This window comes from Protopterus annectens, chromosome 6.part0 (assembly GCF_019279795.1).
Source record: "Protopterus annectens isolate FY-2018-M chromosome 6.part0, PAN1.0, whole genome shotgun sequence".
Lineage (NCBI taxonomy): Eukaryota > Metazoa > Chordata > Ceratodontiformes > Protopteridae > Protopterus > Protopterus annectens.
In genome coordinates, this window is record NC_056737.1 from 1,890,455,429 (window position 1) to 1,890,527,517 (window position 72,089).

The following is a 72,089-nucleotide window of genomic DNA, read 5'->3' on the forward strand; positions in this document are numbered from 1 at the left end:
TGGAACTGTGATTACTCTCACCATCTTCGATGATTATGAAACTGTGATTACTCTCACTGTTTTCTATGCTTATGGAACTGTGGTTTCTCTCACTGTGGTCGCTTCTTATGGAACTGGGATTCCTCACACTGTCATCTATGCTTATAGAACTGTAATTAGTCTCACTGTATTCAATGCTTATAAAGCTTTGATTACTCTCATTGTCTTAGATGGTTACGGAACTGTGATAACTCTTACTGTCTTCTTGCTTATTAAACTGTGATTACTCTCACTGTCTTCGATGCCTGTGGAACTGTGATTACTCTCACCATCTTCGATGATTATGAAACTGTGATTACTCTCACTGTATTCATTGCATATATAATGGTGATACTCTCACTGTCGTTGATCCTTATGGAACTGTGATTTCTTTCACTCTCTTAGATCCTTATGGAACTGTGCTTACTTTCACTGTATTCAATGCATATGTAACTGTGATACTCTCACTGTCTTCGATGCTTATGGAACTGTGATTACTCACACTATCTTTAATGCTTACAAAACTGTGATTAATCTCACTCACTTTGAGGCTTATGGAACTGTGATTATGCTCACCATCTTCAGTGCTTATGAAAGTGTGACAACTATCATTGTCATTGATGCCTATGGAACTGTGATTACTTTCACTGTCTTCAATGCTTATAGAACTGTGATAACTCTCACTGTCCTCAATGGTTACAGAACTGTGATTACTCTCACTGTCTTCTATGCTTATGGAACTGTGATTACTCTTACTGCTTTCAGTGCTTACGGAACTGTGATTACTCTCACTGTCTTCAATGCCTATGGAACTGTGATTTCTCTTACTGTCTTCAATGCTAATGGAACTTTGTTACTCTCACTGTCTTCGATGCTTATGGAACTGTGATTACTCTCACTGCCTTCGATGCTTAACATCTGTGATAACTCTCACTGTCTTTGATGCTTATAGAACTGATACTCTCACTGTCTTCAATGCTTATGCATCTGAGTTTAATCTCACTGTCTTCAGTGCTTATTGGAACTATGATTACTCCAGTCTTTGTCGATGCCTATGGAACAGTGCTTACTCTCACTGTCTTTGATGCTTATGGAACTGTGATTACTCTCACTGTCCTTGATGCCTATGGAACTATAATCAATCACAAGTCTTTTATGCTTATGGAACTGTGATTACTCACTCTGTCTTTAATGGCTAAAAACTATGATTACTCTCACTCTCTTCGATGGCTATGGAACTATGATTACTCTCACTTTCTTCGATGCTTATGGAACTGTGATTACTCTCACTGTCTTCAATGCTTATGGAACTGTGATTACCCTTCCTGTCTTTTATGCTTATGACCTGTGGTTACTCTCACTGTGTTCGATGCTTAGGATCTGTGATTACTCTCACTTTCTTCGATGCTTATTTAACTGATACTCTCACTGCCTTCGGTGCTTGTTAAACTGTGTTTACTCTCACTGTCTTCAGTGCTTATGGAAATGTGATTAATCCCACATTCGTTGATGCCTATGGAACTGTGAGTACTCTAAATGTCCTTGTTGGTTATGGAACTGTGATTATTTTCACTGTATTCAATCCTTATGGAACTGTGATTACTCAATCATTGATGGTCATTGAACTGTGATTGCTCTCACTGTCTCCAGTTCTTATGGAACTGTGATTCCTCACACTATGCTTGATGCTTATGGTACTGTGATTCCTCTCACTGTCCGTGATGCTTATGGAACAGTGATTACTCTCACTGTCATCGATGCTTATGGAACCGTAATTTATCTCAATGTATTAGATGCTTACACAGCTGTGACTCCTCTCACTGTCTTATATGCTTATGGAGCTGTGATTACTCTCACTGCCTTTGATGCTTAGGATCTGTGATTATTCTCACTGTCTTCGATGCTTATGGAACTGATACTCTCACTGTCATCAGTGCTTGTGGAAATGTGATTAATCACACGTTCTTTGCTGCATATGGAACTGTGACTACTCTCACTATCTTCGATATTTATGGAACTGTGATTACTCTCACTGTCTTCAGTCCTTACGGAACTGTGATTATTCTCACAATCCTCGATGGTTTTGAAATGTGATTACTCTCACTGTTTTCTATGCTTATGGAACTGTGGTTTCTCTCACTGTGGTCGCTTCTTATGGAACTGGGATTCCTCACACTGTCATCTATGCTTATAGAACTGTAATTAGTCTCACTGTATTCAATGCTTATAAAGCTTTGATTACTCTCATTGTCTTAGATGGTTACGGAACTGTGATAACTCTTACTGTCTTCTTGCTTATTAAACTGTGATTACTCTCACTGTCTTCGATGCCTGTGGAACTGTGATTACTCTCACCATCTTCGGTGATTATGAAACTGTGATTACTCTCACTGTATTCATTGCATATATAATGGTGATACTCTCACTGTCGTTGATCCTTATGGAACTGTGATTTCTTTCACTCTCTTAGACCCTTATGGAACTGTGCTTACTTTCACTGTATTCAATGCATATGTAACTGTGATACTCTCACTGTCTTCGATGCTTATGGAACTGTGATTACTCGCACTATCTTTAATGCTTACGAAACTGTGATTAATCTCACTCACTTTGAGGCTTATGGAACTGTGATTATGCTCACCATCTTCAGTGCTTATGAAAGTGTGACAACTATCATTGTCATTGATGCCTATGGAACTGTGATTACTTTCACTGTCTTCAATGCTTATAGAACTGTGATAACTCTCACTGTCCTCAATGGTTACAGAACTGTGATTACTCTCACTGTCTTCTATGCTTATGGAACTGTGATTACTCTTACTGCTTTCAGTGCTTACAGAACTGTGATTACTCTCACTGTCTTCAATGCCTATGGAACTGTGATTACTCTTACTGTCTTCAATGCTAATGGAACTTTGTTACTCTCACTGTCTTCGATGCTTATGGAACTGTGATTACTCTTACTGTCTTCAATGCTAATGGAACTTTGTTACTCTCACTGTCTTCGATGCTTATGGAACTGTGATTACTCTCACTGCCTTGATGCTTAGCATCTGTGATAACTCTCACTGTCTTTGATGCTTATAGAACTGATACTCTCACTGTCTTCAATGCTTATGCATCTGAGTTTAATCTCACTGTCTTCAGTGCTTATTGGAACTATGATTACTCCAGTCTTTGTCGATGCCTATGGAACAGTGCTTACTCTCACTGTCTTTGATGCTTATGGAACTGTGATTACTCTCACTGTCCTTGATGCCTATGGAACTATGATTAATCACAAATCTTTAATGCTTATGGAACTGTGATTACTCACTCTGTCTTTAATGGCTAAAAACTATGATTACTCTCACTCTCTTCGATGGCTATGGAACTATGATTACTCTCACTTTCTTCGATGCTTATGGAATTGTGATTACTCTCACTGTCTTCAATGCTTATGGAACTGTGATTACCCTTCCTGTCTTTTATGCTTATGACCTGTGGTTACTCTCACTGTGTTCGATGCTTAGGATCTGTGATTACTCTCACTTTCTTCGATGCTTATTTAACTGATACTCTCACTGCCTTCGGTGCTTGTTAAACTGTGTTTACTCTCACTGTCTTCAGTGCTTATGGAAATGTGATTAATCCCACATTCGTTGATGCCTATGGAACTGTGAGTACTCTAAATGTCCTTGTTGGTTATGGAACTGTGATTACTTTCACTGTATTCAATCCTTATGGAACTGTGATTACTCGATCATTGATGGTCATTGAACTGTGATTGCTCTCACTGTCTTCAGTTCTTATGGAACTGTGATTCCTCACACTATGCTTGATGCTTATGGTACTGTGATTCCTCTCACTGTCCTTGATGCTTATGGAACAGTGATTACTCTCACTGTCATCGATGCTTATGGAACAGTAATTTATCTCAATGTATTAGATGCTTACAGAGCTGTGACTCCTCTCACTGTCTTATATGCTTATGGAGCTGTGATTACTCTCACTGCCTTTGATGCTTAGGATCTGTGATTATTCTCACTGTCTTCGATGCTTATGGAACTGATACTCTCACTGTCATCAGTGCTTGTGGAAATGTGATTAATCGCACGTTCTTTGCTGCATATGGAACTGTGACTACTGTCACTATCTTCGATATTTATGGAACTGTGATTACTCTCACTGTCTTCAGTCCTTACGGAACTGTGATTATTCTCACAATCCTCGATGGTTTTTGAAATGTGATTACTCTCACTGTTTTCTATGCTTATGGAACTGTGGTTTCTCTCACTGTGGTCGCTTCTTATGGAACTGGGATTCCTCACACTGTCATCTATGCTTATAGAACTGTAATTAGTCTCACTGTATTCAATGCTTATAAAGCTTTGATTACTCTCATTGTCTTAGATGGTTGCGGAACTGTGATAACTCTTACTGTCTTCTTGCTTATTAAACTGTGATTACTCTCACTGTCTTCGATGCCTGTGGAACTGTGATTACTCTCACCATCTTCGGTGATTATGAAACTGTGATTACTCTCACTGTATTCATTGCATATATAATGGTGATACTCTCACTGTCGTTGATCCTTATGGAACTGTGATTTCTTTCACTCTCTTAGATCCTTATGGAACTGTGCTTACTTTCACTGTATTCAATGCATATGTAACTGTGATACTCTCACTGTCTTCGATGCTTATGGAACTGTGATTACTCACACTATCTTTAATGCTTACGAAACTGTGATTAATCTCACTCACTTTGAGGCTTATGGAACTGTGATTATGCTCACCATCTTCAGTGCTTATGAAAGTGTGACAACTATCATTGTCAATGATGCCTATGGAACTGTGATTACTTTCACTGTCTTCAATGCTTATAGAACTGTGATAACTCTCACTGTCCTCAATGGTTACAGAACTGTGATTACTCTCACTGTCTTCTATGCTTATGGAACTGTGATTACTCTTACTGCTTTCAGTGCTTACGGAACTGTGATTACTCTCACTGTCTTCAATGCCTATGGAACTGTGATTTCTCTTACTGTCTTCAATGCTAATGGAACTTTGTTACTCTCACTGTCTTCGATGCTTATGGAACTGTGATTACTCTCACTGCCTTCGATGCTTAACATCTGTGATAACTCTCACTGTCTTTGATGCTTATAGAACTGATACTCTCACTGTCTTCAATGCTTATGCATCTGAGTTTAATCTCACTGTCTTCAGTGCTTATTGGAACTATGATTACTCCAGTCTTTGTTGATGCCTATGGAACAGTGCTTACTCTCACTGTCTTTGATGCTTATGGAACTGTGATTACTCTCACTGTCCTTGATGCCTATGGAACTATGATCAATCACAAGTCTTTTATGCTTATGGAACTGTGATTACTCACTCTGTCTTTAATGGCTAAAAACTATGATTACTCTCACTCTCTTCGATGGCTATGGAACTATGATTACTCTCACTTTCTTCGATGCTTATGGAACTGTGATTACTCTCACTGTCTTCAATGCTTATGGAACTGTGATTACCCTTCCTGTCTTTTATGCTTATGACCTGTGGTTACTCTCACTGTGTTCGATGCTTAGGATCTGTGATTACTCTCACTTTCTTCGATGCTTATTTAACTGATACTCTCACTGCCTTCGGTGCTTGTTAAACTGTGTTTACTCTCACTGTCTTCAGTGCTTATGGAAATGTGATTAATCCCACATTCGTTGATGCCTATGGAACTGTGAGTACTCTAAATGTCCTTGTTGGTTATGGAACTGTGATTACTTTCACTGTATTCAATCCTTATGGAACTGTGATTACTCAATCATTGATGGTCATTGAACTGTGATTGCTCTCACTGTCTTCAGTTCTTATGGAACTGTGATTCCTCACACTATGCTTGATGCTTATGGTACTGTGATTCCTCTCACTGTCCTTGATGCTTATGGAACAGTGATTACTCTCACTGTCATCGATGCTTATGGAACAGTAATTTATCTCAATGTATTAGATGCTTACAGAGCTGTGACTCCTCTCACTGTCTTATATGCTTATGGAGCTGTGATTACTCTCACTGCCTTTGATGCTTACGATCTGTGATTATTCTCACTGTCTTCGATGCTTATGGAACTGATACTCTCACTGTCATCAGTGCTTGTGGAAATGTGATTAATCACACGTTCTTTGCTGCATATGGAACTGTGACTACTCTCACTATCTTCGATATTTATGGAACTGTGATTACTCTCACTGTCTTCAGTCCTTACGGAACTGTGATTATTCTCACAATCCTCGATGGTTTTGAAATGTGATTACTCTCACTGTTTTCTATGCTTATGGAACTGTGGTTTCTCTCACTGTGGTCGCTTCTTATGGAACTGGGATTCCTCACACTGTCATCTATGCTTATAGAACTGTAATTAGTCTCACTGTATTCAATGCTTATAAAGCTTTGATTACTCTCATTGTCTTAGATGGTTACGGAACTGTGATAACTCTTACTGTCTTCTTGCTTATTAAACTGTGATTACTCTCACTGTCTTCGATGCCTGTGGAACTGTGATTACTCTCACCATCTTCGGTGATTATGAAACTGTGATTACTCTCACTGTATTCAATGCATATGTAACTGTGATACTCTCACTGTCTTCGATGCTTATGGAACTGTGATTACTCACACTATCTTTAATGCTTACGAAACTGTGATTAATCTCACTCACTTTGAGGCTTATTGAACTGTGATTATGCTCACCATCTTCAGTGCTTATGAAAGTGTGACAACTATCATTGTCATTGATGCCTATGGGACTGTGATTACTTTCACTGTCTTCAATGCTTATAGAACTGTGATAACTCTCACTGTCCTCAATGGTTACAGAACTGTGATTACTCTCACTGTCTTCTATGCTTATGGAACTGTGATTACTCTTACTGCTTTCAGTGCTTACAGAACTGTGATTACTCTCACTGTCTTCAATGCCTATGGAACTGTGATTACTCTTACTGTCTTCAATGCTAATGGAACTTTGTTACTCTCACTGTCTTCGATGCTTATGGAACTGTGATTACTCTTACTGTCTTCAATGCTAATGGAACTTTGTTACTCTCACTGTCTTCGATGCTTATGGAACTGTGATTACTCTCACTGCCTTCGATGCTTAGCATCTGTGATAACTCTCACTGTCTTTGATGCTTATAGAACTGATACTCTCACTGTCTTCAATGCTTATGCATATGAGTTTAATCTCACTGTCTTCAGTGCTTATTGGAACTATGATTACTCCAGTCTTTGTCGATGCCTATGGAACAGTGCTTACTCTCACTGTCTTTGACGCTTATGGAACTGTGATTACTCTCACTGTCCTTGATGCCTATGGAACTATGATTAATCACAAGCCTTTAATGCTTATGGAACTGTGATTACTCACTCTGTCTTTAATGGCTAAAAACTATGATTACTCTCACTCTCTTCGATGGCTATGGAACTATGATTACTCTCACTTTCTTCGATGCTTATGGAACTGTGATTACTCTCACTGTCTTCAATGCTTATGGAACTGTGATTACCCTTCCTGTCTTTTATGCTTATGACCTGTGGTTACTCTCACTGTGTTCGATGCTTAGGATCTGTGATTACTCTCACTTTCTTCGATGCTTATTTAACTGATACTCTCACTGCCTTCGGTGCTTGTTAAACTGTGTTTACTCTCACTGTCTTCAGTGCTTATGGAAATGTGATTAATCCCACATTCGTTGATGCCTATGGAACTGTGAGTACTCTAAATGTCCTTGTTGGTTATGGAACTGTGATTATTTTCACTGTATTCAATCCTTATGGAACTGTGATTACTCAATCATTGATGGTCATTGAACTGTGATTGCTCTCACTGTCTCCAGTTCTTATGGAACTGTGATTCCTCACACTATGCTTGATGCTTATGGCACTGTGATTCCTCTCACTGTCCTTGATGCTTATGGAACAGTGATTACTCTCACTGTCATCGATGCTTATGGAACCGTAATTTATCTCAATGTATTAGATGCTTACACAGCTGTGACTCCTCTCACTGTCTTATATGCTTATGGAGCTGTGATTACTCTCACTGCCTTTGATGCTTAGGATCTGTGATTATTCTCACTGTCTTCGATGCTTATGGAACTGATACTCTCACTGTCATCAGTGCTTGTGGAAATGTGATTAATCACACGTTCTTTGCTGCATATGGAACTGTGACTACTCTCACTATCTTCGATATTTATGGAACTGTGATTACTCTCACTGTCTTCAGTCCTTACGGAACTGTGATTATTCTCACAATCCTCGATGGTTTTTGAAATGTGATTACTCTCACTGTTTTCTATGCTTATGGAACTGTGGTTTCTCTCACTGTGGTCGCTTCTTATGGAACTGGGATTCCTCACACTGTCATCTATGCTTATAGAACTGTAATTAGTCTCACTGTATTCAATGCTTATAAAGCTTTGATTACTCTCATTGTCTTAGATGGTTACGGAACTGTGATAACTCTTACTGTCTTCTTGCTTATTAAACTGTGATTACTCTCACTGTCTTCGATGCCTGTGGAACTGTGATTACTCTCACCATCTTCGGTGATTATGAAACTGTGATTACTCTCACTGTATTCATTGCATATATAATGGTGATACTCTCACTGTCGTTGATCCTTATGGAACTGTGATTTCTTTCACTCTCTTAGACCCTTATGGAACTGTGCTTACTTTCACTGTATTCAATGCATATGTAACTGTGATACTCTCACTGTCTTCGATGCTTATGGAACTGTGATTACTCGCACTATCTTTAATGCTTACTAAACTGTGATTAATCTCACTCACTTTGAGGCTTATGGAACTGTGATTATGCTCACCATCTTCAGTGCTTATGAAAGTGTGACAACTATCATTGTCATTGATGCCTATGGAACTGTGATTACTTTCACTGTCTTCAATGCTTATAGAACTGTGATAACTCTCACTGTCCTCAATGGTTACAGAACTGTGATTACTCTCACTGTCTTCTATGCTTATGGAACTGTGATTACTCTTACTGCTTTCAGTGCTTACGGAACTGTGATTACTCTCACTGTCTTCAATGCCTATGGAACTGTGATTACTCTTACTGTCTTCAATGCTAATGGAACTTTGTTACTCTCACTGTCTTCGATGCTTATGGATCTGTGATTACTCTCACTGTTTTCAGTGCTTTTGGAACTGTGATTACTCGCACTATCTTTAATGCTTACGAAACTGTGATTAATCTCACTCACTTCGAGGCTTATGGAACTGTGATTATGCTCACCATCTTCAGTGCTTATGAAAGTGTGACAACTATCATTGTCATTGATGCCTATGGAACTGTGATTACTTTCACTGTCTTCAATGCTTATAGAACTGTGATAACTCTCACTGTCCTCAATGGTTACAGAACTGTGATTACTCTCACTGTCTTCTATGCTTATGGAACTGTGATTACTCTTACTGCTTTCAGTGCTTACAGAACTGTGATTACTCTCACTGTCTTCAATGCCTATGGAACTGTGATTACTCTTACTGTCTTCAATGCTAATGGAACTTTGTTACTCTCACTGTCTTCGATGCTTATGGAACTGTGATTACTCTTACTGTCTTCAATGCTAATGGAACTTTGTTACTCTCACTGTCTTCGATGCTTATGGAACTGTGATTACTCTCACTGCCTTCGATGCTTAGCATCTGTGATAACTCTCACTGTCTTTGATGCTTATAGAACTGATACTCTCACTGTCTTCAATGCTTATGCATCTGAGTTTAATCTCACTGTCTTCAGTGCTTATTGGAACTATGATTACTCCAGTCTTTGTCGATGCCTATGGAACAGTGCTTACTCTCACTGTCTTTGATGCTTATGGAACTGTGATTACTCTCACTGTCCTTGATGCCTATGGAACTATGATTAATCACAAATCTTTAATGCTTATGGAACTGTGATTACTCACTCTGTCTTTAATGGCTAAAAACTATGATTACTCTCACTCTCTTCGATGGCTATGGAACTATGATTACTCTCACTTTCTTCGATGCTTATGGAATTGTGATTACTCTCACTGTCTTCAATGCTTATGGAACTGTGATTACCCTTCCTGTCTTTTATGCTTATGACCTGTGGTTACTCTCACTGTGTTCGATGCTTAGGATCTGTGATTACTCTCACTTTCTTCGATGCTTATTTAACTGATACTCTCACTGCCTTCGGTGCTTGTTAAACTGTGTTTACTCTCACTGTCTTCAGTGCTTATGGAAATGTGATTAATCCCACATTCGTTGATGCCTATGGAACTGTGAGTACTCTAAATGTCCTTGTTGGTTATGGAACTGTGATTACTTTCACTGTATTCAATCCTTATGGAACTGTGATTACTCAATCATTGATGGTCATTGAACTGTGATTACTCTCACTGTCTTCAGTTCTTATGGAACTGTGATTCCTCACACTATGCTTGATGCTTATGGTATAGTGATTCCTCTCACTGTCCTTGATGCTTATGGAACAGTGATTACTCTCACTGTCATCGATGCTTATGGAACAGTAATTTATCTCAATGTATTATATGCTTACAGAGCTGTGACTCCTCTCACTGTCTTATATGCTTATGGAGCTGTGATTACTCTCACTGCCTTTGATGCTTAGGATCTGTGATTATTCTCACTGTCTTCGATGCTTATGGAACTGATACACTCACTGTCATCAGTGCTTGTGGAAATGTGATTAATCAAACGTTCTTTGCTGCATATGGAACTGTGACTACTCTCACTATCTTCGATATTTATGGAACTGTGATTACTCTCACTGTCTTCAATCCTTACGGAACTGTGATTATTCTCACAATCCTCGATGGTTTTTGAAATGTGATTACTCTCACTGTTTTCTATGCTTATGGAACTGTGGTTTCTCTCACTGTGGTCGCTTCTTATGGAACTGGGATTCCTCACACTGTCATCTATGCTTATAGAACTGTAATTAGTCTCACTGTATTCAATGCTTATAAAGCTTTGATTACTCTCATTGTCTTAGATGGTTACGGAACTGTGATAACTCTTACTGTCTTCTTGCTTATTAAACTGTGATTACTCTCACTGTCTTCGATGCCTGTGGAACTGTGATTACTCTCACCATCTTCGGTGATTATGAAACTGTGATTACTCTCACTGTATTCATTGCATATATAATGGTGATACTCTCACTGTCGTTGATCCTTATGGAACTGTGATTTCTTTCACTCTCTTAGATCCTTATGGAACTGTGCTTACTTTCACTGTATTCAATGCATATGTAACTGTGATACTCTCACTGTCTTCGATGCTTATGGAACTATGATTACTCGCACTATCTTTAATGCTTACAAAACTGTGATTAATCTCACTCACTTTGAGGCTTATGGAACTGTGATTATGCTCACCATCTTCAGTGCTTATGAAAGTGTGACAACTATCATTGTCATTGATGCCTATGGAACTGTGATTACTTTCACTGTCTTCAATGCTTATAGAACTGTGATAACTCTCACTGTCCTCAATGGTTACAGAACTGTGATTACTCTCACTGTCTTCTATGCTTATGGAACTGTGATTACTCTTACTGCTTTCAGTGCTTACGGAACTGTGATTACTCTCACTGTCTTCAATGCCTATGGAACTGTGGTTACTCTTACTGTCTTCAATGCTAATGGAACTTTGTTACTCTCACTGTCTTCGATGCTTATGGAACTGTGATTACTCTTACTGTCTTCAATGCTAAAGGAACTTTGTTACTCTCACTGTCTTCGATGCTTATGGAACTGTGATTACTCTCACTGCCTTCGATGCTTAGCATCTGTGATAACTCTCACTGTCTTTGATGCTTATAGAACTGATACTCTCACTGTCTTCAATGCTTATGCATCTGAGTTTAATCTCACTGTCTTCAGTGCTTATTGGAACTATGATTACTCCAGTCTTTGTCGATGCCTATGGAACAGTGTTTACTCTTACTGTCTTTGATGCTTATGGAACTGTGATTACTCTCACTGTCCTTGATGCCTATGGAACTATGATTAATCACAAGTCTTTAATGCTTATGGAACTGTGATTACTCACTCTGTCTTTAATGGCTAAAAACTATGATTACTCTCACTCTCTTCGATGGCTATGGAACTATGATTACTCTCACTTTCTTCGATGCTTATAGAACTGTGATTACTCTCACTGTCTTCAGTGCTTATGGAACTGTGATTACCCTTCCTGTCTTTTATGCTTATGACCTGTGGTTACTCTCACTGTGTTCGATGCTTAGGATCTGTGATTACTCTCACTTTCTTTGATGCTTATTTAACTGATACTCTCACTGCCTTCGGTGCTTGTTAAACTGTGGTTACTCTCACTGTCTTCAGTGCTTATGGAAATGTGATTAATCCCACATTCGTTGATGCCTATGGAACTGTGAGTACTCTAAATGTCTTATTTGCTTATGGAACTGTGATTACTTTCACTGGATTCAATCCTTATGGAACTCTAGCAATCATTGATGGTCATTGAACTGTGATTACTCTCACTGTCTTCAGTCCTTACGGAACTGTGATTATTCTCACAATCGTCGATGGTTTTTGAAATGTGATTACTCTCACTGTTTTCTATGCTTATGGAACTGTGGTTTCTCTCACTGTGGTCGCTACTTATGGAACTGGGATTGTTCACACTGTCATCTATGCTTATAGAACTGTAATTATTCTCACTGTATCCGATGCTTATAAAGCTTTGATTACTCTCATTGTCTTAGATGGTTACGGAACTGTGATAACTCTTACTGTCTTCAGTACTTATTAAACTGTGATTACTCTCACTGTCTTCAATGCCTGTGGAACTGTGATTACTCTCACCATCTTCGATGATTATGAAACTGTGATTACTCTCACTGTATTCATTGCATATATAATGGTGATACTCTCACTGTCGTTGATCCTTATGGAACTGTGATTTCTTTCACTCTCTTAGATCCTTATGGAACTGTGATTACTTTCACTGTATTCAATGCATATGTAACTGTGATACTCTCACTGTCTTCGATGCTTATGGAACTGCGATTACTCTCACTATCTTTAATGCTTACGAAACTGTGATTAATCTCACTCACTTTGAGGCTTATGGAACTGTGATTATGCTCACCATCTTCGGTGCTTATGAATGTGTGACAACTATCACTGTCATTGATGCCTATGGAACTGTGATTACTTTCACTGTCTTCAATGCTTATAGAACTGTGATAACTCTCACTGTCCTCAATGGTTACAGAACTGTGATTACTCTCACTGTCTTCTATGCTTATGGAACTGTGATTACTCTTACTGCTTTCAGTACTTACGGAACTGTGGTTACTCTCACTGTCTTCAATGCCTATGGAACTGTGATTACTCTTACTGTCTTCACTGCTAATGGAACTATGTTACACTCACTGTCTTCGATGCTTATGGAACTGTGATTACTCTCACTGCCTTCGATGCTTAGCATCTGTGATAACTCTCACTGTCTTTGATGCTTATAGAACTGATACTCTCACTGTCTTCAATGCTTATGCAACTGAGTTTAATCTCACTGTCTTCAGTGCTTATTGGAACTATGATTACTCCAGTCTTTGTCGATGCCTATCGAACAGTGATTACTCTCACTGTCTTTGATGCTTATGGAACTGTGATTACTCTCACTGCCTTGATGCCTATGGAACTATGATTAATCACAAGTCTTTAATGGTTATGGAACTGTGATTACTCTCTCTGTCTTTAATGGCTAGAACTATGATTACTCTCACTCTCTTCGATGGCTATGGAACTATGATTACTCTCACTTTCTTCGATGGCTATGGAACTATGATTACTCTCACTTTCTTCAATGGCTATGGAACTATGATTACTCTCACTTTCTTCGATGCTTATGGAACTGTGATTCTCTCACTCTCTTCGATGCTTATGGAACTGTGATTACTCTCACTGTCCTCAATGCTTATGCAACTGTGATTACCCTCCCTGTCTTCTATGCTTATGACCTGTGATTACTCTCACTGTGTTCGATGCTTAGGATCTGTGATTACTCTCACTTTCTTCAATGCTTATTTAACTGATACTCTCTCTGCCTTCGGTGCTTGTTAAACTGTGTTTACTCTCACTGTCTTCAGTGCTTATGGAAATGTGATTAATCCCACATTCAATGATGCCTATGGAACTGTGAGTACTCTAAATGTCCTTGTTGCTTATGGAACTGTGATTACTTTCACTGTATTCAATCCTTGTGGAACTGTGATTACTCTAGCAGTCATTGATGGTCATTGAACTGTGATTACTCTCACTGTCTTCAGCTCTTATGGAACTGTGATTCCTCACACTATGCTTGATGCTTATGGTACTGTGATTCCTCTCACTGTCCTTGATGCTTATGGAACAGTGATTACTCTCACTGTCATCGATGCTTATGGAACAGTAATTAATCTCAATGTATTAGATGCTTACAGAGCTGTGATTCCTCTCACTGTCTTTAATGCTTATGGAGCTGTGATTACTCTCACTGCCTTTGATGCTTAGGATCTGTGATTATTCTCACTGTCTTCAATGCTTATGGAACTGATACTCTCACTGTCATCAGTGCTTATGGAAATGTGATTAATCACACGTTCTTTGCTGCATATGGAACTGTGACTACTCTCACTATCTTCGATATATATGGAACTGTGATTACTCTCACTGTTTTCAGTTCTTACGGAACTGTGATTATTCTCACAATCCTCGATGGTTTTTGAAATGTGATTACTCTCACTGTTTTCTATGCTTATGGAACTGTGGTCGCTTCTTATGGAACTGGGATTCCTCTCACTGTCATCTATGCTTATAGAACTGTAATTAGTCTCACTGTATTCGATGCTTATAAAGCTTTGATTACTCTCATTTTCTTAGATGGTTACGGAACTGTGATAACTCTTACTGTCTTCAGTGCTTATTAAACTGTGATTACTCTCACTGTCTCCGATGCCTGTGGAACTATGATTACTCTCACCATCTTTGGTGATTATGAAACTGTGATTACTCTCACTGTATTCATTGCATATATAATGGTGATACTCTCACTGTCGTTGATCCTTATGGAACTGTGATTTCTTTCACTCTCTTAGATCCTTATGGAACTGTGATTACTTTCACTGTATTCAATGCATATGTAACTGTGATACTCTCACTGTCTTCGATGCTTATGGAACTGTGATTACTCTCACTCTCCTCAATGCATATGGAACTGTGATACTCTCACTGTCTTTGATGCTTATGGAACTGTGATTACTCTCACTCTACTCAATGCATATGGAACTGTGATTACTCTCACGGTCTTCAATGCTTATGGAATTGCAATTACTCTCACTGTATTCGATGCTTATGGAACCATGATTACTATCACTATCCTTGATGCTTAGGAACCTGTGATTACTCTCACAGTTATTGATTCTTATGGAATAGTAATTAATCTCACTTTATTCGATGTGTATATAACTGTGATTACTATCACTGTCTTTGATGCTTATGGAACTGTGATTACCCTCACTGTCCTTGATTCCTATTGAACTATGTTTACTCTCACAGTCTTCGATGCCTCTGTAACTGTGATTACTCTCACTATCTTTGCTGCTTAAGGAGCTGTGATTACTGTCACTGTCTTTGATGCTTATGGCTTATTGCTATGGCAAAGCTAATTCAAACAGAGAGCTGTTAGACATGCTCCACTCAAAGAAATCGCAATCCTTCTGAACTACACACTCTAAGGACCTAAACCTTGTCACAACATTAAGCAGAACATGCAACAGGGATAAATTCCTCTCCCATAGACTTCCTATACTCTGGAACAAACTACCTGTCTATATCAAACAAAGATCCCCATTAGCACTCTTCAAGAAAAATATTGATGATTGGATGGGAGATACGAAATTCACCCAAGGGAACACTTCTATGGTTCTGCTCAACAGGGGCACAGGAAAATAATTTTCATGGGTGGCAAAAGCCAGTGTACCCTTTTGGCTAGGCTTATATAGGCTCTAGGGCCAGTAGCCTAGTACCTACCTATGAACCTATGGAACTGTGATTACTCTCACTATCTTTGATGCTTATGTAACTGTGATTACTCTCACTCTCTTTAAAACTTATAGAACTGTGAATACTCTCACCATCTTCAGTGCTTATGAAACTGTCATTACTCTCACTTTCCTTGATGCCTATGTACCTGATTACTTTAAAGTCTTTGATGCTTATGGAACTATGATTACTCTCACCGTCTTCAATGTCTATGGAATTGTGATTAATCTTACTGTCTTCAGTGCTTATGGAACTGTGATTAGTCTCACTTTCTTTGATGCTTATGTAACTGATACTCTCTCTGTTTTCAGTGCTTATGCAACTGCATTTACTCTCAGTGTCTTCAGTGCTTATGGAACTGTGATCTTTTCTTTGTTCGTCGATGCCTATGGAACTGTGATCACTCTCACTGTCTTCGATGGTTACGGAACTGTGATAACTCTTACTGTCTTCAGTGCTTATTAAACTGCGATTACTTTCATTGTCTTTGATGCCTATGGAACTGTGATTACTCTCACTGTCTTCGATGCTTGTGGAACTGTGATTACTCTCACTGTCCTTGATGCCTATGGAAATGTGTTTACCCTTACTGTCTTCAATGCATATGGACTGTGATTACACTCACCATCTTTGGTGCTTATGGAACTGTGATTACTCTCACTACCTTTGATGTTTATAGAACTGTGATTACTCTCACTGTCGTCGATGCCTATGAAACTGTGATTATTCTCACCATCTTCGGTGATTATAAAACTGTGATTACTGTCACTGTGTTCAATGTATTTGTAATGGTGATACTCTCACTGTCGTCAATCCTTATGGAACTGTGATTTCTTTCACTGTCCTCGATACTTATGGAAATGTGATTACTCTCACTCTCCTCGATGCTTATGGAACTGTGATTACTCTCACTGTCTTCAGTGCTTATGGAACTGTGATTACTCTCACTGTCCTTGATGCCTATGGAACTGTGTTTACTCTCACGGTCTTCAATGCCTCTCAAACTGTGATTACTCTCACAATCTTTGGTGCTTAAGGAATTGTGATTACTCTCACTGTCTTTGATGCTTATAGGTTCATAACTGCCCTTGCAAGCCATTTTAAGCTTAGCCAATTATCCCTTGTGAGACTCAAACCCTGCACCTTGTGTTTGTAAGACAAACACCTTAACCATTAGGCCACCCTCTGGAACTCTGATCACTCGTACTGTCTTCGATGCTTATGGAACTGTTATTTCTCTCACTCTCATTAAAGCTTATGGAACTGTGATTACTCTCACCATCTGTGCTGCTTATGAAATTGTGATTACTCTCACTTTCCTTGATGCCTATGGAACTTTGGTTACACTCACTGTCTTCGATGCTTATGGAACTGTGATTATTCTCACTGTCTTCATTGCTTATGGAACTGTGATTACTCTCACTTTGATGCTTATGGAACTTTGATTACTCTTACTGTCTTCAGTGCTTCTAGAACTGTGATTACTCTGACTGTCTCTGATGCTAATGGAACTGTGATACTCTCACTTTCTTCGATGCTTATGGAACTGCGATTACTCTCACTTTCTTTGATGCTTATGGAACTGTGATTAATAGGTTCATAAGTTCATAGGTTGGTACTAGGCTATCAGCCCTAGGGCCTATACAAGCCTAGCCATAACAATTCCCTGGCTATTTCTTCCCACACTATTTACTTCCCTGAACCCCTGTCTAGCAGGGTGACTGACGTGATCCCTGGGGTGAATTTCCTTTCTCCCATCCAATCGTCAAGGTTCTATTTGAAGAGGGCTAAAGAGGCACTCTGCTTGACATGTATGGGCAATCTATTCCAGAGTCTGGGGAGTCTCTGGGTCAGGAACCTATCCCTCCAGCATGTTTTGTTTATTGTGATGACAAGATTTAGATCCCTGGAGCATGTGGCTCTGAAGGATTGGGATTTCTTTAAGTTTAGCATGTTTTGACATGGCCTTGTATGTTAAGCAGAGATCGCCTCTGAGTAGACGATATGCGACAGAGTATAGCTAGAGTTTTTTTAAGGCGGTCAGCGTAGGGCATCTGCTTTAGGCCTGTGATTCTTTTAGTGAGGTATTTCTGTGACATTTCCAGTTGTTGCAGATGTCTTGAGAGGTACATACCAAACGAGGCATTTTATTCTATAATGGGTCTAATGAGGGATGAGTACAGTGGGACAATGACCTCCTTTTTTCTGGATGAAAAGCCCTTAGTGATGAGGTGTGCCACATAGAAGGATTTCCTGACTGTTGTGGCAATGTGGTTATCGAAGGAGAGACCACTGTCCACCTGTGTCCCTAAGTCTTTTATCACACTTTTGGTGTTTAGTGTACTGTCACCTATATGGTAATTCACGGATACATGTTTTTTCCCAAAGGGGATAACTATACATTTCTTGGCATTGAGCTTGAGCCCATGGCTCTGGCACCAAGTATCTGTTTTTGTAAGGCCCTTTTGTAGAGTATCCACATCATTTGGGGTTCAATAATGGCTCCCAGTTTGCAGTCATCTGCAAACTTTGTTAGCCAGAGTCCCTTAGTGTTGGCCTGTACTTCAGAGAAGTAGATGCCAAACAAGAGCGGTCCCAGGACTGAACCCTGAGGTACTCCACTTGTCACTTGTCTTCAGCTGGATTTGGAGATGGCTACTTTTACAGTGTGGGTTCTATCAGTAAGCCAGTTAGCAACCCATTGGGTGACGTAGGGATTAATGCCCAGCTTAGTATGTTTATCTATGATTCCAGAGTGGGAAATGGTGTCAAAGGCCTTGGCAAGGTCTAAATAGGCTGTGTGGACCACCTTACCCTTGTCCATGGCTCTGGAGACTGATTCGAAGAAGTCAATCAAGTTCAGGAGACAAGATCAGCCCTTCACGAACCCAAACTGGGTGGGGTCCAGTGTCTGAAGGTTGCCAATGTCTTTGTTTATAAGCTCCATGATAATATGCTCCTTGGCCTTGCAGATAAGGCTTGTCAGACTGATGGGATGGTAGTTTCTGGGATCCAAGGTGGATCCCCCCTTGTGGAGTGAGATAACTGTAGCTCTGTGCCACTCAGTGGGCATGAAACCGGAGGTGAGACTATGATTAAACATGACACTTAGATGAGGTGCCAGTTCATATTGTAGTTCATGTAGTACACAGCCCGGGATGTCATCTGTTCCCATGGATGCTGTATTCTTAGCTTTGGAGAGTGCGTTTTTACCTGTGTGGCCATTATTACAGGAATTTAGCAATCTTCCGGTATTGAGATGGGCCATTTAGGGGGTGAGAGGGGGGTGAAGTTGGCACTGAATCGATCTGCCAGGATATTGGCAATATCCTTGAGATCAGTATATTTAATGCCATTCTGTTTTAGCTCAGAGCAGATCTGAGCATTGCCATTTAGATTCTTGACATAGTTAAAGAATGCCTTGTGGTTGTCTTTGGAATCTTTGGCAATTTTATTTTCGTAACTAGCTTTGGAGGATTTTATGAGGGATCTCAGTTTCTTACTGAGGCTGGTAAGGGAGTTTTTTGCATTCTGGGATTTTCCTCTTTTCTGCAACAGTTTCTTCCTTTTGTTGTAAAGTTTGTTTATGGCAGGGGACCACCAGATTGGCTTCCTTTTTTTGAATGAGAGCAACTTGGTTCTATTTGGGATGGCACGATTCATGCATGAGTGGATGTGCTCGTACAGTGCCTTAGTGTAGGATTCAGCAGTTGAACTTTCAGTTCCCATCTGCATGGGTGTCATGAAGTTTGTCACTTCTGACTTGAGTAGCATGAAGTTGGCTTTGGAGAAGATTTTTCATGGAGGTTTCCTTACTGGGGGGGTGGGGTTGGGATGTGGATGTTTAGGGTGATTAGCTTATGGTCAGACCTGACTAACGAGGGGGTGACCATATGTGTGGAGCATCAATTTCCCATGTTGGCAATGACCAGGTCTAGGATATTGGAGCCCCTGGTGGGACTATGGATTAGTTGATCCAGGGCATTGGAATTTATGAATTCCAAGAACCGTTGGGCAAAGGTGTTGGTACATGAGTAATTTTACCAGTTAATGGCAGGGTAGTTAAAATCACCCAGTATTAGGGTGTTTGGTTCCATCTTAATATTTTCCAGTATGTTTAGAAAGGTGTAGTGAGAATCTTGGGATATGGTGGGGGATCTGTAGCAAGCTAAAATTTGGATTGCAGTCTTACCTAGTGTTAGTTGCAACTGGAGAATTTCAGACGCATTGTGTTGGGCAACTAGCCTGGTGGTGTGAATATCCTTGGTGAATATTGACAGTCCTCCACCTTTACAGTTTAGGTCCTGGTTTAGTGGCCAAAAAGTGTGGTAAGAGTTGTAGCCTGGTATTGCAGGGGGGCTCTCTGGAGCCTTGAACCAGGTCTCAGTTACTGCACAGATATTGATGTTCTCCATTTTTAGGAGTGCCTCGAGCGAGTGCATTTTGAGGTTTGGACTTCTAGCTTTGAGTAGCATTACCTTCAGATTTTGCATGCTTGTACCTGTTATAGTGGTGGTTTTGTCCTTTGAACTTTGCCTAAAAAAGGCACTGTCTTCAATAGCTATGAAACTGTGATTACTCTCACTGTCTACAGTGCTTATGGAACTGTGATTACTCTCACTGTCTTCGATGTCTATGGGACTGTGATTACTGTCACTGTCTTCAGTGGTTATGATACTGTGATAACTCTCACTGTCTTCAAAGCTTATGGAACTGTGATTACTCTCACTATGTTCAATGCTTATGGAACTGTAATTACTCTCACTGTCTTCGACAATTAGGATTGTTAATTACTCTCCCTCTCTTCGATGCTTATGGAACTGATACTATCATTGTCTTCCATGCTTATGGAGCTGTGTTTACACTCACTGTCTTCAGTGCTTATGGAATTGTTATTAATCCTATGTTCTTCGTTGTCTATGGAACTGTGGTTACTCTCACTGTCCTTGATGTCAATGGAAAGTACAGTTTTGTACCTACCATAAATGTAGATGTCTGAGAGGTATGTATCTGCAGTCCTAACAAATGGGTTGTCCTGGCCTCAGGCAGCCCTTCGGTCGGCCGGATTCCAAAGTCTGGGTCTGGCCTCGGCTGATGTCACACTTCACCCGACGTCATAGCTGCAGTTCAGCGGGTATAAAGGCATCAGCCGATGCCATTTTCCTCAGTGTTTCTTGCCCCAGATGCCAGGTGCCCTCTAGGAAGGCTAAATTTGGATAAATGCAAATGTTTCCAAACAATAGAGAGCAAATAGAAATAAACATGTATATACATATATACAAACAAATACACCATAATAGATTCCCCCAGCTAGCTACAAGATGGGCAAATACCCTAGGAGTACCACAGAGGGGAAGGAGGGTGGGTAATCCTGACTGCAGATGCATACCTCTAGGACATCTACATTTATGGTACGTACAAAACTGTACTATGTCCTTCAAGGATGCATCTGCAGTCCTAACAAATAGGTAGAATACCATAGCCAAACTGGGGGAGGAGGCACTAAGAGTTTATGGTGTAGTTAAGATCCCTTGCAAAACAGCAGTGGCAAAACCTGCTCGGGATCTGGAGTATAAAGGTAGATTATAATGCTTGGCAAATGTATGCACGGAGCTCCAAGTAGCAGCTTCTAAAATGTCTTTGGTAGCCACTCCTTGTAAGAAAGCTGTAGTAGTGGCTGTAGCCCTTGTGGAGTGAGGTCTGATGTTTTCTGGAGTTGCCTTTCCATGAAAAGAGTAACAAAATCTAATGCAATTTCCTATCCATTTTGAGATTGTTTGTTTTGAAATTGCTTTTCCTTCCATTCCTGTTGCATATGCTACCAGAAGCTGGTCAGTTTTTCTATTGTTCTTGGTTCTGTCCAGGTAGTAGCGCAATTGTCTGTGTACATCCAAGGTATGCAGCAATCTTTCCCCCCTGTTCTGTGGGTTGGGGAAGAATGTTGGTAGGTGTATTGCTTGGTTTAATGATACCCTGGAGACCACCTTTGGCATAAAGGTAGGATTAGTTCTCATGGACACTCTATCCTGATGGAAGATAAGGAAGGGCTGTACTGCCATTAGTGCCTGTAATTCAGAAACCCTTCTAGCTGAAGTGATTGCAAGCAGGAATGCAGTCTTCCAAGATAAGTACTGTAATTCTGCTGTTGCTGCTGGTTCAAAAGGGGGAAGTGTCAACTTTTCTAACACAAAGTTCAAGTCCCATGTAGGCAATGGTGGTTTCCTTGGTGGCTTTACATTTTTAATACCTCTGAGAAACTGCCTGAGTAGAGGTTGAGAAAAGACTGGAGGATCCATGTTGTATTCTGCTGAAATTGCTGATGCATGAATCTTAATGGAGGAGTAAGACAGACCATTGTGGAAAAGCTCTGCTAAGTATTCCAGGATGTTAGCTACTCCTTTTGTTGCACTCCAAATGAGATATCTTTTCCATTTTGCTGAGTAAGTTTTCCTTGTTGAGGGTCTGCGTGCCTCCAAGATAATGTCTTTAACCCTTTGAGATAAATCTGGGTTATTTTTCCTTATGTAATGTTCTAAGCAGCTAGCTGCAGTGTTTTCAAGTTCGGATGCAGGATTTTGAAGTTGTTCTGTGTTAGCAGTAGAGGTAGTAGGGGGAGAGGCCATGCGTGTTCCCGGGACATACTCCTCAGTAGCGGGTACCAATGTTGCCTCGGCCAATCTGGAGCTATCAAGATGATCCTCGGGTGATCTTCTTTGATCTTCAGTAGCACTTTGTGCATCAAAGGAAGAGGTGGGAATGCATATGCTGTCAGGTTTTCCCAACTGAAGGATAGGGAGTCCACCTTCCAAGCAAGTGGGTGGTATGTCCTTGTGCAGAATTTTTTCAATTGGTGGTTGTGTGGGGATGCGAACAGGTCTATTTCTGGCAGTCCCCATTTCCTTGTGATAGTTTTGAAGATGTCTGGATGCAGCATCCATTCGTGGGCATCCGTGGTGGTTCTGCTTAAGATGTCTGCTAGAATATTTTCTTTTCCTGGCACAAATATGGCTTGGAGCTGAATGTTGAGGCTCAGGGCCACATTCCAGAGGTCCATTGCCATCCGGCATAGAGGATATGAATGTGTGCCTCCCTGTTTGTTGATATACCACATAACTGTGGTGTTGTCCGTCCTTATCAGCAAATGACCCTGTTGAAGAAATGGTCTGAATTTCTGAATTGCCTGTTTTACTGCCAGCATCTCTTTTTGATTTATGTGTAGGTTCATCTGGTCTTGAGTCCATAAGCCTTGTATGCACTTGTCCACCATGTGTGCCCCCCAACCGAGGTCTGAGGCGTCCGTGGTGATAGTCTGGCTTGGGTGAGGCCTGTGGAAGGGCAGTCCTTTGTTCAATTGACAGGCCTGGGCCCACCACTGGAATTCTTGCTTCAGGCATGGAATTATTGGTATTTGGGTTTCTAGGCTGTGCTTGTGCTGAGACCATAAATTCCTCAGGTACCATTGCAACTTCCTCATATGTAGTCTGGCATGTGGAATTAATATTATGCAGGATGCCATGTAACCCAGGGCTTGCAGGATTGTCCTTGCTGTAAGCTGGTTCTGTGTTGTTAATGCCATGAAGTAGAGTGGTAGCTGCTTCTGTTTTTCTGCTGTGAGGAATGCCATCTGGTTTGATGTGTCCAGTTCTGCACCCAAGAAGGTTATCCTTTGGGATGGTATCAGCCTTGATTTTTTTGTGTTGACTGTGTATCCCAGGGCTTGCAGCAGGTGAATAACCTTTTTCAAATCTTTTGTTAATTTGTCTTTGCTGTCCGCTTGTAACAGGCAGTCGTCCAGGTATGGATAAATTTGAATTCCCTGAAGCCTGCAATGAGCAATTACTGATGCCAGGCATTTTGTGAATACTCTGGGTGCAGTAGATAAGCCAAAAGGCAATGCTGAGAATTGATAATGCTCTGATCCTGCAAGAAATCTGAGGTATCTTCTGCAATTTGGTCGTATGGGGACGTGCAGGTATGCCTCCTTGAGATCCAGAGTCACCAGCCAAGACTCCTTGCCCAGCATGGGAAGAAGTTGCTGTAGGGTCAGCATTTTGAATTTTGGAACAATGAGGTATGTGTTTAGAGCGGACAGGTCGAGGATAGGTCTCCATTGGTTTTCCTTTCTTGGTACTAGGAAAAGCCTTGAATAAAATCCTTGTCCTTGTTCCATAGCCGGTACCTTTTCTATAGCTCTCATCCTTAGTAAGTGGTCTATTTGCTGTAGAGCGTTTGTCCTTTGGTTTGTAGGTAGGTTTGGCATTCCTCTCTTCCTTGGAAGAGTATGGAAGTGAAACCTGTAGCCTTTGTCTATTGTCTGTAAAATCCATTTGTCTCCTGTAATGTAATGCCAATTTACTGAGAATAAGGCTAATTTTCCGCCTAAGGGTGCTGCCAGTTGTTCCCTGGTAGGCGGTGTCAGAGCCAAGTCACTGTGATTGTCCTGTAGAAGTGGTAGTGGCTGGATCTGTGGCAGTAGTTCTCTGGCTGTTAGGCTGCCACTGACGTCCCCTGTAGGCACCCCTGGATTGACCTCTGCCTCTAGGGTGTCTATTTCTACTTCTCTGTGCTCTGGTGGTGTCTGGAAAGGACCAATTCTTGGAAGGCCAGTTCCTACTAAACCTCGGAGGCTGGACCTGTAAGAAATCCTTAACTGTCTGGACAGATTTAGCTTTTTCTTCCACCTTCTTCAACACTTGCTGTGCAGGGGAACCAAACAAACTGTGCTTTTCCATGGGAGCATCTAGAAGCTTTGACTTTACATGGTCTGGTAAGGATTGCTCTTTTAACCATGCATGCCTTCTGATCACTGTACCAGTCATAGCTGATCTAAAGGAAGCCTCCAGTGCATCATAGCCGCATTTTAAGGAATGATTACTGACCTGCTGAGTGTTATGCACCAAATCCTGTAGGGACTTACGGTCTAAAGGCTCAGGCGAGGACAGTTTTTTAGTGAGCTGATCTAACAGAAATTCCTGATACTGAATCATGTGGAATTGACAGTTTAAGGCCCTAGCCGAAAGAGTAGCAGAAGTATAAACTTTTTTACCCCATCTCTCCAATGCCCTAGATTCTCTTTCAGAGGGGAGGGGGTTTTTGGCAGAGGCAGCTGCTACAGCTTTGGGGCCCTGTGAAATAGTTTCAGGATCTGCAATAGGAGCCTTATATAAATGATAATGTGTGTCCGGAACCCTGTAGTATCTGTCGGGCTTAGCAGGGGCCGGAGGCAGTGAGGGGCAGAACAAGCATCATTAAATGCATCATCCACAACTGTAAGTACTGGAGGAATAACTAAAGGCCTATGTTGTGGTAGATGTAAAAAGGTCCTAAGCCTTTTCCTAGAGTCGGAAAAATCCTGGCCCTGCCATTGAAATTGTTCCCTCATAGCATGTAAGGTTTCCCCAAAAGAAAATTCCTCAGGAGGAGAGGCAGAAGGTATGGAATCCTCTGCATCAGAGTCCTCATAAGGAGAATAAGGGCCCTCTGGAGGATTTGTATTTTCTGAATCATCAGAGGTATAGTCTGAAGAAACTGGCTCAGGGGGCTCTACTCTAAGCCTCTTCTCTGGAGGTGGGTGAGAGGACCTGTCAGGGTGAGACTGGGTTCCCCTGATCAAAGAAATGAGATCCTCTGCTAGACTAAGCATTTGAGTACTAGAGCTAGGCCTGTGAGAGGGGGCTTTAGCAGGCACGGCCTTTGAAGATTTAGCTGCTTTAGCCCTGACAAAAGCCTTAATTGACATGGATGCAGGGGGTCTAGCAGCTCCACATGCAGGAGTAGATACATCTAAGGGGATAGTATCTGATAAATCCTGAGAAACTGTAAGAGCAGGTGGATTTTCAGTAGCAGATTCAGCCATGCTGGAAGAGGCCTCGGTAGAAGGAGGCATGCTTTCGGCCGAAGGAAGAACCGCGGACTCGGCTTCGGCCGAAACCGAGACACTCGCGGTTGGCTTAACCGCGGTTTCGTTCTAAACCGCGGACCACGAGTGTCGGTCCTTTTCCTTGCACTTTTTAGCTAAATGTGAAGTCGGAGTCTCCGACGGCATGATATAAGCAAAAGTGGAGCCGAAAAACTCCTCTGCAAACTCCGACCGACGTCTAAGTGTTCGTCGGTTGAAGGAAGCACAGGCTAGACAAGCTGCTACATCGTGGTCTGGGCCTAAACAAGGTAGGCAGTAAGAGTGGAAATCTTTATGAGGTATTTGTTTCCCACAAGTTAAACAGTTATTCACTTTTTCTGACATCGGCTGAGGCAAGAAAGAGTCCCCAACGGGGTACTTAGCTTTTTAGAAGTCTTTGGTAGTAGCAATCTCTGGTTCTGACCGACCGGCACTTGTGAACAGCTTCTGCTTCGGGCACCACGCGGCAAGAAAGACTGAGGAAAATGGCGTCGGCTGATGCCTTTATACCCGCTGAACTGCAGCTATGACGTCGGGTGAAGTGCGACATCAGCCGAGGCCAGACCCAGACTTTGGAATCCGGCCGACCGAAGGGCTGCCTGAGGCCAGGACAACCCATTTGTTAGGACTGCAGATGCATCCTTGAAGGACATCTGTGATTACTCTAAAGTCTTCGATGGTTATGGAAGTGTGATTACTCTCACTGTCTTTGATGCTTATGGTACTGAGATTACTCTCACAATCCTTGATGCTTATGGAACTGTGATTACTCTCACTGTCTTCGATGTTTATGGAATTGCGATTCTTCTCACTGTCCTTGATGCTTATGGAACTGTGATTCCTCTCACTGTCCTTGATGCCTATGGAACTGTGATTACTCTCACTGTCTTCGATGCCTATGGAACTTACTCTTACTGTCTTCAATGCCTACGGAACTGTGATTACTCTCACTTTCTTTAATGCTAATTGAATTGTGATTACTCTGTCTTCGATGTTTATGGAACTGCGATTCCTCTCACTGTCCTTGATGCTTATGGAACTGTGATTACTCTGACTGTCCTTGATGCTTATAGAACTGTGATTATTCTCACTGTCCTTGATGCCTTTGGAACAGTGATTACTCTCACTGTCTTCGATGCTTATGGAACTGTGATTCCTCTCACTTTCTTTGATGCTAACTGAACTGTAATTACTCTCACTGTCTTCAGTATATATCACAAACAGTGGTTTATATCTCTCACTCATCCCTTGGCAATCTTGCCACTGATACCTCTTACTAAAGAGTAGGCATACCCTCCAGCAATGAACATTAACTCCAGTTTACCTCCAGTTTAATCTTTTCTTGCAGAAAGATTTCTTTATTTGAGACCATGCCTGCCAAACTCACAAATGGGGTGTCAAGTATCAAAGTGCAAGTTCACATTTGAAAACATGGGCTTTCTATAAATAATAGACATAAAATGTCCCTGTGTAGTTTTAGTGGTAATATCGAGATTTTTTTTGTGTGTGCTGAAACCACAAAAAATCGTTATACTTAACTGGTCATACCTTTAATGTAGTTAATAAAATGATCAATATCTGCTCCAGCTCCTCCCCAAAGGATAAATATATCACCCAAAACAAAATGCAAGTATTACTTGCAATATTTGTTAAAATGTGTCTGAAATAAAAAAAGTTCCACTCCCATGATAGCATTACCATGTTTGCAAGCTGCCCCCATTGCAACATCTCTCACCTGCTTGTATAGTTCCTCCTAAAAAAAATGCAGTTGTTGTCTAAAATAATCTCCATAAAATCAACCATAATTTTAATGTCATTAGCTGATAGAAAATTACAGCTCAAAAGATCCTAATGGATGTAATCCACTACTATAAACCTAGAATATCATAAAATAATTGAGGGGTGAGGAAAATGATAATAAAAAATTTTGAGGTGTCTGGGCCATTAAGGAGCACACATATGTGTGTGTGTGTGTGTGTGTGTGTGTGTGTGTGTGTGTGTGTGTGTGTGTGTGTGTGTGTGTGTGTGCGTATATGTGTGTATGAAGAATCCATGTGCCTGCACAACTATAGATGTGACTCTATGTATGTGAGACTGTTTCAGCATGTATGTACAAATTTTGCTGGCTGTACACAAGCTGAATTCTCATTGTACATTATTATTTTTTTATCTTAATTTTCATTAGTTTCATTCGTGTTTTGAATACTAGTGAATTCTTCCAATCATGACTTGTGTCTTTGCACCAGAATGTGAGTGTGTGTGTGTGTGTGTGTGTGTGTGTGTGTGTGTGTGTGTGTGTGTGTGTGTGTGTGTGTGTGTGTGTGTGTGTGTGTCTGAATTCATTAAATGCCTCTGCATGATGCCAAACAATGGTATATAGCTCAGTATGCTAATGAAAGCATAAGTAGTTGAATTGCATGATAATTAATAAATCCAAGATGGTGGGGACATTTAAGAAGCTGTAAAGTAACCTTGTAGAGATGGTGTATCCCTTTGCTATGAACACTAAAACCTATTGGAATACAGCCCCCATCACATCTATATAAAAAAAAAAAACAATGTTAGGGGCTGATGATACTCTCTTGTAACTACATGTGTATGTGCAACAGGTTAAAATCTATGCTGCTGATGCTATCGATAGACCTCATTCAAGGAGAAGAAGGGTATTCAGAACCTGTTTAACACATCATGGGCTGCATGATTTTGAAATTTTAGAGTGATACAGAGTTGTTAGAGAAACACTACAGGAACTCTTCAACTTCTGCTACCCCAACTCAGACCCAGGAGAAATCAAGGAGAAGCTATACAACTGGAAAGTAAGGTATGTGTAACATTAAGAATATTAGCTACTGGTACATTCCAGAGATCCACAGGGGATATATGTAGTGGTGTCACAGACCTCTGCCTCCATAATATTTCACCAACACCTTAAAGCTATGTTACAACATTCAAGTGCATCCATTTTCCAAGCACACCAGAGGAGAGAGCAAGAACAATGCAGGGATTCTGTGCTGTAGCACACTTCCCTGAAGTCTTGGGGGGCATTGACTGCACTCAAATAGAAATAAAATCCCCACCTGGTGAACAGGGAAGGGCATACATCAACAGAAAGGGGTTCCATTCATTCAAATTCCAGGTTGTCTGTAATGCCTGAGGGACCATCATCAGTGTCTGTGTAGACAACCCAGGCAGTTACCATGACTCACGTATGGCATATCTCCCACCTGTACAGAAGGTTTGCGTGGGGTGATGTTCCACAAGGCCATCTCCTGGGTGACGCAGGTTATGCACTGGAACCATGGCTCATAACACCCATCAGAAATGCACACATGCCTGCAGAGGAAGGATAAAACAATGCCCACTCTCAAACATGAAACACCATAGAGCATGTAAAACCACACAGGTGGCATAGAACAAACTGAGCAACCAAGCAACAAAGGTTCTACTAAACTGCACGCAAGGAGTCTCAAACGCAGTGTTAAGATTTAGAGATTTTGTTCTTTTTAATAAGTACTAAGAACTTCATCAGAATCCAAACACTTACTATCCACCAAGGTTTAAACCTGATGACTTAAGGATTACATGTTCAAATGTACCCAGTCTCCATCCCATCAAAAACACAGATATAAATATTTAAAGATACAATGTTAAAACAGTAATCATTCTTAGAACTTGACACCCACCTGAATTACAGTTTAAGTGAACAGGTGCATACACATTTTATAGTCTTTGTGCTAACAAAAAGCTTTTTATACTGAATGACTGACTCATTTAAGCCTGGATGCTTTTCTGATCTTAATCTGATCTGCCATTGAGAGTCTCGACATTCCATTTGTACACTGTAATTTCCTGAGAAGTCTCTCATATCGCTGCATCAAGTATGAAAAGCAAATTTCTTAAAGTTTGCACAATTCAAGGAGTGATTAGCTAAGACATTGATTATGTCACCTTTTTTGATTGTTGACTGTATGTAAATTCTTCATGACAAGTTCCTAATGGTCCTGCCACATAGTAACTACAGCAAGAGTCACACAAAGCTAAGTATAGTACCCCTTGAAGGTTGCAGTTATACCTATTGTTGAACAAAAGATCCAAATCTAGGGACTTAACTAAAACATTCAAAGTGTTACAAATAAAGTGACATTGTTTACATCTGCTGCATTTATAAGTCCCCTGTGTACAGGTTAGCCAATACTGTCTCCAGTGGAACTAGCATCTCATGCACTGGAGAGAATTGTCGTCAACACTACAGTGACCTGAAACAATGCAAGCAGGACCTACTTAGCTAACAGGAGGAAGAGTTTAGAACTGCTGACATCCCTCATCATAAGTATACTGACCTGTCTGTATTAAATGATAAAGAATACAGTACCCAGCCAAGAGTGTTATTCAATATGCTTTCATGTTTCTTCTTCTCTTCTTCTGAGTTTTATAGCTGCTAAAGCGTGAGGTGCTCTGAGAGAGGTTAACTTGCCTCAGAGAGTCACAGGGTACTATGCATCAGGTCTTACTGTAAGCATAATAACTATTGCAAGTGTATGCAGTATGGCAATACTGAAATAAATAGTGGTATTTATAATATCATAGCAGTACACGTGATTAATGGTACAATAGAGTAAAACCTTCCCATCACACCTGGATGTGGCAAAGGTGTATAGACTGGATAATCAAAACTATTTATTTTCAGAAATTATATAGTCATGTGATATGCCATGAATCTTGTCTCACCCCACCCTTTCTCTCTCAGATTTTCTTCCTTTTTTGGCAGGAGGGGAATATTTAATAGGGGCTAAAAATATTTTGTTGCCATACATTTCTGCTTTCAAAAACTGACCTGCAGCGCAGAGAGGTAGACTGACCACTGTGGATCAGCCCACCATCCCTCCACAGGCTGCAGCACTGACACCCAGCATTTCAGAGTCACAACCTCTCAGCACTGCCTCCACAACCCCTGCCTTACCTGCCCTATCTGCATCAGGAATCTCTGCCCCAGCAGTTGGTGCACTGGTACCTCTGAGAGTAGTATTGGTGGAGGTGGTCATTTTGTCAACTGTCAAAAGCTGACAGGACTGGTGTAGGGTATAATGGAAAGGGGCCTTGCTGTCCATATTGACCATGTAGAACAGATGCTTTGTCACATTATCAAGATGATGCCACGCCAAACACTGACATAGAAAACTGAAACAGTAGATGGTGATGACAGCTCTGAGGATGAAGAATAGATTTCACTGTTCTCAGGCTTGACGTGTGTACCTACGTCACTTACAAGTCCCTAGTCATGGTGTCCCCCAACCTTTTGCTCCCATCATCATCCATATCTGTCTTGTTTGTCCTGTATGTCTGCACCTGCTTCCTCATCTAACCTACCTACCTGACCCTCACATTCCTAAGCCCCTTCTCTAACATACATCTCTCTTCGAAAGTTAAAAAAAAATTAAAAATGGGTACCTGTCTCACAAAAGAATAACAACCCATACACAGCTCTCTACTTCACCTATGTGTCTTCTTGATACACTTGGTTTCATACAATTGGTTCTACAGCATTATTCAGTTATTGTCATCTACCCCTGGTGTGGTGACAGTCCAAATTCAGCAAATTGTGGCTACACTTCTGCATTTATGATGTGAAAAAGTGGATATTTATGGTTCTATCTCACTACCTTTGTGCAAATTCCTGTATTCTTTCCCCGTGTCCTCCATTCTGCTTGCCCCCATTTCACTACTTTCCTATCAACCCCTTTTTCACACATTCAATCTGCTCAAACAATAGAATAACAGAAAGCACACATAGCTTGAAATGATACATAACAAAGACTTCATTTTTTTTCTTTTGCACAGAGTTTGGCATCCCTCAGCAATGCTGAGTGATGGTGAATGGCTGCTCATGCCCTGTGGCAAAACATGGTCAGTTGTTGCCAACATATGCAGTAGTCCAGTTATCCTCACATAAAGGTGCTTAAACAAACTGTGCTATTGGAATACAGAGTAAAAGCAGACTGCAGGAAATCACTTGCAACAGTTACTGTAACAGTTATTTGACTACAGGAAGCAACGAAATACAACATCCTCTGTGGACTGTTGACATAAATCAGTTGTCTGAGTCTGAAGATTCATTTTTGACCATAGCATCAAGGGTTCAATTCCAGATGGATGTCACATTATTTTATAATGTGATGTACTTCTATGATATGTTTCATGACACATAATCTTACTTTTTATCCATTAATCATTTGCTAACACATCAATAAACCTAAGGAAGATTTAGTAAAACACGCTTATTCTACACGACAGATTAATACTTAAAACACACCATAAACATGTGCATTAATGACCCATAACACCCCATTTTCATTGGAGTCTGTATATGTCTTTATCTTCACACCTTCTGTCTCATCCCTTTGTACTGTTGACTATTCATTAGGTCAATGGATGTGAATCATCATGTTATGGCAATTTCATACTGTCATTACTTTCAGGAAGAATAATATCTACATATTACATTAGTAGAATATGTTATCAGTGTCCCTTCATAGGTTTGAGTTTCAGATGTTTGAAGAATGATTTCCTGTAGGGCTGTACAGATAATGATCAAGTCTGTACACCTATTTTTTTGTACACTTGACAATGGTTCAAAGCCAGAATTAGATGAAATGATTTCTACCTGTTATGGTAAGTGTCTCTCCTGTGAATGAGTTGCCCATGTCTCTGTCTAAGCCCCTTCTGTTTGATAATTTGCAGTCCACAGAATTTGTGCAAGGATTGGCAATACACAACTTTAGCAAGTGATGGTAAGTGTCATTTCAGGAGTTATTGCAAAATGTGGTAAGTGAGTGCCTTACACCACATTGTACACCCAGTTAACTTGTGATTTCCCACAAAGCATGGCTTGTATGGAGAAGGTATAAAATATTATTTCAGTAGCTATTACACACACACTTTGGCCAGGCAACAGCTTTAAAATAGTCATTCCTAGGTATTCTTAAAGCCATGATAAAAGTTACTATAAGAATCACATTCTGACTTGATTTTTTAAATGATCTGCTTATTTGAGTCAAATTCTGCTTCAATTCTGCTTTTTTATTTAGTTCAGAGACTTTACACCTTGTGCAACAGAGAAAGCTAGGTTGACAGGTACATTTTGTTTACTAGGTACTGTCCAGACTGCTGATGGACTTGCATTGCTACTAAGCATGTTTGTGCTAGCGAAAGCAAACACATTAAAGTCTCACTTTTTCCTTCAGCTGAGAATACTGTTTGCAATCAGCCTAATATAGCCCAAATGGGGAAGGCAAGCAGAAAACTTCATTTCTGAATTGAGCTTTAGAGCTGACATGGAAACATATAATACAACATGTGGAGCAGCACTGAACACCACTAAACACTAATACTTCACAATCCCAGTTCAACACACCAAAGTATAATCATGCATGTGCTAACACTTTACCAACATCTGTGCAAATACCATTTTCTGCATTGAGTATTAGGAAGACATCTGGAACAAAAATAAGTATTGCTAATGGATTATATTACTTAATTACATGGACATTGTTTAATGTGTGCATGTGAAATGCAATGATCTGTGTGCTTAACTGAACATTTCATTTTGAACAGTTTGTCTGCACTGCAGCATTGAACACTTACAAATGATGTACAAACACAAAAAGCCTTGACACACATAAATCATCATTTTTTATTCCTCCTGCATCAAAACATTAATTATTGCTTTATACTGACAGTTCACATTGCCCATGCATGAGCACACACCACTGCTAATATCAGTGCCATTCATTAATGCTTACATGCCATCATCTTAACTTGATGATCCATGAATGATTCATTGTCCATCTTGTGTTTCACAGGTGTGTGTGTGTGTCTGTCTCATGTACACAAGACAGCTAGATGCATGTCAGTCTTGGTTCTGCTGTACGCATTAATGACAGCATAGCTGATATAAGTCAGCAGTAAATATGTATGTATGTATTATTGATCATAACATTGCACTTACTCTGTCTTATCAACAAATATGTATTTGCCCAAAACCTGCAACATCACAATATCTTCTCTGACACAGACTGAGAAGCTAATCCTATCTACACTGCACTGTCATAGTGTTAAGGTCAGATTTTTGTGGTGGCACTTGGTATAAGTAAAGTCTCCTCCCAACTGCAGGGCTAGATAAGTAGATGGTTCTAATCTCACAATGGTGAACTTGTGTGTGTGTGTGTGTGTGTGTGTGTGTGTGTGTGTGTGTGTGTGTGTGTGTGGAAATGTATAAATATGACCTTAAGTAATGATGGCCTCAATGAAGCAATACTCTGGAATTAATTTTACACTGGAGAGGGAATCCACAACAATGTCAGACCCTTCTCCAAACAGCATTTTCTCTGCAGCACCACATTGATGTCATATTCTAGAAAGTGTACACATGTATGCACGCATGCATGCATGCACGCACACACACACACACACACACACACACACACACACACACACACACACACTATAAAAGTCAAATGTTTCTACAGTGTGCTTATACTGTGAAACCACTTTTTAGCAGAAACATGAAGGTAATACACAATGGTGATGGCATCCATTGAAATGTGCAGTATCACAGTTGTCAAGCAAATCTGTAGTTTTTCTTATGTTTCAGCAAACCTTTGTAACACTGTGATGTTAGCCACATAGCTCAAATCCCAACGTCACTGCTTATGGTCATTGTACATGTCATTAACAGTGTTGTCGCCCACATGTGCTATGTTCATGTACAGATGTTGTTTCCTGTTACAAGTGCTTATTCTACATTTGGAAAGGCTGTATTGAAGACTAATGCTGTCATAGAAATAGACTGGCATTCCATCACAGCTGTTTTGAAGCATCTCCTCAGGAGTGAGGACATGAGACAATGTAATTTATGTTGTTGCCTAAGTAAGGCATGTGTTCTAATATGGGATTATATCCACATTGGACATGATTGTTATTTTACCATTCCAGTGACAACAGTGGGGGCTACAGCTGTGTTTGGCTATACCTAGCATCAGGCAATGTTGCCTGACATATGACAAGATTCTTTATGAGTAATTACAGGGACACATATTCCTTGATTCATGCACATGCTGTAATGCTTTCACATAACCACACATATGACGATTGGCAAAGCAATTATACCATGGAACATCCATTGATGCCTCTATGGTATTGATTTTCTCAATGCCTAGGCAAGTGTTCCAAAACAGCATTGCATAACTGTAAGCATTTCTGTCCTTAATTGTTCTGCATGAAAGACGTTCCTTTCCCCCAGTTATACTTTGTACATGTAGAGTGGAGGAGGCCCCCCCACCATCAATTTTAGAAGATAAAAATTATGACTAAATATAGTACAGCTGAATTAATAACTTTACATAGGTGTAATTCTGCAGCTGTGGTAACAGTTCCACTGTGGTGAATGCGGTTAATAGCTATATTGTTATTTGGAGGAGTTGTACAGCTTGATGTTCAGTTCTAGCATAGGGTTTCATTTTGTGTGAAAAAAAACTGACAATACACAACAACTATTACATCACATTAGTCTTATCCCTTAATATGTTGCACTAACAGATGTGAACATAGCTTTAAATTTCATGGCAGTAGACTTTTGGTCTGCCAATGTCATGGTGAGAGTGCTACCTTGGCACATACACAACAACTATTACATCACATTAATCTTATCCCTTGATATGTTGCACTAACAGATGTGAACATAGCTTTGAATTTCATGGCAGTAGACTTTTGTTCTGCCAATGTCATGGTGAGAGTGCTACTTTGGCACATGTATCAAATCTTGTGATATCCATAAATGTGCTTCAGTTCTTGGGTTGTATGTGTACAGACATAAAGAGAAACCTTTGTTTACCATGGAATATTGATATAGGACTGATCATAGTTGTGTGCATATGAGCATATATATCTAATTGCCATCGGTCTGACATGTTTATATGACATTTATTATGAGGGATCCTTTCTTAATTTACACATTAATTTCATTTGTTCATGACAAAACCCATTGCAGCACAGTGTGGTGTTTGCATCTGTTCTTTTCTGTCTGCACAATACTGTGTCAGGCAACAGTGCTTTACGAAAGGGTATTACCTATGCTCCTATATTTGTAAAATCACACACACACCTACATATGGGATGCATAACCATTAGAATAATGAAGTGCATAATTACTTTCAAGGGTGATCCTCCTTGGACATGTGTTAGGCCTATTTCTGTGGCTTATGCAGTTAATACACAGGTCAGTGTTAACAATGATGAATGGGCTTGATCCTTACAAAATGGGATTCTGTTTTCTGAACCATTACTATTTTCCAGCATGTTACACTGACAGAATGTACACAGTGCAAATATCCCATAATGTATATACTGTCCTTGCGGACCGTCATCTCAACACAGCATGTCAATGACATTCATATGTCATGTCATTTACCTCTGTTACAATGTTAATTTGTCTAACTGGTACATCCTATGATATCATGTCTGCTTTGATTTTGCCTATATTTGTTCAGGAAGTGTGACCACCGTTATGTAGTATGACATACGTGTTGCAGAAATTTATTATTACAACATTGTCTTTGTGACATAAGCATATTCATATCAATTATCATACTATAGTTTGAACAGTTACCCTCCCCTGTTAGATATTTCTGTATACATGTGTTTGATTTCTGTGCACATTGTCCTCAGTACACTTTTCCTGCCTGGTAACCCCTGTATTGGTAATTGCTGTTGCCTTTTCTTCTCTCCTTTTACTTATTTCTGTATTGATATGTTTCATTTATGTCCACAGTACACTCAGTACACTTTCTCTGCCCATGTACAGCATTCATTATTTGCCTTACATAGCTCTTCCTGTTGTCCAAGCGAACGTCCTTAACAGGTTTGGCCATCGGCAAGCCTGTTTGTTTATTGTGTGTGTTCATGCTGCTCAACATGTTTTCCTGGCTGCTAACATTGTTGGTGCCCACAAAAACGTGTTGGTATTTGTGTAAGCATGATGAGCAGCATGCATAAGTGATTAGCACTGTTGCTTATTACACTAACATGTAAACATCGTGTAGGCTTCACGCAAAGTTTACATGATTGTTAATTAATCCCACAGTAAGTGTACACTACTCTGAGTGAACAGACAACACGACAACACAAGCATTACTCATACTTTCTTCCTCCGAATTTTACAAGTAGAGGGATTTACTGTAGCTAGGCTTCAAGTGGTCTATTGGACTGGATGCCTTCCAAGAACTTCTGACATGAGCATGCATATGAAATACTCACACACACACACACACACACACACACACACACACACACACACACACACACACACACACACACACACACACACATATGCACACATGCACACACAAACTTACACACATACACATGCACACACACATGCACACACAAACACACACATGCACACATGGACACACAAACTTACACACATACACATGCACATGCACACACACACACTCGCGCACACACACACACACACACACACACACACACACACACACACACACACACACATACTCAAGTTCGAGCACATGTGTGCATGTTCACACACACACACACTAAAGCACATGAAGGAGCACAGTCACACATGCACATGGATGCATGGACAAATGCATGAGCATGTGTCCATATATGTATGTACATGAACGAGAGAGACACTATAATGTATATATTAGAATTGCAGCACTTAAAGTTACACTGTTTTTAATGAGGCACTAACTGCTGCTCTGAATTACATGTTTTACAACAGAAGCTCAATTACATGTTTTATTTTACAGTCCTGCATACCATTCAAATTTACATCCTTTTATTACTTGGTAATCTGTAGATAATGTTATGAAATAAATTCTTGGTTATATTTTGAAGTATTGCTGGCTTGTCCGTGTATAGGCATAATTAAAGAACATTTGACCCATTTATGATTTTCCATTCCTCTCAAATATATTACAGTGGTAAAATATGACAGCAGCTGAAACACTTAACAGGTGTCCATAACTGTTTTATCAATAGCTTAGCAACAAAACACAATTTAATATATGTGGGGAAATAATTTGTCTGATTTCCTGTTAATTCCATTTGTAAGAGGAGTGTCATTCCCTTCTTCTTTAAAACTTGCTACATGCAGGGAGTTGAGGTGGCAGCACCCCTTCCTCTTACAAGTGCAGTTAGTAGCAGGATATTCTATAAATCTATCTACTGGTTATCTAGCTCTCTTAACAAGGTAATAATGGACCACACACAGATAAAATACCTATGAATTTGGTCATTCTTGATAAATCACTGTCATTCTGGAACATTTGCATAAGGTGCAATGATCTGCTAAATCACTCATCCATATGGCAGACACACACACACACACACACACACACACACATGCTGGCAATGTACTAGCAGCACTACAAAGCCCAAGCAGCAGTGGTGGCTGTTACATGACCTTTGAACTTTTAATCATACAGTTCTTGATTCTAATATGTACATACACATATAGACATTTGTATTTGATAGATATGTCTAACTATATGAGCCATGCTTTTGTGACAAATCAAAAATTGTTTTAAGTGCCTACATGTCCTTGCTGGCTAGATGCTTTTATGTGCTATGGCCAAGTAGTGTAGATAAGCCTCTGCAACAACTTCTGCAGTTTAGCTTAGTGGTAAGTTTAAAGATACAAGTTTAGCGTACCCCGTGAGATGTATCATATGTTATATACTTTGTAAGCATTGTAGGTTCTCTGGATCTCACATTAACATTCAGTCATGATTTTTGTTTACTTATTTGCATTAGTACTTAACACCAGTACACTGTGCCATTTCACTGTTTCTGGTTCATAAGTAGATGATTTAAATTAGAACAACAAATTAGATGAAGATATCCAGCTAGGAATTATTATGACAAGTACAGATGGTAAAAAAATTATACCTCTCTAGGGAATTATTTGCTTGGGCCAAAGGATAACCTTATTATGTCTAATGGTTATAAGTGCAATATTATGCATTTTGCTACCAAGAATCTACCATATCCTTATCCACTGTTAATAATCTTTTGAATCTTTGGATTTGGATATCATAGTAGATGAAAGTCTCATTTCTGAGGCTAATGTCAGTCTTAATTACCAAAAAATGCTTTAGCACCATTAGGGATGCATTATGTTCTATTTCGCCCAGAGACCATTTAGTCATGAAAGAGCCCTCTGTATATACTATTGGTGATGCATATTCTTTTGGAATAGGGTGCTGTATATATATACACACACACACACACACACACACACACATATATATATATATATATATATATATATATATATATATATAGATGGAATATCTTTTGTTAAAGATGCTTTCATTGACAAGTGGAAAAGCCAGTACAGCTGATTGAAAATTATAGACTTTTCCACTATGAAATCATGGTACAGTGGTGATCTGGGCAAATGCCATTTCCCCACTGTAGTGCAATCTCAGAGTTGGCCTATATAATTAGCAGATTGAATAAGAAATACAGGAGAGCTTGTAGCCTATAAAAATCTGTTTTTAATTATTTTTTTTCAATCCTTTATGGCTTGATGTTTGTCTTAGTTGACCAATATATGATTGATATTGTATTTTTTCAATGGGAGGTTATGCTTCCATACATGTAGATATAATGTGACTTGCATCAGAAGGCTGAATTAAGTGCAGACATACTACACTAGGACATATATATATATATATATATATATCTTTGATATCTTACCTACAGTGGGTTTGCATTTTGTGTACTAACAGTTTGCAAGAGGATTTTGATTATGGTGCATAAATGCCTGAAAGATGAATTTCTTGCAGTAAAGACTAGCATTGGCTTTATGATGTACTCTATCAACACATGAAATCAAGCCCTGCCAATTAATAATGAAAAATGTAATTCTACAATTAAGGGAGAATCCTCTTTGTTAGAAGATTGGTTTGGGGCACAAGTATACAAGCCTCATGAAGTCAGATACAAGCACCATGACAACTTCTTTTTAAGGTTCTGACTGTATTCTAAATAATAACATTGTAACATTTTAATTGCTTACTGACATGCATTAGCCCTGCCAACATATTACTTATCATATCTCTGGATTTTATATGTATTCAGCCTATGTATCACACTACATTAAGATGAGCAATTAAGTAACTTAAAAAGAGAAAGAATTCCTGAGATTATATTGCTGCTTAAAATGATGGTAGCTTTTAGAAAGGGTTTAATTTCTGTTTAGCATAGCTCTCAAGTTATTGTTTGTGTTATGGGTTGCAGAAATTATTGCAAATATGCAGAAACATTCACTACATTTCTACAGATTTGAAAGCATCAGTTCTGAAACAAAATATGAAATTATGATTTCATGCTAGTTTAACTGAGTTGTAAAGATCTTTCCATTTAAAATGAGTATGTCTGAAATCTCAGTAAATGAGCATGTGGGGTCAATAAAGCATACACCATTAATATAATATTATTTTTGGTTCAGCACATTGTCAATTCATACATCTGAACCTTTTGGAATCATTTATGAGAGTGCTACAACTCAGATGTGAGGAAAAAAAACATGATTTAAAATATTTAGCCTGTGTATTCTGTAATCTGAAATTACAAGATTTACACAGTAGTCTGTCTCCTGGCACAATGTTTCTTGTATTCATTTCAGCCTTCCTTCTTTTTTCATCTATTATACAGTTAGATCTCCTGTAATACAGGCCTATGGGGTATATGCAAATAATCCTTAAGGAGATATCAGTGTTTCAGCCACATGGTTTCTAACTACCCATGCCTTTTTACTTTTTAAGCAGTTTTGAGTACATTCATGCTAATAAATCCAAACAGCACTAGCTGTAGAAATGCCATGCTTTGGCCATTTTCTGACTAAATCAGTACAGCATCAGTGGATTGTCTGGCTATACTTTAGAAACACAGAGGTTAAAATGAAGACTGATGTTCATAAACATTAGGGTACCTGCAAAATGTTTCAAACATCCAAACAAAAGACTAAAAAGTTCACACAGAAAAGTCATTCAGTATAGCTAAATGGGAAATAAGAACGTTTTGTAGTTATGATATAGGTAAAGTTCAGCTAGACATTTGATAGAGTAGCAAATGGGAGACTGTTTGGAAAATTAAAGTATATGTAAATGGGGATTGTTGAGGTACATAAGAAATTGACTGTCGCTGACCATAAGCAGAGAGTAACAGCTAGCTCAAGAATGTTGGAATAAAGTTGCATGTTGCATGTCCCAGACTCCACACTCCTGTTTAACATATTTATATCAGAGGTCACACTGTGGTGAGGCATTAAGATCAGTTTGTTTTTATTGATAAATCACATCTCCAGCAGCCAATATTTTTCTTAAACATAAGTTCCATTTTATGAGGAGTTACGTAAGATCTGTGTATGAATTGCCATGTAAAGAGTCTCCAATGTAATGAAAGTGATGTCTGCTTTGGAGAGAGAAGAATTAATTTTTTGTTTCTGTCATTTGACACATGTCCATTAACTGATCTATAATAGTTCCATATTTTGTCATTATTATAGGTTTTTATTTATTTTTTTTTTGTTTTATAAATAGATGATAAGTATCCCTTTCCAGTAATGGGTTGATTCATTAGTAATATTATATGTTCTAGACTGGCAACATATATTCTACAAATGCCATTTGATTAAACCATATTGGGATAAAATAAATTATTTTCTGCAAATGGTTTTCAATGACAAATTCCAGATTTCCAAATCTATTATTTTGTTTAATGCACCTGTACCTGACTGTGTACCAAGAACAAAATATGTAATCTTGTGGACTCTCCTAGCCATTGCAAGGAAGAACATTACATCAAACTGGAAATCCAAAGCTTCTCCAACTTTTAAGCAATTCATGAATATGGTGTCAGCAGTATTGCAATTGGAAATTAACACTATTAAAGGAAGAACTGAAAGAACTACATCATTATATATAGCATGGCAAAAAGTAACTGAAATACTGGAGAGTAATGACTGTACCAAATTATAATCAGGAAACAATTGTATAAAAAGTCGATTATATGTCAAGCAATAGACACCCTTGTAAATACTTTATTTTGGTTTTAATGTTTGATATCTGTTCAGAGGTTTTAGCTAACCTTTTTAAATAATTTGTAAATACTTCACTGTCATAAATAACCTACATACATGTTTACTTGGTTTTGGAAATGAATAAAAAGATTTACAAAAAAAAAAAAAAAAGATCAGTTTGTTTTCTGGCAAGCCAAGAATGCTACTGTGGTCATGGATGGAGGCGAGAATCTACAGTAAGATATGGCACAACCAGAAGGGCGGGCAGTTCTGTGGTATATGTGATTTAGCCAGATGAAGTACATGTAGATTTACTTTAATAGGATTATCTTCACAAACATATATAGACAGAATGAAAGAAATAAAATCTCATAGTTAGAATTACTTTTATACTGAGATATGCACTGTAATGTAAAGTCGCTGTGGTGAAGGTTCACCACATACTTAGATGCATAGTTTGAGGACTGTATTCTAGAGATAATACATTCCTTCATTACACTGGGTGCGGACACAAACTGCACTTGAAGCAAGCAGTAGTAAGTAGGGAAGGTACTTGGAACCAGCAGAAAATGTGGCAGCTATTTGGGAGAAAGTTATAACACTTAGATATATTCAACAGACAGTTGGCTTGATTTTCATAGAATATCCCTTCATCTTTAGCTAAAAAAATGCTAATTGATGTTAAGTAAGATATAAAAATTATTCAGTATTAGGTTTTGATATCCACATTTTCTGTATATCTTTTCATGACAAAGGCCTTACTTTAGAAACCTGGTGGTATAGATAGGCAACCAGCTTCACTAAACTCCATTGTCTGCAATGGGCAAGAGTAAGTGATTTAAAAACAGGACACTATCTCAGTCTTTCAAGAGTAACTATCTCATGAGGTCAGAGTGCTACGCTGAGTACAAGGCAGTCAACAGCCAACCTCCCCCACCCCCATTGCATGATTTAATTGGGATTTTAGCTTTTGTAGCACTAACGCTACATACAGCAGGGTAAGTATTATAGCTGCACAAGGCATCTGGAGTAGCACTCCAGTGCCATATTTTGTATAGTCTGTGACATCACTTCCCTGGCACATTCACTAAAATACACAGTTTAATAAGTTGAGCTGTAGAGTTGCCTTTCCTGTAGCTCAGGACTGATAAATGTCACGTCTGCATCATATGTACATATCACTTTGCATGAATCCAGTTAAACATAGCAAGTCTCATTTCTTGACTCATCATTTTCAGTTTTTCTTTCTGCTTAGCTAAAGTTACTCACTGCATCTTAGCATAAGGACCTCTGTCTATAACCTCTGATAACAGTTAAGGTAAGAAAAAGCATACTTGTTGAAGTCGTAATAAAGAAAACTCTGACCTTGCTCAGTTTCTATGAAATGCTGTTTAGCTTACTGACACTGGTTATGTATGGTACACGGACAATACTTTGTTATATCTAAATGTTGTCATATTCTGATTCTAAATGTGTTTCTCTTAGGTTCATAACGTCATTTGTTTATTAGGCTATTGATCAGTGACGATCTTAAGAAGCCTAGCCTTAGACTCCCATGCTGGGACATTTACAAGTTGCTCCAGCTGTGATAGTTATGAAGAGACTGTTCTACTTGCTTATTTCACATTCGATGTTTAAATAAAGAATACACTTCTCTTAACATCTATAAGCCATGTCGTAAAGTCATATGTCTAAAAGAAAGGTTGGATGGTGTTCTTAAAATATGGAAAGGGGAGATAGACCTGCATCTAAAACCCTGGACCAAAACAATAAACAGACATAGCCAGAATAGTGGCATAGTGGTATAAAGCCCTGACTAAAATCCAGGTGACCTGAATTCGATTAGCATCTCAAGTGACTAACAGGTGGACAGGAGGGGATGGGGGGGGGTCACCTTTCCTGGGAGTGTGGGTGGAGATGAACGGAGGGTTGTGGCTCCCAGTCAGACATGACTGCCATTCAGACATACCTCTCAACTGCCCATATTTTCACAAAATGCCCAGATTTTTACCTCACATTTTTGATCTTTTCTGCATAAAATTTGTGATTTTCTGGAAAGTCATTAGGGACTGATGTCACTAAATAATGACATACATTAGAGTTTCAGGCAGGATATCCTTCAGAAAATGCATGATAATACAAAACCTGTTATTCTGTCAACTTTCTAAGTTTCTAAAATCAATGTTTGAAGCCCATCCCTATTTTTGGGACTTTGTCCCCCCATTATTTTATGCTTTGTCTAGATTCCATGTACTAAGGGGTTGAGAACTATGCAGTCTGGTGTAGTGCAACAGAGGTTATACATAACACTGAATGCAGCAGTCATTAAGGAAGGGAGTACACTGTAGCTGCCCTAGTCAGTAAAGGTCGTTTATTGACTTGCATGGGAAGAATTGAGCATATACAGCTGCAGGGCAGCATATGAAGCCTTTATTGTGTTATGGGTGGCAAATCACCACCAAAGGTGCAGTTAAGACTAAATACAAACTGTATCTTGGCCAGAATGTTGGTGTGAGTCCAAAGCAGCTCTAACATCTTCCCAGTTAATCCCCCCACACACACAAGCACACACACATGACTCTCTTGGAGGATCTGAAAACTTGATGCTCCTCACCGCTAGATAATGAGTGCCAGTATGTAACTGGAAAGGCTTTATGGTCAGCTCAAACTGCGTCAATGAAGACAAGGAAAAAGTAAACAAAGTTCCATTATCATTCTGGAATATATTCAATAATTTTTTCAGGTAAGCATATGGCACTGATGTTCTGACTGTTTAAGTAATCTAATGTGAAGTACTCTGAAAGGAAATGGTTCGGGTGTAACATCTAGCTGAATCTAATATCATGACATTTTATCTTTATGTAACCCCATGAAAGCATCACCACCACAACCACCCCCACCACACGCACACACACACACACACACACACACACACACACACACACACACACACACACACACACACACACAAAGCATGGAGACACAACTCAAGGTATTACAGATTTGAGGAAGATTATATTTAGCTGACAGACAGAACAGGGGATATCTCCAAATATAGGGTTCATCCCTGTTCTGAATCTGTTCTGGTGAATCATAATTTGACAAAACAATGGTTTCAATTGTCCTTGGAACTTTGTTTTGGCCATCTGTAGGTGACACTGGAGCAGAGATACTTCTTATGTTACTTTTCCCAATGCCACATTTTACAGCTTTCATACCTGTACCATCACAAACTGACAAAATTCCTCCTGATGGAAACCTTGCGGATCACCTGGTGGAGTGGAACCCTATTCCATATTTGAATTGATCAAATATGCCGTCTGAATTTCATAGAGTGCTACAATTAGTTAGGGCTACTGGGAGAAGAGCATATTTATTTTATTTTTTTATTTAACATTTGTTCACCAGGAAAGTCTGTCTAGGTTCCACAGATCCTGTTTTCAGTGGAGGCCCGGGGAGAAATGCTCCAGAAGCATGTCTTTAGAATGTGGGAGGAAAACGGTGTACCCGGAGGAAACCCACTCAAATGCAGAGAGAACATGCAAACTCCACACAGAAGGCACCCCAGCTGAGAATCGAACCAGAGAACCTCTTGCTGTGAGGCAACAGCATAACTGCTGCACCACTGCGCCGCCCTGTTCATATATTCATATATTCTTGAACTCTGGGAAATGAGTATCAACATTGTTTGTTCAATATCAGGTCAGTAGTGCCTGCAAATCATGCTACATATGCCAGGTTCACTAGACATATAGAGTTTTTAAATATCTGTAGTATTAACATGCCTGACAAATTCTTTTACAGTCATAAGCATTGCCTCTCTGCAGATTTGCCTTCAGATTCCTGAAAGATGTTCCGCTCAGAGATTTTTTTTTTCTTTTTTGGATTCAGAATCATACCGTTTCCTTTTTGTGAATTCTGACAGTTTCTGGATTGCTGTTGCTACTTCCAGCTCTGACACTAATTGCAGAATGTGATGAAGATGATGATAATGAAAAGGACAAGTGGATGAAGGGAGGCAGAATTAGTCAGCTAATGACCTGTGCTGGCCTTATAACCTGTAGCTATGTCACTTATATCAGCAGAGAAGTAGAGAGCTGAAAAGACACTCAGATGAAAAGCACCATAAAGGTATGAAATGACAACACTTAAGAAAAAATAAGTTTTTATGGGTTCTTGGTATCTAGGCATAGCTCTTTCTATCAGGACATTGGAACCAGTGTTTATCCCATCTGTGGAACAGACTATCCATATATGTTAAACACAGTGCCACACTTGCATCCTTCAAAACTGACCAGGACAAATGGGTAGCCATCAGCAAATTCATCTCCAGCCTGGCTAGCTTTGCAGTTATGAAAGCAGGAGATATACCATGAAGATGGATACTGGCAAGGTGCAAACAGTTGTATGGCTACTCGACTGTGTAATTCTTATGATCTTATGTCTACGATCTAGGTTTTTGGCACAAGGAGATGTTGCTCAGTAGTTAATATCTCAGTTATAGCATTCATTAACTATTCTTCATTAATGCCATTAAGTTTATTAGCTTCTGTCCACAGAAACTGTGCTTGCTGTTTTGCCACTATAGTTTTGCAGCAGTTTTATAATAAAATGTAGTTAAATGCAGAGCAATGGTATGCATCTGGATGCTGCAGGTCTGGCCATGCTGCTGTATGGAATAATGGGTCTGCATATCAAGAACTCAAAGGTGAAGAAACCCAGATTTATGTTTTGGCTTCATAACAATGCAGTACAAGAAAGCTGACTTCACACTTTAGCTTGATAAGAATACAGTCTTACCCTGAAATAAAAAACTTCACCCACAGCTGCATGGTATATGCACAATCACTTCAGTGATTAGCAATAACATCATAATAAAACTCAGCCTTCTCAAACCCCAACAATATGGTGATGAAATCCATGTTCTTCTTTCTCAAACAGTACAGTGAGACTCATTTGTGTGCCCTACTGTTCTAATCTTGCCCATTCAGATTCACTATGTCTCCTCTACTCATCCAAGCTCACAAGACATTAGCTTGTTCTCCAGGATTTGTACACAAACTCTTGAGTACACTCATACTCCTAGTTCATGTACTTGAGCTTGTCATGTTATAAGAAAATGTGATGCAAAAAAAAAAAAAACTTTGCCATGCACCTAGCATGTAGGGTATTCATTCCTCAATAACCCTCTTACTTTATTATCCTTACTCACAGATTGATGCACCTCAGACAGAGTGATCACTAGCAGGCAACATTAAACTTGTCTTACTCTTTCTTTGAGGTGCATCACCTTTGGTCATTCCATAGGTCTTTGCCACATAGGCATTATGCTGTCTCTCAACCGCAAAGTTACCAACAGAACACCAGCAACTGCCACCTCACTCTGTTATATACAACCAACTGTGACTCCAATCTGTAGTGATCTCTGCATGTCATTGTAAACCACCCCATTCCAACCTTCATTTTTCCAACATAATTTGTGTTATAACATATGTTATTTTAAACAATATAGCTGTCTGATGCCTTTTATTGTATAAAATATCTTTTGTCAAGATTCTCATTAGTAAAATGTATGTATTTCTTGACACCGCTGTTCTCAACTTCAGCTAAACTGCAGCTGTCAACTTACTTTTCAAGTTGAAAGGCTTTCTACAAATGATAGCTCTTCTCATCTACTCCAATCCACTTTCTTCTCACCATCTCAATCATATAGCACCCCCGATGCACTACTGACATTTGTTCTGTCTGTCCTATGGCATAAGCACCATATAGCAGTCCATGGAGGAACAATTTCATTTCCAGGGTGATTATCCTTTCAGCCAACAGATTGTGAGGATGATTAGATTTTCAGACAACTCACTTGTTGCTTGAGTAATTGAGCACAATGTGACCATTGACTGCAGATGTAGAGGATTTTTCTTACTGCTTGTGTACACTGAACATGCATCGCATTCTGATTCCTTCCCGCCTACCTCTGCACACTGTATTACTCACATAGTCTCTTCCTTTTTCATTTCACTAATGTTTAGTCACCCCACAAAACTATGTACAACTGAACAGGTGGGACCCAGACAACAAGGTGCATTAGCCTCATAATGACAGTGCCAATTCGGGAGGGGTATATGATTCATGGTCTTCTAAAGATGTTGCATATCTATTTATCTAATTCACTGATAACATTCCTCCCAAAATATCATGCAGCTTTAATGTGTATCATTTTATTTATTTATTTATTTTTGGAAATAAATGTTAATTGATTAAAATACAAACTGCAGACAAAAGTAAGCAATTACAGTGGCACGAAGATTATTTCATAACTAGAAGAATCAGAAAAAAACATTATTTTTTTATTATTTATTTTATTTTATACTTCATTATGCAGTCTCCATGACTGTACATCCATTACAGTTGTGCAAACATTTTAAGGGTCATTCTACTGTGCATTATAAAGCAATTATTAAAACGTTGCAGTGATCACCCGTGATCACCCAGTTAAAACATTCACATTTTTTGAAAGTGCCATAGTATGGACAAGACAAGTCTGATGATTATTAACAGTCCATCTCACCTCTCACACTACCCTTGTGTGATTGTAAATATTCTGATCCAGGAAACTCTGCCTATATTCAACAATCAGATGGTCATACTTAATTCTTGGACAAGGCAGACATGAATGTTCTCTATCTTGCCATTTTAAGAATAGGTGTGAAAAGTATTGTAGGGCTGTGAATCAGAATAATGTAAGTATTTTGATACTTCACAGAGATAGTACAAACTGTAAAACTTAACTTTTGCTAAAACACATAGAAGCACCTGGCTGTTTGGCCCTGGCCTTCAAGGGGAACAACAAAGAGCTGCTGCTCCTGCACCTCTTATATACTCACCCAATATCAACCGACAATGATGTTTCATATATAAAAATAAACATTTTCTTATTAAGCTATGTGTTACTTATTATAAGGTATTGTTTATGCAATTGCCTTCTCCTGACCTAGGTTATACATTAGTGAGGCAAAATTTATGCAAAAATCCCTATTTTAGAGAATGGAAATTGTTTACAGTGCCTTCTGAATTTTATAGAGTGCTACAATTAGTTAGGACTACTGGGAGAAGAGCATATATTCTTGAACTCTGGGAAATGAGTATCGACATTGTTCAATATCAGGTCAGTAGTGCCTGCAAAGCATGCTACATATGCCAGGTTCACTAGACATATATAATTTTAAAATATCTGTAGTATTAACATGCCTGACAAATTCTTTTACAGTCATAAGCATCATCGGTTGACTAAGTGGCTGAGGGAACACCATGATAGATGACTGTATCACTACAACATGGGGGAAGGGTCACAGGTGATGTATGTGGCAGTCAAGAACTCTGGGAGTTCTGAACAGTCAGGAATCACACTGACCAGTGGTGGATCATATTTCCATGACGTGACCATTGGTGTTATCCAGGTGTTTGACTTTTAGTGCTGGGGTTAATGTAGTCCATAGTAGGAAAATGGTAGCACTATGGAACTGAGTCCAGCCAGTCTGATGAGGAGTCTCAGGTGTTGATCTGGATAAGGGCCATCAACAATGATCTGGATAAATCCCATGATGGGCTGTGGCAAAGCTGTCTGACCACAGCTAAGACTGAGCCTACCTTTCCAATGGTCTCAGTAGACTCTATCCAATCTCCTCACATTGTCATCTGCCCATTGGAACAGTAGGCATGGCTTCTGGAGACAGGTCAGATGGTGGTTATAATGTATTTTATGGATGCACTGTTGGAGAAACAGTGCTTTCAGCAATGGTGTCTGCTACCTGCTCCTTTACTCCATGCCACTAAGCAGTTGTTGCCTGCCATCTCAGAATACATGGAACACGTTTGCCCTTTCCACAATGATGTGGATAGCAGCAAAGTATGTCTGGATCTCTGACCTGCTTATCTACTGGTTAATGCTAAGCATTGCTGCCACATCAGCAATCATCATGGAGTCATGGCAGCACCTAACTTCCCTTATTCACTGCACTGAGTCTAACCCTATGTTAGGTATGTGTACCTCAGAGGCAGTGTGCATTTCCAATGCTGGGTGCACCAGGGGCAAACGAGGAAACCATGGGGACTCTTAGGTAGAAGCTGTCCATCATGCCCTGGTGAGGTTGTGTGATCATAAAGTACATCTATAAAAACTCTGTTATGATGGATGCAGGTGACTCCTCCCCTAGTAATACTGCAGTCAGTAACACTGTATCATCTGACCATGACACTTGCCTTTTGTCATCATTGTCAGCTACAGTTACCCAGCTTATATTCCTGTGTTACACAGTTGTAAAGGATGTTTTGCCAGTGGAACCTATAAAAGCAGAAAAACACATAGCATGTCTGCCCTTATAGCCCCCCTTGCCATGCATATTACCACATGCTAAACTGTAGCTATAACATATTTTGACATGTGTGCCTTGTCATGGAGGTTGTTTCTATTCCAAAGGAATAGTGCTTGGAAAGACAAATATGCAGGCATGCTTTAGTTGCTTCTTCCCTTCAAGTGTAGTGGATGTTGTATTCTGTACTGTTATAACCCTAACTGGCACAAGGGTAGTTGGCTCCATTACTGCTTACACATCCAATCTTCCCCTGGGTATGAGGTGCCACACTCAGACAGTGAGTAAGACACATTTAATATTGGTAGTCCCCTGCATGTGGTGGACCATCTTGTTTCAATGTCTTCTATGTTTTTTCTTTGTACAGAGTATCATAACAGTTACCCTTCATTGAATCTGTCTCAGGGACCTATTATGGCTACCAAAAGCATTCACATCCTCCTTGCCAAATATGGTCCTGATGTGGCTTGTCTGTGGCAGCTTTGCCCAGAAGGCACATGTCACTTGTGTGGAGAACCTGAGACAACATTTTGATCTCCTGGGCTGTGAAAGTTTTTATTTTTTACCTCCCTTGGTTGACCACTCTATTACATGTGCAATTATGGGTTAAACATACATGTCACTGCATTTATATGATATGCACAAGTTTATGAGTTGTAATTAATGATTGGCACAAAACCTTCCCATTTCTGTACTATAACCATGGCAACAATCTCCCACACCCATTTATGTACCTGTTTATCATTTTAAGATAGTGTTATTCACTGGCTCCCCTTCTCTTTAATTATATACTGTATCCCCCTTCATTTTGAGGGGCCCTGACATCACTCATCCCCTGTGCCTTGTCATTCACAATGTTTTTACTGCACACAGATGTCCTACCCCCACAAGTTACAAACAGGCAGGACAGTGCCATGATGGTGTCCTGGATTCCTGTTTACAGATCTGCTTCAGTGTATCTGATATCCTGGAGTCCCGTGTTCATGTTTGCATCAGTGTGCTTGATGACCTAGTTTCCCATTTACATATTTGCTTCAGTGTGCCTGACATCCATTACAAATTTATTGTTCTTTCTGATGTACTTTACTAGGCAGGACTACTTGGTAAATTGCATAACAACTTTCTTAGCTCTGTAACTCTACATTCTACAGAATTCTACTGAAATTCCTTTGTTCGCAGCTATAAGGTATTCAACATGTTGAGCAAAAGGTTTACACTGCCACAAGAACTAAATAGCATGGCAGCTAAGCTAATAAGACTACTTAGTCCTGCTGTTTCTAGTTCACTACCATAGCACATTGCCCTGCCCAGAAATGTATGTCAGAGTGACCTCAAGGCATGTGACCAATATGCTCCTGCGTACAACTGCAGCGCAGCAGTGCATCTCTATATGCATTCTTAGCTACAGTGATCTGAAGTAGCACCACCCTGACCTGCCTCAAACAGTAGGAAATATAAGATACAGCCAGAGATGTACTGTATGTAATTTTCATTCCATACTATTATTTTCTGATAACATAGCGGTTCCACTTAGGAGGCTATAGTTTATTTTGCAGTGGCAGAGGAGCATGGAATGAATATGTTGGGATGTTATAATAGATGGGAGCACCTCTCTCAGCAGCAGAATATGATGTCATCTGTGCCAGTCCACTGCATACCAGTGACTGAATAGCTATAATTTGTACATAATCATTTTTCCCACTGTGCTGTTACCGTCCTGAAGGTCCATGTCCACCTAAGGCTATACTGGCTGAAGCCTCTAATCCTTGTTTGACAGTGACACCAGGGCTGAATTTCATCAGGAGAACAATGGTTTTCTTGCAGGACATGAGTTGGAGGGTTAATTAGCATCCTCTGTGTCTGCTTCTTAGGATGAAGGGCATAGGCTCATCTTTTGAGACTGATCCAGGGGATTTCTGCTCAGGCCTTTCTCTACATCAGTTGTGAAGGCTGTGGGTGACTGAGATGCATGACAATAGGATTCTTGCCTCAGCATGGTGAAGTACCTACTGGCATGGCTTATGGATTCAAATGATTGGCAGGCCCAGTAAAGATAGCCAGCTGATCTGGTGCTTCTGCAGATCTCAACAATGATGGCCCCCCTAAACTAAAAAAAAAGTCTTCTCTGCTCCTACACGTTTAATAAGCTGCTACCTAAAATAACTGTAACAAGCAGTACACTCACATCACACTAACCACTTAAGCCAGCCAAGCAGTAAATGCAGTACAAGCATTCACCATTCAGTGCTGATACTGCACTACTATGCCATTGGCACCTACTGATCTTGCCCCTTATAGCTTGCACCCATAGCAGCTACTCCTTCATTGAATCTTAGGGGCAGGCCCATCCAATGAGCTGCTGGAAGAGCAACTGGACCATAACCTCAGCCGCTAAAGTGAGCACTACCTGGGTTTGCTGCCCTCTGGTGCAGTCTGGCATCCAGTCCTGTGAGGACATTACCTTATACATATACAGGTGTTTTTCCTTCCTTATGTATCGCTCTCTATTCCTTTTTTATTGTCTAAACCTTCCCCATCACTATTTGTCCACACTCTGTTTGTCTGTGTCCATCGAATGTCCTCCCTATCTTGTGTGTGTGTTTGCGCCACTCCCCATATCTTTCCATGATTTATGTTTGTCTGGCTGCCTCTGCAACCTAGTTTCTCCATCTACCAAGACTCAACCTTCTGACACTACCTTCCCACCTACCATTCATCTCTTTATATGAAAAAGAGGTTCTTTCCCTCAACAAATACTCTACTCCCATTGTTTATGCCTTATGGTTACTCTTATGTTTTCTCTCGACTTGGTGTCCTCCTCATTCCATTCTTCCTTTTCTATCTACCCCATTGTCTGGCTATTTATTTGCTGAATATGGTTGTCACTTTGATGTGCACATCCATGGTGGTCTATGTACGAAACATGCAGCTATATGGTGCTATGTAATACAGATGAGAATGCAGTGATTCAGATATTCTGGCCTGCCTTCCTTGTGATGTACATTATATCAGACACATGCCTTACTATAATATCTCTCTGTGCAATGGGTGGCCTGACCTGGTTTCTCCATACCTCTCAACTGTCCAGATTTTCACAGAATATCCAGATTTTTGCCTCATATTTTTGGTCTGTTCCTCATAAAGTTTGTGGTTTTCTGGCAAATCATTGAGGACTCAGTTCACTAAATAATGACAGACATTTGAGTTTCAGGCTTCATAGCCTTCAGAAATTGCATGGTAACACACAACCTTTTAGTCTAACAACTTTTTAATTTTATAAGGGCAATATTTAAAATGTATTCCTATTTTTTAACCTTCATCCCCCCTCATTATTTTTGGCTTTGTTCAGATTTGTTTGCACTAAGAGGTTTCTCTCATCTGCACTGTGCTTCAACTTTATTTATATGGTCCTTTGGTCCTTCAGCTTGGACTGTTCAATGCATAATAAATGTCCGATTTGCCATGTACCTCTTCACTCAGTGGTCTCTCCTGGAATTGTCCACAAATACCAGCTGGTATCTTCTCTATTGGTACTATTAATGCTTCCCACTTTTATTTTGTCCTTCTGACATAGCATCATCTGTAAACTCTTTCACAGTATACAGCAGTTGCTGACTTATTTCCACTTTTTTGCAGCTAAGCAATCTGCAAGCCTATATAAATGCACACACACATTCACACACATGTACTTTGTGTGTGTATGTGTGTGTGTGTGTGTGTGTGTGTGTGTGTGTGTGTGTGTGTGTGTGTACGTGTGTGTGTGTGCGTGCGTGTGTGTGTGTGTGTGTGTGTGTGTGTGTGTGTGTGTGTGTGTGCATGTAAGTCAATAACACAGTACCACTGCTTATGCAGTTTTTGAATTCATGGATTTCCTTGACTTTATTTAAAACTCTTTTTTTATTCAAACTGTCAAGAATCAGCTGTTGCTGAGATGTTCAGTAGCTATGTTGCTTTCTCTTGAAGGGTAATGTTACATACTATACATCCAGCTAGACAAAGCTTCACAGAACAGTCTTTTAACTTGGCTCTTTGTTATGCCTAATTCTGTGAAGTGCACATTTAAAAAGTGATGTTGGTGTAAAAGATTGTTTCAAATTATCCTTTTTCACTCTGCCACGTTCACAACTATAAAAGGAAACTGCAGTATCAATTATGGAGACAATCTAACATGGATACCAAGTTTTCCAATATTCTACAACACTATATCATTATTTTTTTACTTCACAGGTAAAAGAGAGTAAATATTTAGTGTTTATAGTCTCATACCTACAAACTGAGTTTGAGTCTTACCAGCATTAATTCGCATATTTTGTATGGTCCTATTCATTTCTTAACTTTCTTGTGCTCCATATATTCAGGTCTGGCCTACATGTGCCCTTTGCAGTTCATCATTTTCCTTCATCTACATCCTACACATTTCCTGTAAAATGGTTATTATGGATGGAAGATGTACTAGTGGGTGTGATTAAAAATCAACAAAGAATTAAGAAACAAAGATGAGTTTTGTTAGATGTTGTATACAATTTAAACTCATAACTATGTTGGAGATTTTCCTTCAGAACTTCCAACATTTGTTCTCTTGCCTACCATATTACCTATTGCTAATGCCAGGGTTTGTCATGCTTTAACACATGCTGATCATCTCACTGTAAAACACTGATTCAATAAAAAGATTTTGTTTTGTTTCCCTCAAGGATTTTGAACTCATTGACAAGTGCAGCATTGGCAATTGCTTTATTTTTGCATGGTGCAGTGATGCATTCATCTCAGCGTGATAATTAGACAAATGAAAGAAAAAAATCTTTTAAGACTGGAATGAGTTCCTATCCAGGTTTTTATTTTTTTGCCTCATAAAGAACAGCTGCTCTGTACTGCAGGGAGTTCCTTGGCGGCCTAGCTCAAATATGGAGTGTTAAGCAACCTAAACATTCTTGGGAAATATGTTAGAAGTTTTTAGGATATCAGCTAAGAAAAATATTTTGCCACTATAACTATTTTTATTATCAGCATTAATAAAAATACTTCTTTACTCACTTTAATAGCTAACAGTTATCTTCACTGAAAAATGCATATAACATTGGCTGGTATTCATAGAAAAGTACAGTTCAACTGCATACTGCTAATTTTGAAGCTCGCTACATAAAGCGCAACTGAACTAATTATAGATGTAGTGGGCTTGGGATATCAATGCATGCTGAGCAAAATACCACATGATAAAGCAAGGCTGCTGTGAAATAATGAAAAGTAGCTCTATAACTGAGTATGTTTGGGGCAGTACTAAAACAGCATGTATGTACAATGTGACTAATGTTCATGTTCTGGATGAGGCATCCTTGCTTGCCAGAGACAGTGCAGAATACTGTATGCTATGCAGTGACACATTTATGTCAGGTTATTTAACAACTTTAGATCAAAAGCCATTCAGCTGAACAACATTGCTGAAAACCACTTTTGTTTATCTTTGAAATTGCACTTTTCCACACTGTTGTGTGACCTTGAAATTAGTATATATAAGTTGGGGGAGTTGCTTCCCCACAAAAAAAATAAAGGTAGGGGATGGCAGACAAGAACAGAGCAAAGACACACTTATACATGTAGTATACAAATGAAAAAGGTAGCAAGGAAAGTCTATGTAAATATGCATACAGAGGATGGACGATTGATGATGGGAGGGTTGAACAACAAACAAAGAATGAAGAATGTCACAAAAGGAGGGAACACACTGGAAAGGGGATAGGGTCAGATCCTGGCTCAGTGTGCTATCAGACAGACCCAGAGGTTATGAAACCCAGGCATCACTCACCTGGGTGAAAAATGTTATGGGCTGGTTACTCCTCCAATGCTGAATGCATGGGAACTGCTGGTCATGCCACTTTGTGAGCATTACCAGATGGTTTTGCAGTTGGCAATTGCTGGTGTCCAGTTTCCAGTGCACTGTTGTAGTGAACTCATGCTGAGGTAACAGTACAGAGTCTACCAGTTTACCTTCTGGGGAGGAGTCTTTATCTCCCCGTGGAGCAGACATGGAGGGCACTGATGACTACTGCAGTCTTCCTACAGAAGGGGAACCATCAGCACCTTCCTGACAGGCAAACTTGCTGGGCACTGACAGCTAAGCACCAGATGCAGTGCCTGACAGAGACCAAGATGAATGTAGCTGCTCTTCAACCATTTTCACAACTACATCTACAGAAAAACAGCACAATGGGAAAAATTATTACCCACTCGTATGATAAAAATACTGTTACAGTTGTACGGTGGACAGTCAGAACATATTCATACTCTAGTCCCTGAAAAGCCACTCTTGTTTCTGCAGCATCCAGTCATGTTACTGTGATGCTCCTCAGCAGCTATAAATGACATACTATTTTTTAAACACCTTTGACATAGGCAAATTTACATTCATATAAAAGTAATCAAACTATATTAACATAACAGACATTATACTTCACATATATTGCTATATATTATATAACCTCAGCAATATTACATACATTCTTCAATTTCTGCTTTTTTTTAAACAAGACACATCTTTATTAAACCATCACTTACTACGCAGGCAATTATACATTTATAAAAATGAAAACAAACTACACTGACACAATCCTAGTTGCAAGCATTTTAAATCACAAACCATACTAACACACTCCCAGTTGCAAACATTAAACATCACTTATAATCTACCTAATCTTTCTCATTCAAACATTACATAGCTCAATTAAGTCCTGCCACCTTTTAAACCTCAGTCCTCCCTTGTATGTGTTGTTCCTACAATTTACATTTTTTCCTATGTAGTTTGCTCCTACCCTTTTCTAAAGATCTCAATTCCAGTTGTTTTATCTCTGTTACTATATTCATTACTTCTAGTATAGTTGGTTTAGATTTTGATTTCCATTTTGTAGTAATTGCTTTTTTGGCAGCCACCATTATTAGATGCAGCAATCCTTACCATGTCTGGGCAATTCCAATTCTGTAACATAGCTCAGAAAAATCATCTCCCTTGTCAGACCAATCTGCACACCCAGCATCTCCGACAGTGTATCCTGCAAGAAATCCTTAAAGTCCACCAACTCACTCCCAGAAAATATGTTCCCAATTAACTCTTTCATCCTTTTCACACCTCCAACATTTGCTGTCTGCCTTAGGAAAAAGTCTCTGGAGTCTACTTGGGGTATAAGGCACACTACTGACCTTACACATACAACACTGTACATAGTGCAAAATATCAGTATTAGCCAGAAATAAAAAACTTGCAGTACATGTCTGGCTCATTCTGTTGAAACTCTGTTTACCACTGATGTATCTGGTGAAGGTGGTTCCAGCTCAGGCCATCATGGAGATGATGTTCTGTTGCCCATAATAGATGATGTCAGAGGCATCACTCAACACCTTTATCAGATCATGTCATACATCAACATTCCCGGGCGGTCATAGTAAAATGGCAGTTTTTTTTTTAAACTCCCTGTGCAAGAAGAACAGGAATATCATGCTTTCCTTGTCATTTTGTGCAGGATCCTACTTTTAACACTCCCAGAAGCAGCTACGGTCTCTTAAGAGGTTCAGTTCAGGAGCAAAATGGTTATCACATGCACATTATTGTACGTTTGTAAATCACATATCATTCAGAATAGTGCCACACTGTGACATTACACACGTAGACATGCTATAAGCATGAGCATAGAAGTCACATACCTCATGTTAAATGGCACGTGCATAGCTCACAATAATATATATGAATGGCTCGTTTCACCAAGGAAGTGATTCACAGACAGTGATGCTACCTGAATAGTCTACTGCTGATGCCATTTAAATAACTATCACCATTTTGAGTGATATTACTTTCAACCATAAAACTAAGCTGTAGTAAAAGCTCCAAGGGCAAGTTAATGATGGTGATCTGCTAAATAAAGTGCCTTAACTACAACTACAAACCTTGTGGTGGCTGCCAGACAGAGTGAGGAATATGTCTTGTTGCATGTGTAACTGAACCCGATCATACTTGCATGACACATTAGTATCCACCTGTGTTGTGAGCAAGCAGGTCATGAACACAGGACACTGTGGGCATTATGTATCATATGGGATTGAGATTCTCTGGTCATAAGTGCAGAACTGGTACAGTACCACATCAGGGATGAGGTTCTGCTTAGCAGTAGCTTCTGCTGTTAATCAGGTCCATAGAGTGGGGCAGACTGTGGTCATAATTATAGACATGCTGTAACACAGCATAGCATAAACACCAACTGAATGACACATTTTGCCCACATGTGTACAGATACTGTCATAGCCACTTGAGGGAGACAATGCCTAGAAAAAAATCATTAGCCAGAAGAATGAACTGCTACTGCAGGCTCTCCACACACCCATAACATGTACCTACTGGGTAAAGGTGCTGGAGACAAGCAGTACTAGGACAAGATTTGTCAGGGACTGGGCAATATATGGAAATATGCTATTGATGTCCATAATATGCTCCTGCAACTCATGTAAAATAGAACTACCTATATGATACTCCCCACCAAAGAAAATACACAGAATATCATAGCAAATATATATATATATATATATATATATATATATATATATATATATATATATATATATATATATATATATATATGTATAGCCTAAGGAAGGACTACCATCCCAGAAACTGAGATTAAAGACTTTTGCTTGCCCTCACATACCTGAGAGTGACACAATGGTGGAAGCAGGCCTAAAGCAAACCATCTGTGTGTCAGTGGAGGAAAACAGTGGGTTAATGATGTCCATTATAATTGATGGCACACACCACTGCATGACTGATAAGAAGTACTGATCATGGCCCACCTGCATATCCATCATTCCAGGCACTTCCGGCCTGCAAGTGCAACATCCTACACAAGGTACATCCTCTGATATTTCGTATACCATTGTTTTAATGGGGGCTGGTCTGCATACCGCAGGGTACATGGAGACATGCATGGGTGTGTGTAGTCTGGCAATGTTGTCCAGCGCTGCTTTGTCTAGCAATGATGGCAGCAAGTGGAGTGATCTGATAACAAAGTGATGTCACCTAAATCCTAAATTACAAAAGCCACTCTAGAGATACAGGCTGGTCAGATTAGAAAATCCTGTACTTGAGTGTTCCACATGGGCTCAACATATGCATTGCCAGCCAAAAGAACATCTGAGTTGCACACTACCTCTGAGAAAGCCATGACCACTATAAGGGAGAGATACAGGAGACAGCAGTGCTGCCATGACACATGCACTGTTTGTGATAGGGATGTGATGCTCAGCATCAACCAGAAATTAAGTAAGTTAGTTATTCAAGATAGATAGATAGTACTTGCAGCAATGTAGATCAGCAGGGTATGCTCCATGACTTGTGGGAAGGCATGATCCAGCTGCACAATGACTTGAAGTATAGTTACATTAAGATAAAAGTGTTGCTGCGATCATCTGAGCTAAATGCTGCCCCTGCAGGTGCATCCATGAGACACATTGCAACCACCAATTAATCTGCTTCCACAGAACATGCAATCCATGGCTTTAGAAGAGATCAGATATGAGGTAGTTGAGTATAGGCTTTCCTACATCAGACCACACAAACTGTTGATGATGTGTCAGCTGTGTCACCAGTGAGCACATAGCCTGAAACCCTTGGCCCTATAGCTCTACCTCTTTTGAGACATGAAACAGACACATCCCCAACACTGTAAACCAACAAAGTGAGCACTGTAAGATTCATATTGTGGCAGTCTAACCCAATACTGGACCAAGATGTTCATCACTCCCTACAGTCACCCAAAGTACATGGCCATGCTGTGCATGTCCTTTAACCTATCCCACATTACAGGATTGCAATCACCTGTTACTGTGTTCCCTACCAGTGTAAGTGATGGTGCTTGAGCCTTGACCACCACTCCTAGCATTTGTAGGTATCATGATATCTGATGTATAGCTTTGTTAGTTCATGTACTGCCCTATATAGGCAAGGTATGATAATGCATACATGTTTTATTCTATGTTCTTTCCTAGAAATGTAGATCATATTTACTATATCATTTTCAGTGCTGCAATATATCTTACACTCACCACTGCCTTGACTGTGGCTTGGCTGTTCATTGTTCCTCTCCTGATTCTGCACAATGCCCTTCCATTGGTACTGCTTTGACTCATATTCTAGGTCTTACCACAATGCTCTCCTGTTTCTCCAGTTATTTACACATAAACACATTGTGAAATATGGTATGCACAACAAATATCTTGTTGCATATGTCCAGACTACAATGTAGTGACCTTTCAGAGGTGTCTAAACATTTGAAGTGTTCTTTGTTATTCAGAATATCTGTTGCATTAAGTTTTGGGTTTCATTGTCGGCTGTATTATAGGCTGGAAATCAGGGTCATCAGACATGGTTTCAGGGCAATTCAACATTACATGCAATACAAAATACACAACATATTATGTGTGGCCTGTTACCAGAATGCATGGTATGTGTATATAGCTCTGACTGTTTGGTATGCCCATCACAGGAATTATTGATATAGGTCAGACATGTGTCATATAAACAAATCAGATGCACTGCCTGCTTGCTGCATGGACACATTGTAAATAACATATTGGGCTTTGTAAACCACCTAGCAGTTCAGGGAATAGGAGCCCCTTCAGTTTATATAATTCTGGCTATCTTGACCAGGTGGGATCTTGATAGCAACATGCATGCAATGTATGACACTCAGAACCTCAGTGAAATGTAGAAGGCCTGTGTGGTGTTGGTTCTCTCCTCTGGTGTTCTGTGGGACTGAAAATGCTCCTTTGTTGCAGAAGTACTTATGTAACTTAAATGATTAAGTAACCATGTAACCTGGACCGGAACACCAAAGGCGGAGGTGTGTCCATATTCATTAAGGATATCCACACCTCCAGGCTAGTTGCTCAGCACAATGCAGCCGAGGTTATCCAAGTGCAACTAATGCTGGGCAAAACTGCAATTCAAATTGTAGTTTGCTACAGATCACCCACTATGCCCCAGGATTCCCACTCGTCTTTTCTTGATGTACTGGAAATTATTAGGGTTCAACCAAACACCCTAATAATGGACGATTTCAACTACCCCACCATTAACTGGGAAAACTACTCATGTACCAACTCCTTCGCTCAATGCTTTCTGGAATTAATAAACTCCAATGCCCTGGATCAACTTATCCACACCCCCACCAGGGGCAACAATATCCTAGATCTAGTCATTACCAACATGAGTGACCAGTGTTCCATACCTGAAGTCAACGCCTCATTGGTCTGATCCGACCATAAGCTAATTACCCTAGATATCCACATCCTGCCCCCACCCGCCATTAAGGAAACCATGGTAAAAAAATTCTCCAAAGCCAACTTCATGCTTCTTAAGACAGAAGTGGTGAACTTCATGACACCCATGCAGATGGACAATACAGTTACGACTACTGAATCCTACACAATTGCACTTTATAAGCACTTACATGAGTGCATGGATCGTGCTATCCCAAACAGAACCAAGATGCTATCCTCCAAAAAAAGGAAGCCAATCTGGTGGTCCCCTGCCATAAACAAACTGTACAACAGAAGGAAGAAACTGTTGCAAAAGAGAGTAAAATCCCACGAGTGGAGGATCTCCCTGGTCAGTCTCAGTAAGAAGCTGCGATCCCTGATAAAATCCTCCAAAGCTAGTTACGAAAACAAAATTGCCACTGATTCTAAAGACAACCACAAAGCATTCTATAGCTATGTCAAGAATCTCAATGGCAACACTCAGATCTGCTCTGAGTTACAGCACGATGGCACTAAATATACAGACCCAACTGATATTGCCAACATCCTGGCAGATAGGTTCAGTGCTAACTTTACCCCCCTCTCACCCTCTAAAGAGCCCATCTATACCAGAAAAATGAAAAGTTCCTGTAATCACAGCTGAACAGGTGAAAACCACACTCTCCAAAGCCAAGAACACAGCATCCATGGGACCAGACAATATCCCAGGCTGCGTTCTACATGAACTACAGAACGAACTGGCACCCCACCTAAGTACCATGTTCAATCATTGCCTCACCTCAGGCTTTGTGCCTGCTGAATGGTGCACAGCAACGGTTATCCCACTCCACAAGGGGGGAGGCACCACGGATCCCGGGAACTACTGCCCCATTAGCCTGATGAGCCTGGTCTGCAAGGCCATGGAACGTATCATCATGGAACTTATAAACAAAGACACTGGTAATCTCCAAACTCTGGACCCCACCCAGTTTGGGTTTGTAAAAGGCAGATCATGTCTCCTAAACCTGATAGACTTCTTTGAAGCAGTCACCAATGCCGTAGACAAGGGTAAGGTGGTTCACACAGCCTATCTAGATCTTGCCAAGGCTTTCAACACCATCCCCCACTCTGGAATTATAGATAAACTCACTAAACTAGGTATAAATTCCTATGTCACAAGATGGTTGCCAACTGGCTCACTGACAGAACCCATGCTGTGAAAGTAGCAGACTCCAAATCCAACTTCAGACCAGTGACAAGTGGAGTACCACAGGGTTCAGTCCTGGGTCCTCTCTTGTTTGGTATTGACTTCTCTGAAGTACAGACTAACACAGAAGGTCTTTGGCTAATGAAGTTCACAGATGACTGCAAACTAGGAGCCATAATCAAAACTCCTAATGGTGTGGGCATCCTACAAAAGGGCCTCACTGAGACAGATGCCTGGTGTCAAAGCCATGGCCTCAAGCTCAATGCCAAAAAGTGCATTGTCATCCCCTTTGATAAAAACTCTGTACCCATGAACTACAACATAGGCGGTAGTATACTTAACAATGAAAGTATGATAAGAAACCTTGAGACACAGGTGGACAGTAGTCTCTCCTTTGATAATCACATCGTTACAGTAGTCAGGAAATCCTTCTACATGGCACACCTCATCACAAAAGGTTTCTCATCAGAAAAAAAGAGGTCATTGTTCCCCTCTACTCATCACTCATTAGACCCATTATAGAGTACAACGCCCCTTTTGGTATGTACCTCACAAAACATCTACAGCAACTGGAAAGGCCACAGAAATACCTCCCAAAGAGGATTACCAGCTTCAAACAGATGCCCTACGCAGACCGTCTCAAAAAACTCCAGCTTTACTCCATCGCATATCGGCTACTCAGAGGTGATCTCAGTCTAACATACAAAGCTATGTCAAACCCAGAGCTGTTGGACATGCTCCACTTAAAGAAATCCCAATCCCTCCAAGCTACACGCTCTAGGGACCTAAACCTTGTCACCACAATAAACAGAACAAGCCGGAGGGATAGATTCCTGTCCCAGAGACTTCCCATACTCTGCAATAAACTACCTATCTATATCAAACAAAGTTCCTCATTAGCACTCTTCAAGAAAAATCTTGATGATTAAATGGGAAATAGGAATTCACCCCGGGGATCACCTCTGTGGCTCTGCTTGACAGTGGCACAGGAAAATAATTTTCTTGCGTGGCAAAAGCCAGGGTACCTTTTTGGCTGGGCTTGTATAGGCCCCAGGGCCGATAGCCTAGTACCTACCTATGAACCTATGAACCTATTAATGCTACACTTGCCTTTGTATGACATAGATTTAGCATTCCTTGTATTCCCATCAGATCCACTTGTCAATGGTAACGTTCGTCTAGTTCCCTTACAGTACACTTTTCTATTCAAAAATGGCCCACAGTCTCTTTTGTCAAATACTTCCTGCATCACTTTTGCTGGTGTAATAACCACAAAATGCAGAATTGGAAGCACTAGCTTTGATGATTTTCGACAATGCATTCTGCTTACTGCTATTGCTGCAATTAATAACACGGCTCTCAATATGTACACCACAAATCTCATCATTCAAAACTGGTAAGTATGGCTGAACTGGACTGTCATTTTTGGATTCCTTCATCAGCATATTTTATGTGTCTCATTTCTATAGCATTCATCATTTACATCACTAGAACTGGTAGAATCTCCAAACAGTAATAGCACATGATCTGAATAACCACAGAAACCTGTAGTGCCCAACAAATGACAGATATCAGCTCCAGTAAAAGAACAACTTTAATTAAATATAAAACCATAAGTTAATTGCTTTCATTCCTCTTAAAATTAGCTTATAGCTATGGAACATCATCAGAACTAAATCCAAAGCATTCCCACACAATATATAATCAAAAATTATACCACGTGATCAAGTAATTAATGTGATCATCTGATCAATTGCTTGAAATATTGTAACAATCCGGAAAAAAACTTATTAAAACAACTGCTTAACAATTATATTAAAGGACTTACATGCATTTTTGGATGATATATTTATTGTGTGGAAGGATACAATGAATTAATTGAATGAATTTATAGATTATATTAACCGCTTCTTAACACAAATATGGTAACCAAACTAAAAGTATGTACAGAGCCATCATCTAGTGCAAGGTAGTTCCACCAGAAATATGGCAGTCATATTTTGGGTGATCCAGGCTCTGCATGTTGACCTACAGGAGTGTATGTCTCACATGTATGATTCGTTGGGTACACTGAAACACAGTTTGGACTGTGTCTTCCTTGGGTCATTTGGCAGGGGGACAATGCCATCTTCTCAGCTGGTCATCTGCTACATCCACAGATGTTTGCCTACATGGCCATAGACAAGTGAGATGCCACTGCTGCACTGCTAGCAATTTCACAGCAAAACTAATTTTGCAGGTGTCTACTCTCAGGAGAGTGCATCCCATGGTCATATTGGTTGAGTTCACATACTATACCAGCATCTAGCCAACATCATAGTACAACCTATGTGATTCCTGGCAGCAAGTTCTTGTGGGTGGGGGCATGAAAGGGAAGCTAAGCCTTCTGACTTGGATTCCCTGGGCATCTCCAGCAGGTTGAGTAATAGTGTTGTGCCAAGTGCTGTGGCCATGTCTCTGAAGACACAAACTCTCACCTTTACAGCCCTGGGCACATCCACTGACCCTGGACCTTCTCTACACTGAACCCCAAATAAAGCTCTCATACTACCAATAAAAGCATGTTTTCTTTTGCTAAACAACAGTACTCACACACTTCCCTGTGAAAGACATAAACTCCTGCACTTCCTTGTTTATTTGTGCAAATGACAATCACTCTGTCTTTTCTTTTTTACATTGTTAATTGGGTTACCTATGTCTGATGCACAGTGTGGCCAGCCTGTGCATGGGTAAGCACAGGCTGGTGGTTTTGCATGCATGACTTTTACTGTACTACAACAGCTTAACTCTTGTATAGTTGTGTTGTAAAGCTATGTGCAATCTGCTGTCTCTTTGCTCATGCCATGCCATACTGTGCCAGCTTCTGGTTGGTATAGTCATTCTCTGCTGCTTCCACCTCCTCTGTCTCCTTGTTTGTCTCAGTTTTTTCACTGCCTATTGTGCTGAGAAGTACTGATCCTGAAAGAGGCCATCCTGCTTTAACTGTTTCCTAAGTATAATATTGTGTAACACTGCACATGCAGTCAGTATTTTGGCACACATAAAACTGAAAAAACACTACAATATCCGACAGTGGTAACTAAACACTTAAAACAAAAAAAACATAAACCATGTATAAAGCTGAACAGCAAAGGAACCACAATATTAGCATGCAAAATCTTTATTCTCTGCCTTCGTCTTATAATGTCTTTGGAATAAAACATCCAGAAACTTTTTCCAATATATACAACTACAAACCAATCAAATTATTACAATAATTTACACCAATTAAAACTAAACAACAATCAATTAAACTTTAAAATCACACCAAACTAAAATAAATTTTCCATAATCCCACTTTATTTTATTTTACTTTATTTTATACACCCTCCTACCTTTCAAAAAACGTTTTATATTTATCATATAATTTAATCCTGGAAACTTATATGCACCCATTCATAGCTGCCATAAGATTTCTCTCCATTGTAAAAAATGTCTAAAATACCCCCTCTAAAATCAACTAACCCTTGTTCTATAATGGAAAAAAGAAACTTTTATATTTTTCACATTCTAGGCTATGCTTATAAAGTGTATTTTTATATCTTTCTTTTTAATACTATACAAATGCTCTCTAATCCTCTCCTGAAGTGTCCTCATAGTCATGCTTATATAATATGCAGTATACCCTGAACATATACTAATATAAATAAGTCCCCTAGTTTTATAATTAAACCTTCCTGGTACTTTCATACTATAAGATAAGCTACCAAGGGAGACATAATGTCCTTCCAAGATGTAACAAGTATTGCACCATCTACATTTAAACATCACTTTGGCTTTATCAGTTTGGGAGGTAGATGGTATTATTTTTGTATTATCCTTACATAGTAAAGATTTCAAATTCATTCTGTTTCTATATACAAACTTAATACATTTCCTATTGTTTTAAACTGATCCTTATTGCCTTGTAATGGACCGTATTGCCTGACTATCAGTGGTCATACCTAAACTACACATTACATTTCCTTCATTAACATTACTATCTACATTTTAAGCATTCTTCCCACCAATAAAAGGTTGTTTTAAAATAGGGAGAAACAAAGTATTTATTTTAAATATTTCTTTCTCTACTTCCTGTAAATATTATTTGTTACACCCTCTAATTAACAACAAATTAGTAATAAACGTAAATTCTTCTCTTAGCAATCATGTCTAGTCACCCTACTCCTCTTATGTGTTGCCCTCTATGGAGATGTTTTCTTCATAAATGGGAGGTGATTACTATTTTGATATAAATAAGTATTTATAAAGGTCTCTTTTCTATGTATACTACTCTAAAATTTTTTTAAATCAATATTACATTTTAATGTCACATCAAGAAATTTCACTTGAATCCCACTATCTCCCAATGTAAAACTAAAAAATTTAATTCAGATTTCTGATTTCATTCTTGTAATAAATCCTTACAAATATCTGAAGTTCCTTCCATTATCAAAAACAAGTAATTGACAAATCATTTATAATAAATTACCTTAAAAATGGTCTTAATCGAATTAGAAACATAATATTCCTACCAACCCTGAACTATATTTGCAAATGCTGGGGCTGCTGACAGCCCCATAGTAATACCCTTCTTCTGTTTATAATTTTTTTTTATTAAATATAAAACAATTAAATAAAACTTTTATTCTAAGCTTAATTGTTGTTTATTTTTAATTGGTGTAAGTTATAATAATTTGATTGGTTTGTAGGTGTATATATTGTGGTTATTTTATTCTGAAGAAGTCATAAGATGAAGGCAGAGAATACAAATTTTGTATGCTAACATTGTGGTTATTTTGTTGGTCGGCTTTATACATGGTTTATTGTTTTTTTATTTTGGCACACATGGTGGGGTCATTCTGCAAGGCCCCACTGTTTAAATCCAGACTGAGAAAGCCTACGTTCAGCAGCCCATACACACAGTCTATAATATTTCTCTTTTTTGAAAGCCCTGGTCAGTTTGAGTTTGTATATTTCTCATAGGTGTTATTAACCAGGTTCTTGGGCATATCTGGCATCACAAATAGACATCCCTATACAAAGTCACTCCTAGCAAAATATTTCTACAAGTCACATGTGTGATTTGTGGGATTCATGTGAACTGCCTGGGTGACCTGCACAAATGTTCTAGATTATTTCCTAAGCATTACAGACCACCTGGCAGATGAAAGAATGATACCCTTTGAGTTTCTTCTACCTCTTTCCCTGTTCACTAGGTGAAAACTTTATTGTAAGGTGGGTTCAGTCCATAGCCCAAGTACCTCAGGGAAATAGGCTATATTTATTAAAGAAATCCCTCATGGTTTTGGATTGCCCCTATAGTGTACATGGAAACCACATATGCCCCCTCACATGCAGAAACATGGTATCATGAAACTTACGGAGTATTCTAGAGGCAGATGCCTAAGATACCTCCACTGTGTCCCCAGAGGTCACTGAAAAGCCCCTGTAGTTAATATATATAAAGCCAAATATAGCATATTTGCATGATATGCTCCATCTGAAAGTCGGCATAAGGCATATTTCAAATCTAAAGCAACTGCAGCATCTCTGCATAGCATTTAGACACTTTTGTATCACTTTTTCATCTTACTTTGCCTCATTATCATATGCATAGATTCATTATATGGGCAATACCATATAACATGGCCTGCCACATTATTTGGCTTAATCACATCATGTAGCTGTGTTTTCTAAAGCGCGCACACACACTACCCATGGCCACTTGTCCTGCAGATTCATTTAGCATAGTGCAGCAAAGTATTCTTAAACCAATCCAGCAGGTATCATAATAGCAATGTACAAATAGTGTATTATCAAAGAAGTGTTATTCATTTAAACCTGGTGGATATAAGTCCCAGCTTGAATAATCCAGCATTTTTCCTTATTGTTAAGTAACTCAAATATAATTCAGAGGTTTGAGAAAGAATCACACCAATAAAGATAAAATGCTAACTGAGAATGTATGTTTGTATGGTTACAAAGTGCACTATTCAACTATAGTACATCTGAAGTCACTCGGATGTGTACTATGATATGCCTTGAAACTTCTTGTTTTTGTCCAGTGCAGAATCAACCACATACATACCATCGCATACCAACTCCAAATCCAGCTCCAGACAAGTGACAAGTAGAGTACCTCGGGATTCAGTCTTGGGACCACTCTTGTTTGGCATCTACACTAAGGGTCTCTGGCTAACAAAGTTTGCAGATGACTGCAAACTGGTAGCCATTATTGAATCACCAAATGATGTGGATACTCTACAAAAGGGCCTTACAGAATCAGATGCTTGATGCCAGAGCCATGAGCTCAAGCTCAATGCCAAGAAATGTATAGTTATCCCCTTTGGGAAAAACATGTACCCGTGAATTACCACATAAGTGGCAGTACACTAAACACCAAAAGTGTGATAAGAGACTTAGGGACACAGGTGGACAGTGGTCTCACCTTCGATAACCACATCCCCACAACAGTCAGGACATCCTTCTATGTGGCACACCTCATCACTAAGGGCTTTTCATCCAGAAAAAAAGAGGTCATTATCCCACTGTACTCATCCCTCATTAGACCCATTATAGACTACAACGCTCCATTTGGTATGTACCTCTCAAGACATCTGCAACAACTGGAAAGGCTGCAGAAATACCTCACTAAAAATATCATAGGCCAAAAGCAGATGGCCTACGCTGACCACCTTAAAAAACTCCAGCTATACTCTGTCGCATATGGTCTACTCAGAGGCGATCTCTGCTTAACATACAAGGCCATGTCAAACCCAAAGCTGTTGGACATGCTAAACCTAAAGAAATCCCAATCCCTCAGAGCCACACGCTCCAGAGATCTAAACCTTGTCATCACAATAAACAAAACATTCTGGGGGGATAGGTTCCTGACCCAGAGACTCCCCAGATTCTGGAATAGACTGCCAATACATGTCAATAAGAGCACCTCTTTGGCCCTCTTCAAAAGGAACCTAGACAATTGGATGGGAGAAAGGAAATTCGCCCCATGAATTCCGTCAGTCACCCTGCTAGACAGGGGTCCAGGGAATTAAATAGTGTGGGAAGACATAGCCAGGGAGTTGTTATGGCTAGGCTTGTATAGGCCTTAGGGCCGATAGCCTAGTACCAGCCTATGAACCTACACACACTAATATTACCCATTAGGTATCACAAGCAATGTGACAATGCATACCAAATGATTTATAGGAATTTGGTATAGTAAAGTGAGTAGTTGGCAGAATGTAGTTAGTTACAGTAACTACACCTATATCAAATACAGCACCCATGAATCTTGTCTTGAGGGCACTTAGGAATTCCAGGATTATTTTGTTTTTTTAAAAGAGCTAAAATGTTCTGCAAAACTAAATCTACATTCTGATGAGGGGCGCCCTCAGGTACGTGCAGTGGAGTGCAGCTAATAAAGTTACTTCTGCCTCTCTTTCAGTTTCTAAGGTACAAAACAGTCCTCACTTCACCTCTTTTTCATCTGCCAGATCACTTGTAGTGTAGGACATTATCAACATCTATAGGACCATGGAAAGCCTTTAAGTAACAATTTTGTCTGTGTGTTTCTTTCTGGTTGATAAGGAGGCTGGGGGGATCTTTTCAGATGGCAGAGGCATAACCGAGCTATGTGAAGGAACCTAAAGCTCTTTTTTTTAAATATTGAATCTTTCATGGCTATGAATCAGACTATTCTAAGTGGAGTACAACAAACTGAGAAGATGTCAAAGGCCCACGAACAGCAGATTATCAAGACTGAGGCATGTTTGTAGGAGAATTATGCAATGATCGATTCATTGTCAAGTTCCATGTACTCTTACACTTTGTAATTTAAAGATCTACAGTATTCCTGTGCATGATTCAGTGATAAGGTGGATGAAATGGAGAACAGAGTGAGATGCAATTATATCTCTTTTGATCTTATTTGGCTGATGGAAGGCTTAGAAGGTGCCAGTCCAGTTTTATTTATTTCAAAAGTGTTGAATGATCTGTTAGGAAAGGGCTTGCCATTAGTGGTGGAAAGGGTATATAGAATATCTCCAAGGAATCAGATTCCTAGTGTGGTCAATATGCTCAGTTTATTGTATGCTGCTTGGATTACAATCATAGGGAATTAACACTACAGAAAAGTGGGAAATCTGGTGGCTAAAATTTAAAGGCCTAGGATCAGGGCTGCACCTGACTTTTCCACATCTTTACACCACTTGTTCCAGTGTTCAGGAAATGCAAGGAAAAAGGCCTACAGATGAAGATGAAGTTTTCAACTACTTTGGTGATTCTAGTAGGTAGGAAAGTGTATCCTTTTGGTCAGCCAGCAAAGGTGGAGACGTTTTGGACAGTTTTGGTAAAGGACTGGTCATGAGTGAGCCAATCTCTCCCTATATGAATTTCTAATACAGAGATGTGAAGATGGAGGAGGCACTAGTATCTTTTCCAGTGAAATCTCAACTTAAAAAAAGGCCATGGGGATGTGATTAAATCTCTCAAGGTATTCTTTGACTTGGAGGCTAATAAAATGAGGGAATATTATAGCAATTCTAGTCTTGTTACTCCAAATAGTTTTGCTGTCAAAGGGGATGACAATCCAGGATGGACTTTTTTCGACCCTGAATCCTTCTGAAGAGTTGTCGATCAGTGATTGAAAAAGATGGCGGGCAGTTATCAGAGGTGTTTTCTAATGTGGGCATTTGTACTAAGGACTAGTGCATAGACTTTAACTTAAGATAAGTGCTTTTTTTTTTTTTTGCTTTGGTGTTATGTGATGATATACTGTGCATCCATGTGACCAGTCGATTAGGAAAAAGGACTGTTTTTATTCTTTATACTGTTTGTAGAGCTGGGGAAGCTGTTGTGAGAGGCAGTATATTTATTCTAGCTGCTGTTAGTTCCAGTCAAGTGTTTTCTAGTATTAAGTATTTTTGAGAATAGTCCATATACTGTCTTTTGATATAGGTGTTTTGTTAATTAAAGTATTGACATGTAAGTTTTGCTCTTCTGCATACAGGCACATAGATGTAATATTTTCTTCTTGTTTATTTCTATCCACATTAGGAGCAGGCAGAGCATTGTAA